Genomic DNA, 72,089 nt, shown 5'->3' on the forward strand with positions numbered 1-72,089 from the left:
GGTTATCCTGACTTCAAACAAAAATAGATGTTGAAAATAGAGTTGATCTGACTTCTCATTTTGCTTTAAGTCAGTACCACATAAGCATTTTAAGAAATAATGACTTTTTACTGACTTTGAGTTCATTTTACTGGATGGATTTTGGGGTTTACAGTGTACTAATGACTATAATCACATTTTCCTTCCTATCAATTGGGTGAAAATATCTGTGTCCTGGTGACATAACATGGTGACATGTCAATGAGTTGCTTACATTTTTGGTATAAATACATTGTTATAGGTCAGTATAAAAGTCCATACCAAAGCAAGTTGAAATAAGCATAATGAAAATAGGAAAAGAGACAACTCTCTACAATATTTGAATATGTAATACATAATGCCCCATAGGATTAGCTTAGTGGTTCAGTCTGTTTGTGCTTAAGCCAACAACCTGTCAATGTTTGTTCATTGTCATACCATGACAAACATAAATAGCATGAAAATGATAGAACAGTTGGCTAAAGCTCATACAGTGTGGGACCAGACTACCATATAGGATTTCGCTGAAAGCTTAACTTGTGTGGGCAAAAGTAGTGCACTATATAGGGAATAGGGTGCCATTTGGTATGCAGACAGACAATTGGGATAGCATCCTTGAAACGCTCTTACTGGGAGAAAATTGTTTCTCTGCCCCTGGAATATGCATTTTTTTTTAATGCAACAAATTTTCAGCGGTGTACTTTTACTAAGCTAACCAGCAACGTACTTAAGAGTTACGTATAAGTCTTGCCCCTCGGGGGGAGCTAGGGCATGATTCAGTGAAGGTCTGTGTGAGAGAGTTTTGGCACACATAGTCATGCTGTAAATGGTGTAAACCTGAGTCAGACACACAATTTAGCTGTTTTTCTCTGATTGCACTGTGTTGTTTGGGCTCGATAATAACAACATAAGTAACCTCCCAGGGGTGTAAATAACAAGTAGATTAAAAACAATGATATGCACATATGTAGAAAATAGCCTGGTTTTTACCCTGGCTTGTTAGTGTAGGACACAGGGGCATGGTGGCACCCACCCATACACCCACACATAGACAAACACATGCATGCACACACACACGTGTGCACACATCCACACGCATACACACACAGTCATGGTACACACGTACACTATCTCTCTCTCTCATGGCCGCATAAACAACACAACTACACTGTAAATTATGAAGGATGTGAACTTGGCTTCACATCAGAGAAAGGGTACCTCAGTGCCTGTGCCTGTGTTAATTTGTTTAGCTTGTTTACTTTTTAATTTATTTATTTGTTGCAGTAAGAATTTGACTGCGTCTTAAATTCCCCCTATGGGCCTTGGTAAAAAGTAGTATACTATGTAGGGAATAGGGTGCAATTTGGGACTTTTGAGTTAATCATCTATTCACACTGATAGTGGGAGATAAAACTTGCGGTGGGATGAGGGTGGCTAGTGGTACAGCTGCTGCTTACCTTAAATTATTCATTGAGATTGCAGACCCTGAGTGGCATACCATGCATTTCAAAGGTACTCCATCACATTGTTTATCAGCTCAGGGTACACGTATGTGTATTGGCATTTGATGCTTTATCACGCTCTCTTTCTCTCTATCTCTCTGTCTCTCTCTCTCTCTCTCTCTCTCTCTCTCTCTCTCTCTCTCTCTCTCTCTCTCTCTCTCTCTCTCTCTCTCTCTCTCTCTCTCTCTCTCTCTCTCTCTCTCTCTCTCTCTCTCTCTCTCACACACACACACACACACATTCTCGCTCATTCTCTCTTTTTCTCCGTACTCAGAATCAAACACCCCTGTGATATATTAACTCTCTCCATTTCCCTCAACTGAATTAAAATGCTATATCACTTTCAAAAGGCAGGGAATTGTGGAAGAGCTATATTGATATGCATCCAAGATGAAGCACATAATGAAAAGACATGACGGAGTGCTGCCTGGACTAACTGCCTGAGCGCACGCGCTCAATTTCACTGCAGTCCGGTTGGCCAAGTCACCCAGGCAGACGAGAGAGCAATGGAGATGTAGTTGGAGAACGCCCCCCTGAGAGGGTGATTCACAAGTTATGGCCTTTCTCTCCTTCATTCCACTGTCATTGAAAGGATATTAGATAGGGCTGATAGCTTGAGACATCAAACATCACAGAGGAGCTGGACTGATCAGGACAACCTAGGTTAGACTCGGGTGCCTCCTCGCTACAGAGCTGCTTTTCTCCCTGCAGTCACATGGAGTTCATTCTGTGCCTTCCAGGAGTCCTACCTTAAATATACAAGCAGCATATCAAATTGGGATGATATTTTAGTTTACACCTGCAAAGAATAAGAATATTTGCCACAGCATAGTTTTTTCATTATAAATCTGATTATTTCACATGGAAGCTAAAAAGGCTAGCTAACTAGCTATGTTTTTAGCCAAGCTGCTCGTTACTAGTAGCAAGGGAAGACGAATCTACCTTGTTTTCACCAAATAAAAAAATAAAAAAATGAAATCTTTGCTATTGTCCCCTTGTGAATGGGAGTGTGATCGGCGAGGATGTCATGTTACCAAAAAGTGTCCGCTACTCCAAAAATTAACGTAGTGAAGCTCGTTGTCCTCACCTGAGCAGATATCTAATTAGTATAATGAAACATCCCCATCAAATGCTGTTTGTTAAAGCGAGAGTTATGTTTTTTTTGTTGCATGGGCTGCGTCTCAATCTACCGCATCCACTGATGACGACCATCCACATCTGCGGTGGAATGTTGCAAAAATCTGTCTTCTCACGAAAACCTCTTTAGCGTCTGAACCTTTTGGGCTATACACTAATATGACCCCTCCATCAAAAAATGAGACTGACCAAGTATGTGTTGGTTGTTTTTCTCTAGGATGCCCACAAGCCTCATCTGAAGGTAGTTTAGTTTCTTTCTTATATCACTAAGATATAGGACAGACAGTTCAAAACAAACTTCCATTTTGATAAATGTTTTGTCTATCTGTGTTGCCATGTATGAATGTGTGATTCAATAGTGGACCCCCTCGAAAGGCATAAACTTTAACTCCCCCTTCCTCAATTCCACTGCTGCTTTAGTCAACTGCTGCTTCTCACTGTGAGTAAGGGCGCTCTCTTTTCTCCCTTATCCTTTTCCCCTCTGCTTCCTTTTCATTTCTTTCTCTTTTTTTTCTCTCCCTTGCCCTCTCTTTCTTCATCACAAACTTGAGAATGGCAGCCAATCAAAAGCAGAGTCCCCTTTGCTTCAGCCTCCCTGACATCCACAGCGAGAAGTGGTGCAGCGAGAGAGAAAGAGGCTGAGGGAGGGAGAGTCAGAGAGAGAGAGAGAGAGAGAGAACGATAGATGGACAAAGAGAAGGAGAGAGGGAAAGAGACAAAAGAGAGAGAGAGGCAGGAAGAGAGAGGATAGAAAGAGGGTGGGGGAAGAAGATCAAATGTGAGGCAGGAGGTGGAGCAAGAGAGGGAGAGGGAGAAGAGCATAGAGAGAGACAGAGGAAGCAGGCAGTAGGCTCACACAAACACTGACACACACACTAGCGCTCGCAGTACTGTTCAGTCTTGGATGTAAGTGCAGCCAAGAGGAGATAGAATAAGTGCCACCGCTAAGCACTGCTACGCGAGGAGTGGGGAGACAGTACCATGACACTCAGAAACACAGATGGACAATACTACTAGCTGTGAATAACAAAGGTAAGGTTCTGTTTTTTTTGTTTTCTATTCTCTGTTTTGTAGGATTTTTTATATCAAATCTCTGGTGTTATATCAAATCTCTCATCTCCATCTCTGCAGTCTTAGGAAACTTCTAAATAAAAAGTGCCTGTAGTAGCTACATGTAGGATATTAATTTGACAGGAAATGTGAATTATTATTTGGATTATATGATTAATGGACATTTTTGTAGGGGTTCATACATGAGTTGATACATTTTTTTTGGAACAGAAAATCAAGCCTGACATTACAAAGTGAAAATTACTTTACATGCATTTTTTAAACCTCAAATACACTACAGGTTTTACATTTCCTATCAAAATCTGTAAATGCATTCAGATACTTTCTTAAACAAAATAGGATGAACACAGTGCTCATGAATGCAGAGACTTTTTTTATAAAAACAAACTAGGACTGGCACAGTGCTCGTACAGTGGAATTACGGATGTTGAAGGGCAGCAGCTACATACAGGTAACTGCCAAAATAAAAGAAACACCAACACAACGTGTCTTAATAGGGCGTTGGGTCACCACAAGCCACCAGAACAGCTTCAATGCTTCTCGCTTTGCCATATATTCTAGAAGTTTCTGGAACTCTATTGGAGGTGTGCGACAACATTCTTCCACAATAATCATTTGGTGTTTTGTTGATGGAAAACACTGTCCAGAATTTCCCATAAGTGTTTAATTGGGTTGAGCTCTGGTGACTGACTGACGTGTGCGTGCGCACATACACACACACACACACTTTAAACCCCCATGCTCATTTGAGACACCTATTGAGATCTCTTCTTCTAACCATGGTAGCCAAAACAATGGGCAACTGGGAAATTGTATACATGACCCTAAGCATGATGGGATGTTAATTACTTAATTAACTCTGGAACCACACGTGTGAAAGCACCTACTTCAATATACTTTGAATTATACGTATCCCTCATTTACTCAAGTTTCATTATTTTCGGCAGTTACCTGTAAATTTAGAGACTTCCTAAACAAAATAGGACTAGTACTGTGGTAGCTCATAGGACAGATTTACAGATTCCTCTAGTGTATCACTCTCATTAAATGTTTTATGTCCGGCCCCACATGCTTCCAATAAGCTAAATCATATTCAGACTTTTATGTCAACTACAAGAGTGATTTGTGTGTGTGTGGTAGCAATGGCAAAACCTTACATGTAGTTAAGTGTGAGCAGGTTTGATGGTGAGGCACTGCACTACTGCTCCTATCTCAGCTCAGATGCATGGAAGGGTGAAAAAGTTCATTGTGGGGTTTTCAGCACTGCAATAAGAGGGGCAATGAGTATGTTAGGATGTTTATGTTCTATATACCCGACAGCACAGAACTAATCTCTCTGTCCCTCTCTCGCTCTCCATCCCCTCTGTCTCTATCTTTCTCTCCATCTCTGCATCCCTCTGTCTCTTTCTCTCTCTCATCTTTCTTCCTCTCCCTATCTGCTGTTGTGTGCTATGGGGCTTGGTAGAGACTGCCTTGTAGTCACACGTGATTTATAAGGGTGCAGTTTGTACTGGGTCATTTGGGTAATGCCATTATTGTTTAACACAAATTAACCACTAACATTTTCATGAATTATTATTGTCAGATATTTACTGGCCTTTCAGCGTTCGAATGAATAATAGCAAAACCCTGCATCCCTCCCACACAGACACTGCATGGTTCTCTCTCTCTCTCTCTCTCTCCCAAATACTCAACCAAAGCTTTCAACAGGCTCAAATTGAAACATGACAGACGGAACTCTAAATGAACATGTTGGATATATATAGGAGAATCTGGAAAAAAAAATCACATGCTGATCAGAAGGGTTGTCATTTTTATAAAATGCTTGGATCAGGCAACAAAGTTAATTTTGTGTAGTGGGGCTCATCTAAAACACATAATACAAAATATACTCAATGAACTGACATGGACAGCAAAATAAATTGTGAATGAAATTGTAAGCTTTCCGTTCAGTTTTAGTGCATCAAAATCACACCACTAACTCTAAGTGACAATTTATGCAATAGGAAGGATTTTGTCTGTTCATGGCCTCACACATTGTATAGTTCGACCTCCCTTTGAACCAGTTTTCAAGGTACAAAGTGAAGACAGCATTTCAAAACTGCATTTCAAAATTGCAGCAGGTTCTGTAAAGAGTTGTCAAGCCTTGCCAGAGACTGCAGCAGGCAGCCAGGATGCTTGCGATGTTGGAAAGGTCTAGGGCTCCACCAAGTGGACACGTTTTTCAGGTCTGCCGCTTTTTCACAGCTGCATCACCACCCCTACTGTAGTAGCACTTAGGCTCTGTGGTGGTCTGTCAATTGTGTAGTCTGTCAGTGTGCAATCAGTAGCTAAAGCCACTCAGTCTGTCAATCACAAAACAGGCATTTATAGTCCTTGACCTCATTGCACCACAACTGCCTTAATCTCAAGTGCACAGTTTTGTTAAAAGAAGAACCACAAATTGTTTTTGGCAAATACGTATTCAAACCATCGCTCCGTCTTGTTAAGATAGGTCTATCCACAGGGACATCACATGAACCAAATATAGCCCATGATGTATTTGGTCATATTTTGGTAGAATATAACATAAATAAGACATTCTCAAACTATGGGATGTGGACCACTGGTTGTCTGTAATAGTTTGCTGATTGCAGAGCAAGATTTGTGTGTGTGACTGAAGTTTGATTATTGTAGAAGAGTATGTGGGCATCAGTGGCCTATACGCTACCTACATAGCTGTCTTTGCTGTCTTCGTATCATCGTATCATCGTATCCAAGATAATTGTGTTGTTTAGGTTTAGAGTGTGTAGTCTTAGAGTGATTATCTTAATTTACCGAGGTTAGCTAGCCAGCTATTTGTGTCGTCCTTAACGTAGGTGACTCTGCTAGCTAGCCAACAGCTAGCCAACGCTAGCCAACGTCTTCTGTATAGAACTCAACTACCCGGTCGCATTCACAGGTTGTATCACATTTTCACTTCATTTCATTACAGTACAACGGTTTGATTTGTTTGATCGTAGCTAGCTACTTAGCTAGCTACATAGCCGTCTTTGTATCAAAGATAATTGTGTAGTCTAGAGCGATTTTCTAGGTTCGCTAGCCATCTATTGTCGTTCTTTTAACGCAACGTAACGTAAACAACACTGCTAGCTAGCCTGCTAGCCCCGAATAGCAACACTGCAGAAACTATTACACTCAACGGAATGACTTGATTAGTGTAGTGTCAACAACGCACCCACTGCCAGCTGGCCTACTTCAGCAGTACTGTATCATTTTAATCATTTTAGTCAATAAGATTCTTGCTACGTAGCTTAACTTTCTGAACATTCGAGACGTGTAGTCCACTTGTCATTCCAATCTCCTTTGCATTAGCGTAGCCTCTTCTGTAGCCTGTCAACTATGTGTCTGTTTATCCCTGTTCTCTCCTCTCTGCACAGACCATACAAACGCTCCTCACCGCGTGGCCGCGGCCACCCTACTCTGGTGGTCCCAGCGCGCACGACCCACGTGGAGTTCCAGGTCTCCGGTAGCCTCTGGAACTGCCAATCTGCGGTCAACAAGGCAGAGTTCATCTCAGCCTATGCCTCCCTCCAGTCCCTCGACTTCTTGGCACTGACGGAAACATGGATCACCACAGACAACACTGCTACTCCTACTGCTCTCTCTTCGTCCGCCCACGTGTTCTCGCACACCCCGAGAGCATCTGGTCAGCGGGGTGGTGGCACCGGGATCCTCATCTCTCCCAAGTGGTCATTCTCTCTTTCTCCCCTTACCCATCTGTCTATCGCCTCCTTTGAATTCCATGCTGTCACAGTTACTAGCCCTTTCAAGCTTAACATCCTTATCATTTATCGCCCTCCAGGTTCCCTCGGAGAGTTCATCAATGAGCTTGATGCCTTGATAAGCTCCTTTCCTGAGGACGGCTCACCTCTCACAGTTCTGGGCGACTTTAACCTCCCCACGTCTACCTTTGACTCTTTCCTCTCTGCCTCCTTCTTTCCACTCCTCTCCTCTTTTGACCTCACCCTCTCACCTTCCCCCCCTACCCACAAGGCAGGCAATACGCTCGACCTCATCTTTACTAGATGCTGTTCTTCCACTAACCTCACTGCAACTCCCCTCCAAGTCTCCGACCACTGCCTTGTATCCTTTTCCCTCTCGCTCTCATCCAACACCTCCCACACTGCCCCTACTCGGATGGTATCGCGCCGTCCCAACCTTCGCTCTCTCTCCCCCGCTACTCTCTCCTCTTCCATCCTATCATCTCTTCCCTCCGCTCAAACCTTCTCCCACCTATCTCCTGATTCTGCCTCCTCAACCCTCCTCTCCTCCCTCTCTGCATCCCTTGACTCTCTATGTCCCCTATCCTCCAGGCCGGCTCGGTCCTCCCCTCCCGCTCCGTGGCTCGATGACTCATTGCGAGCTCACAGAACAGGGCTCCGGGCAGCCGAGCGGAAATGGAGGAAAACTCGCCTCCCTGCGGACCTGGCATCCTTTCACTCCCTCCTCTCTACATTTTCCTCCTCTGTCTCTGCTGCTAAAGCCACTTTCTACCACGCTAAATTCCAAGCATCTGCCTCTAACCCTAGGAAGCTCTTTGCCACCTTCTCCTCCCTCCTGAATCCTCCGCCCCCTCCCCCCTCCTCCCTCTCTGCAGATGACTTCGTCAACCATTTTGAAAAGAAGGTCGACGACATCCGATCCTCGTTTGCTAAGTCAAACGACACCGCTGGTTCTGCTCACTGCCCTACCCTGTGCTCTGACCTCTTTCTCCCTCTCTCTCCAGATGAAATCTCGCGTCTTGTGACGGCCGGCCGCCCAACAACCTGCCCGCTTGACCCTATCCCCTCCTCTCTTCTCCAGACCATTTCCGGAGACCTTCTCCCTTACCTCACCTCGCTCATCAACTCATCCCTGACCGTTGGCTACGTCCCTTCCGTCTTCAAGAGAGCGAGAGTTGCACCCCTTCTGAAAAAACCTACACTCGATCCCTCCGATGTCAACAATTACAGACCAGTATCCCTTCTTTCTTTTCTCTCCAAAACTCTTGAACGTGCCGTCCTTGGCCAGCTCTCCCGCTAACTCTGAATGACCTTCTTGATCCAAATCAGTCAGGTTTCAAGACTAGTCATTCAACTGAGACTGCTCTCCTCTGTATCACGGAGGCGCTCCGCACTGCTAAAGCTAACTCTCTCTCCTCTGCTCTCATCCTTCTAGATCTATCGGCTGCCTTCGATACTGTGAACCATCAGATCCTCCTCTCCACCCTGTGGAGTTGGGCATCTCCGGCGCGGCCCACGCTTGGATTGCGTCCTACCTGACAGGTCGCTCCTACCAGGTGGCGTGGCGAGAATCTGTCTCCTCACCACGCGCTCTCACCACTGGTGTCCCCCAGGGCTCTGTTCTTGGCCCTCTCCTATTCTCGCTATACACCAAGTCACTTGGCTCTGTCATAACCTCACATGGTCTCTCTTATCATTGCTATGCAGACGACACACAATTAATCTTCTCCTTTCCCCCTTCTGATGACCAGGTGGCGATCGCATCTCTGCATGTCTGGCAGACATATCAGTGTGGATGACGGATCACCACCTCAAGCTGAACCTCGGCAAGACGGAGCTGCTCTTCCTCCCGGGGAAGGACTGCCCGTTCCATGATCTCGCCATCACGGTCGACAACTCCATTGTGTCCTCCTCCCAGAGCGCCAAGAACCTTGGCGTGATCCTGGACAACACCCTGTCGTTCTCAACTAACATCAAGGCGGTGGCCCGTTCCTGTAGGTTCATGCTCTACAACATCCGCAGAGTACGACCCTGCCTGCGCAGGTCCTAATCCAGGCACTTGTCATCTCCCGTCTGGATTACTGCAACTCGCTGTTGGCTGGGCTCCCTGCCTGTGCCATTAAACCCCTTCAACTCATCCAGAACGCCGCAGCCCGTCTGGTGTTCAACCTTCCCAAGTTCTCTCACGTCACCCCGCTCCTCCGTTCTCTCCACTGGCTTCCAGTTGAAGCTCGCATCCGCTACAAGACCATGGTGCTTGCCTACGGAGCTGTGAGGGGAACGGCACCTCAGTACCTCCAGGCTCTGATCAGGCCCTACACCCAAACAAGGGCACTGCGTTCATCCACCTCTGGCCTGCTCGCCTCCCTACCACTGAGGAAGTACAGCTCCCGCTCAGCCCAGTCAAAACTGTTCGCTGCCCTGGCCCCCAATGGTGGAACAAACTCCCTCACGACGCCAGGACAGCGGAGTCAATCACCACCTTCCGGAGACACCTGAAACCCCACCTCTTTAAGGAATACCTAGGATAGGTTAAGTAATCCCTCTCACCCCACCCCCCTAAGTTTTAGATGCACTATTGTTAAGTGACTGTCCCACTGGATGTCATAAGGTGAATGCACCAATTTGTAAGTCGCTCTGGATAAGAGCGTCTGCTAAATGACTTAAATGTTAAATGTAATATACAGTTGGGAGAACAAGTATTTGATACACTGACGATTTTGCAGGTTTTCCCTACTTACAAAGCATGTATAGGTCTGTAATTTTTATCATATAAGTACACTTCAACGGTGAGAGACGAAATCTAAAACAAAAATCCAGAAAATCACATTGTATTACTTTTAAGTAATTAATTTGCATTTTATTGCATGACATAAGTATTTGATACATCAGAAAAGCAGAACTTAATATTTGGTAAAGGAACCTTTGTTTGCAAATATAGAGATCATATGTTTCCTGGAGTTCTTGACCAGGTTTCAAACACTGCAGCAGGGATTTTGGCCCACTAATCCATACAGACCTTCTCCAGATCCTTCAGGTTTCGGGGCTGTCAGCTCCCTCCAAAGATTTTCTATTGGGTTCTGGTCTGGAGACTGGCTAGGCCACTCCAGGACCTTGAGATGCTTCTTACGGAGCCACTCCTTAGTGACCCTGGCTGAGTGTTTTGGGTCGTTGTCATGCTGGAAGACCCAGCCACGGCCCATCTTCAATGCTCTTACTGAGGGAAGGAGGTTGTTGGCCAAGATCTCGCAATACATGGCCCCTTCCATCCTCCCCTCAATAAGGTGCAGTCGTCCTGTCCCCTTTGCAGAAAAGCATCCCCAAAGAATGATGTTTCCACCTCCATGCCTCACGGTTGGGATGTTGTTCTTGGGGTTGTACTCATCCTTCTTCTTCCTCCAAAAACGGTGAGTGGAGTATAGACCAAAAAGCTCTATTTTTGTCTCATCAGACCACATGATCTTCTCCCATTCCTCCTCTGGATCATCCAGATGGTCATTGGCAAACTTCAGACGGGCCTGGACATGCGCTGGCTTGAGCAGGGGGACCTTGTGTGCGCTGCAGGATTTTAATCCATGACGGCGTAGTGTGTTACTAATGGTTTTCTTTGAGACTGTGGTCCCAGCTCTCTTCAGGTCATTGACCAGGTCCTGCCGTGTAGTTCTGGGCTGATCCCTCACCTTCCTCATGATCATTGATTACTCACGAGGTGAGATCTTGCATGGAACCCCAGACCGAGGGTGATTGACCGTCATATTGAACTTCTCACTAAGCTGCTTGCCTATTGTCCTGTAGCCCATCCCAGCCTTGTGCAGGTCTACAATTTTATCCCTGATGAACTTCCACAGCTCTCTGGTCTTGGCCATTGTGGAGAGGTTGGAGTCTGTTTGTTTGAGGTTGTGGACAGGTGTCTTTTATACAGATAACGAGTTCAAACAGGTGCAGTTAATACAGGTGGAGTGGAGAACAGGAGGGCTTCTTAAAGAAAAACTAACAGGTCTGTGAGAGCTGTAATTCTTACTGGTTGGTAGGTGATCAAATACTTATGTCATGCAATAAAATGCCAATTAATTACTTAAAAATCATACAATGTGATTTTCTGGATTTTTTTAGATTCAGTCTCTCACAGTTGAAGTGTACCTATGATAAAAAATTACAGACCTCTACATGCTTTGTAAGTAGTAAAACCTGCAACATCGGCAGTGTATTGCTAAATGGAATGGTCCTAGCTGGTCTCGGGGTGGTTATTTATTCCATATTAAGGCTGCTGTTGCAGATATGTTTTGAATCTCAAGAGAAATGCACCCAGAATACTCCTACAGTATAAAGGGCGAGAGCAATTCCACTGACCGTTTCTGTTAGGAGTCTAAACACTCCCAATTTATTCAACACTGTGTGTGTTCTTAAAAGTCATATTCAAAGGACAGATAAATGGTTGATAATCATATAAGCCTTCATAGAAATAGTGTTTATTCCACTAGCTTTTGCCAGAATGGACAACCATGAATTGCCAAATGCTCTACTCAAAGACTTAACTTTTAAGAGCATATTTAATGATTTGTTGTTTCATGCATCTCTGTCTGTTTGCATGCCAAGCCTCTCAAGCTTCCTACCACCTAATATAATCATAAACAAAATGTTTAATATACTGTAGGCATTTAATTGACTCATCAAATCAAGATGATTCAGTGAGAGGAGTTATAGCATCTGGTCAAGAAATCGAGTCAGTACGCTCTGCTCAGGGTGTGGAGGAATTTGAAAAAGACACACTGGCCTAATGCTTAATAGACATGGTGCATCAAATATTAATATCCAGAATGCTATTAAAACTCAAGGACAGCCTTGAATGATAATTAGAAAATGCAATCACAGGAATCAGACCAAATTAATTGCCAGCCAATGTTTCCCGATTTCCGGGGTTCTGCGCCTGCCATGCCGCCTGTCATACTCATGGCAAAGCCTGGGCACGTAGTGAAGTGATAACAGCACATCATCATCAGCTTATGGCTTACTGGCACCCCACGACTTCCCCCAATCAGCGTGGCTTCATTCTGTATCTTCTATCTGGTGGTAGGGAGAGCGACACCTACAGTTGATATCACATTTTCTTTGTTCATACAGTACATGTTGTTAAGCGTACTGTATGTTTTGTGAAAATGATTACTTTGTCCTCATGTAGTGCACATTTTTATTAAATTTGTGATTGTTTTATGTTCTTGTACTTTAACAAGGTTAAACATCTGGGAAACTGCTAGACCGAGGTCTTGCTGACTGAAAATTAACTTTAATGGTTTAGTTACACTTTATGTTTTGAAGGCTTGACCTTGGATGACAGCTGAGACCATACCAGTATTCCCAATCACAACTGTCTCTCTCTGTTGCTGTCCTAACCTTTTAACATTTAGATATAAGCCATAACCTGCCTGTTTGAGAGTCACGGAATGAATAATGTTTTATTTTGAGATCTCATTAGCTGAATTATTTGATTTGCATTCATGGGATAACATGCATTTACATGTGGCGGTGCTTCAATTTCATCAGTGGAACCTTACTAATTTGGCTACAAACAAGGTCCTTTTTTTGTTCATTTTTTTATTGATTGTTGAACAAAAGCAGAGACATGATCAAATATGGTCCTTGCTTGTTCAAGGCCCCTTGTGAGTTACACAATGAATGCTTCTCAGGTTGGCGCTGGTACTATGGCCTTTCCACCAGCTTCACACTAAATGGGCTCTTTTTATAAAAGGAGGACAAGATTTATTAGGATTAACTTTCCAAAGTCCATAAATTATGCATGCATCCGCAAATTACCTATCAAGGCTGGCCCTGGTGGGGATTCTGCTTCATCTAGGCACTACAGACTGGTTAGCTGACAACGTCACAAAGACGATGTGTGCGCGTCGAGGGGGCAGAGGTCTGTATTTTTTGCATGATTCTGGGTGGCCAGACAGCTAACAAAAATGACAAGAAGATGCCATGTGGGGATTCGCAGGTGCCTCATTGTCTCTTGTTATGATACCATGTCTTTCTTGTTTTGACAACAAGTGCTCATTGTGCAAATGTATTTATTATTTCAATAAAGATTTGGAGAGGAAATATAGTTTACATGTTGTCAATAATCCTTTGATTCTAAGCCAACCCAGCCAACCCAGCCTCTTTGCTACACGGTTGCACATTCATCGGTTTTGTTGCTAAACAACCCACTGTCTACATAGCGCGTGTCATGGAGTCAATAATACAATGGCTACCTTTAGAAGCCAAGGTTTGGCTGCCAGCAAGCCCAGTAGATATAGCTTTGTCAGTGGTCAGTCACCATGTATCAATAAACAGGAAGATGGCTAGCTTAAGTTGAACTTGAACCAGGCTAGGAAAATTGTGGTTGAGTTAGCTAGCTAAGTAGCTAGCAAGCTAGCTAACGTCCTTCAGTTTCATTCTAGCCTGGCGGTATTATAATTCACTTTGTCAGTATCTATTGTTTCATTTCACAACTGGCTAGCAAAATAAAACTAATGATGAAAACAGAAAATAGCTGTTACTAAACTGTATTACTTACTACTACTCTATTACTAATCAAATCTGCAAAAACAATCAATCAATGTATTACATTTTAATGTTTTATTGTAAGGGAAATTAAAATAGGCTAGGCAATGTGTTGCAGTAGGCCTTTGTAGAATAATACAAAACATATCCTTGACTGTAACCAAAAACAAATTACTCTTGTAATTCATCTTTTACAATTGTTCATGCACTATTTACCAAGCATTGGTACTTATGTTTATATCAGGAATCAAGGTAAGACCCAAGTGCAGACTTTGTGAAAAGGGAGACGGTGGAAAAATAGGAACAGAGACAATTGCTGGTTGACTTGAACAAAAAAGACAAACTGGCCCAGACAGACAGAAAACACAGGTATAAATACCCAGATGATAAGTGGGGAAGATGGGCGACACCTGGAGGAGGTGGAGATAAGCACAGGACAGGTGGAACAGATCAGAGCGTGACAGTTTATGGCAAATAATTTGACCTGCACGCCTTGCGGGTAAATATTATTCTGGACTGCATTATTTACCGGACTGTATTACTCTAGTACCAATCAAATCTACAAATCAAATTGATCAAATCTGCTACAAGTTTGGCTACCAGCAAGTTTAAGCTAGTTTAAGCTAATCCTAGGTAAAATGTATGACTCTTTGAGATGCCGATTGGAGCTATAATTCCTTTACTAAAACCTCTATTCACTCTGTATCGCTGAAGCATTACAGATTGCACTATAGACATTTAAAGGTAATTTCTGATTGGGCCATCATATGCAGTGTTTACCTTGAATGCAGGCTCTGCCAATGCGGGAGCATTGCCTGTCGCTGAACTTAAATTTTGTAATGCTGGACAAATGCAAAATGGATTTTATATAGCCCAAGATAATTAATGAATGCATTTAAGGAAGTTTCTAATTCCATATAATTCATAATTGTCCCCCACGATGAAATTGGGCAGGGAACTGAGGATCTGTCTCCGTCTGTCCGTTCGTACATTAGTCACACGCAATATTTCAGATGGCACTGGCCCGATTTTGAGGAAGTTTGGGTGAATGATGAGGCTTGCTATAGAGATCTGGCATTTACAAAATTACACTGATTGGGCCAAGGCGGGAGCTATAGTAATTAACAAAAATGTGTTAGTCACACGCAATCTCAATTGACCCAAGGGGTGGGGGGGTGACATGTTTATGTTGCCTGTTTTTTTCTCTAGGAAGATTAAACAGTAGCAATGTACAACACTGGCAACACTAAAGAGCTTTGAAACCAATTATCTCTTGATACAGATAAAATATCTTAATATGAGCCAGTTTGCTAGAGCAGGAAAATTATCCTGCAACAACGAATGTGAATTATTATGTGGATTATAATTAATGTACATGTTTGGAAGTCTGTCATTTCAAATTGGAAATTACAAACTTCAGAAGTCTTATAAAACCTCAAATGCAATACACATGTTTTATTTCATGCAAAAGTTATCCTGCAATGGGTGATCAAATTAAGATCCTACATCTGTATTAGACACAATCAGACAATATGACCATTGGGGGGATATTGAAACCCAATATGACTGCCTCAAGTCAATATCCTGCTTGTGTTATCTCTCTAATTTATCCATGTTCTTCTTCTTCACAGGGATCAATAAGGGATCAAAGGGAAGAAGACTACAATGCCTGATTTGGTTACATTTCATTCCAGCGTGCATCCTACCAGAAGCCCATTACCATAACTCATTAATCATACAGAACTATTTCCCCGTGTGATTGGATACCATGATAACCAATCACTTCCTGGGTCTACTGATGCTCTCCATCCTGCAGCCAATCAATGCCCTGCCTGTGGCACCTGGAAATACTGTGAATCTCTTGGGAACATCGCAGGAGAAGGATGATGGAAGGATACTCCAGCGCTACAAACGAGGATGGATGTGGAATCAATTCTTTCTTCTGGAGGAGTACACAGGGAATGACAACCAGTATGTTGGCAAGGTAAGGGTTTTGTGCACCATTTTTATGGGACATTCTTTGTATGCTGCCTTGAGGTGGTCGATTATGTCAAAGTACACTCAGTCAAAAGGACTGTTCCTGTTGTACTTGACATAACTTTCAATAGTTTCAGAAAATGTATTCATAAATATGTTAGGCCAATGATCCTAGGTGAAGGGAATGGGCAGCTATATCCTAGCAATAGGCAACTAATTCCAGCCATCTTCCCGCATTCACACAACAATTCAAAAACAACAAAGTTGGTTATAAATTTGTTTAAAAAATTAGGAATCGTCACTCAAATCAGCGATTTAACATGACACATGGAGGAGGAATAGATGTTCCATATTCGACAGACAACTTAACCAAATCAAGTCATGAGGCAGACATAACGGCTAGACAAAATAACAGACTCAGTCCCTCACATCGCCAAGGGCCTGAGAGCCTCCACTGTCATGATGACACAGCTCTTCAACTGACAGAGGCTTGTGTTAGCCAGTCAGGGACCAGATAAGAATGCATAAAAGTGGAAATATTTCTCAGAGCTATAACCCCCCACTTTAGATCAAAGGAGTGACGTGTCAAGCCACCAGTGTTAGTGCTAACACAGAGACTGCTAGTCGCAGTGTTAGAGACAACGTTACAGTTATCATCCTGAGGGAGGGGAACGAGGTGACTGTCGACAGCCAATTTTCTCAGAGGAAGCTGGCTTTCATCACCTGCCTCATCCTCAGGAGTAAACAAGTGTCACGGTACAGGGTGGAGTATGAGGATATGACTACCAGTTTGGCAGATAGCATCATCCTGACGGGTTGGAGACAGGGGAACAACAAGAAGATAAAGATGAAGAGAAGAGGGAAGAAGGGAAAGTGGGTAATGGAGAGAAAAATAACGAATCAATCAGGCCAATGAAATTTCACTTCACATAATTTTGGCTTTCTTCCTGACTCCGATGATCTTTGGCTGGCACACTGGCAAGTTTCTTTGCATGACAACAATTACATGTGCTGGCTCTTGACTCACTCAGTGTCCAAAATCATTCACAATTAAACTGTCAGAATGACAAGAGGTCTCAATGAATAAAGTTGGTGAAAAAAAGCCCACATGCTGGCTTTACTTGGGAAGCGAATAGTGATCACGACGTCTAATTCCATCAGCTTCACTCTGGAGTTGGTGTCTGTGATGAAAATGTGGTGAAAAGCCAGGGCTGATGGACAGGCACTTAAAGGCCCAGGACCAAGCCATATTTCAGTGCATTGTGGGAGGGTTTATTTATTTCACATCCAATCAAGTCCCCCATCCACCAAACCTCTCCCTAAACTCACATACAGCTACAGTATCTTCCTCCTCTCCACTGGCGTAGCGGAAACCCCCTCAGCCCCCACAAGGAGGGGGGACCCACCAACAATGTTTAAATTGTAATATAATTTTGTATTAAATAACTTTGACAGTAACCCTCCTTTTAAATGTCCATATGTAGCAAGCAAACTGTTTGTTTTGTCCAATATACATGGGTACAATATAGTTTAATGCATCCAATTAGCCAATTTCTCAGCTGCGTCAACGGCAGACCGCTTAGACTCCTCACATAATTGACTATCAAGTTTTTTTAAAAGTTAGGTGACTAAGGTTGGGGAGTGAGTTCATTGTTAAAACCTCTCTGGGATAGGCGGGACAGTCGCGTCCCAGTTGGCCAATTGTCAGGGAAAATGCATTAAATCACACATGTAAGGTACCAAATTAAAGCTACACTCCTTGTGAATCCAACCAACATGTCCGATTTCAAAAAGGTTTTTCTGCGAAAGCATAAGATGCTATTATCTGATGATAGCACAACAGTAAACAAAGAGATAGTAGCATATTTCAACCCTGCAGGCACCACACAAAACACAGAAATAAAATATAAATCATGCCTTACCTTTGAAGAGCTTCTTTTGTTGGCACTCCAATATGTCCCATAAACATCACAAATGGTCCTTTTGTTCGATTAATTCTGTCAATATATATCCAAAATGTCAATTTATTTGGCGCGTTTGATCCAGAAAAAAACAGCTTCCAATTTGCGCAACGTCACTACAAAACATCTCAAAAGTTACCTGTAAACTTTGCCAAAACATTTCATACTACTTTTGTAATACAACGTTTTGTATTTTTAAACGTTATTAATCGATCAAATTGTAGACGGGACAATCTGTGTTCAATACAGGAAGACAAACTCACGCTACTTTTCTAGTCATGCGCCTTCTCAAAAAGTACACTTCAAATGACAAAAAATCAAGATGGCAGTACTTCTTCATTACACAAAGGAATAACCTCAACCAATTTCCAAAGATTGGTGACATCCAGTGGAAGCGGTAGGAACTGCAAACAAGTGCCTGAAAAATCATTGAATAGACAGTGACCTCAATAAAAAGAATTGGAATGGTTAGTCCTTGCAGTTTTGCCTGCTACATAAGTTCTGTTATACTCACAGACATGATTCAAACAGTTTTAGAAACTTCAGTGTTTTCTATCCAAATCTACTAATAATATGCATATCTTATATTCTTGGCATGAGTAGAAGGAAGTTGAAATTGGGCACGCTATTTATCCAAAAGGGAAAATGCTTCCCCCTATCCAAAAGAGGTTTTAAAGATGGACAGACATAAGGCAAGACCAAGTGGTGCATGAACATGCAGCAAAAATACTTTATCTGATCAAGCTAGTGCCCATTACAGAAGATATCCACATCAGCAAATCTACCACCTCGTCCTCGACTGTCAAAACACCAGTGCGGGTAGAAGCTAGTAGGCCTACTTATGTAGCAGCTACCACTAGCAACCTCCCATTCCTGACAGAGACATCACTGCCCGGGACTGGCAATGACAGTGGCCTTGCTCCTCTTCTTCTTTACTCCCCTCGAGAATAGTGACAGTTCCTCTAGTGAGAGTGTCGGCCCTCTTTCTCCTGCTTCTTCTCTCCCAGAAAACTAAGACCCAGCGGCACTCATGAGAGCGACCCCACTTCTGTGAACACTGGTAAGCCTATGAGTAATTAGACGGAAAAACCTGTGGAGTCTCAGTTCCAATGTGTAATATAAATAGGCTACCAGCTAAATACTGTATATAGCTATAGATTGGCTAGTAAGTTAGACTGCATTGTCTGCATAATGAAGAGACACCAGTGTTCCTCTCAGTTGAGTTTGTCTATCAGCCGTTGTAAAATCTTTAAATGTGGGAAGATAAATAATTATGTTATTGTTTCGGTTTGTTGAGAACTCGTTTCTTCAGCTTTCATGGTACTATTGTGATTTACCAGAACAATATTGGTACATTTTAGGAGCAGGTTTACCGAAACACTGGATCAATCTGGTATCTTATCATGGTGTAGACAGTCTCAATACACAACTCAGACGTTTAGGGCTCATCATAGATGTACATCATATAAAATATTGTGCTGGAGTGATTTAAACTGTTCATGATGCTGAAATGGCTTCTCTTTTAGGTGAACTTTACAGTGCGAATGGCTCAAATTCACAAAGTGTCTCTGGGTAGTGCTAATCTAAGATCAGTTATTAATGATTACATGAACATGGATGCCCTGATCCTAAATCAGCACTCCTACTCTGCAAAACTTTATGAAAATTGGCCCAGGTGTGTATTTGTCAGAAAACTCCACTGCATGTGCCTCTTGGAGTTGTACATTCACTATCACCTGATCTTCAGCGAGCTATTTCAGACTGCCACTAGCAGACTGCCAATGAGTGAGAGTATTTAACCTCTCTAGGCTAGGGGGCAGCATTCGGAATTTTGGATGAAAAGCATGCCCAAATTTAACGGCCTGCTACTCGGGCCCAGAAGATATATATATATTTTTTTTTCACCTTTATTTAACCAGGTAGGCTAGTTGAGAACAGGTTCTCATTTGCAACTGCGACCTGGCCAAGATAAAGCATAGCAGTGAGAACAGACAACACAGAGTTACACATTCATATGATATGAATATAACTGGTAAACTGTTAAAATAGTCTCTGTGAGTATAACAGAACTGATTTAGCAGGTGAAAACCTGAGAAAAATCCATTCAGGAAGTAGTTTTTGTTTTGTTTTTGTCATTTTAAATGCCATTACAGTATCCATTGACTTAGGACTCCATTTGTAGTTCCTATGCCTTCCACTAAATGTCAGCAGTCTTTAGAAATTGTTTCAGGCTTGTATTCTTATAAATGAGGGAGTAAGACCAGTCTGAACGAGTGGACCCTAACGTGTCGCAGTGCTTTTTCAGGCGCATGTGCATTTCTTGTTTACCTTTTATATTGACGACGTTATTGTCCGGTTGAAATATTATATCATTTGGGCTAAAAACAACCTGAGGCTTGAATACAAACATCGTTTGAAATGTTTCTATGAACTTTACGGATTTTTTGTCTGATTGTTTTGACTGAGTTTGAGCCTGTGGATTACTGAATAAAACATTTTTGGATATAAAGAGACTTCATCGAACAAAAGGAACATTTATTGAGTAAATGATTGACTTCTGATTGCCACCATATGAAGATCATCAAAGGTAAGGGATTAATGTTCTCTCTATTTCTGAGTTTTGTAACGCTTCTGCTTGGCTGGTTACTGTTTGTAATAATTTGTCGGCTAGGTATGTTCTGGGCTAGGTATGCTTTCGCCGTAAAACATTTTATAAATATGACACTGTGGTTGGTTTAACAAGAAGTTCATCTTTAAACCTACGTGAAATATTTTTGGTTTTCTGAATTTTTATAATGAGCATTTCTGTAATTGAATATGGCGCTCTGCAACCTCACTGGATGTTGGTCAGATGGGATGCTAGCGTCCCACATACCCTAGAGAGGTTAACAAGCCAAGCCCTCGTCAAGGGAGGCCTACTTTTTCAGTATGAAGTGTGAACACTTGTAATGTAATCAGACGGCTTTTGTGCCTGGAGTTTATTTCTGTTGGGGTGCAGTGGCCCACATCACATTCAGTTCCATCCAAGCTATGCATGTGAAGAAAACCCCTTTAACCTCGTGGTAGTGTGTGATGCTTTGTGTCTGTAATCAAATGATGCCGGTCTTCAGTTCCCACTACAGTTTCTTCCTGAATCCAGTTTCTGCTATTCCTAGGAAAAAATGAAGAATCTGAAATAACACTACTGAATGTGTATAATCCCCGAGTACAACAAACGTGAGTTTATGTCCAAGATTATACACTAAACAAAAATATAAACGCAAAATGCAACAATTTCTAAGATTTTACTGAGTTCCAGTTCCTATCGGTAAATCAGTCAACTAAAATACATTCATTAGGCCATAATCTATGGATTTCACATGACTGGGAATACAGATATGCATCTGTTGGTCACAGACCTTAAAAGAAACAATAGGGGCGTGGACCAGAAAACCAGCAAGTATTACATTTACATTTAAGTCATTTAGCAGACGCTCTTATCCAGAGCGACTTACAAATTGGTGCATTCACCTTATGACATCCAGTGGAACAGCCACTTTACAATAGTGCATCTAAATATTTTAAGGGGGGAGGGGGTGAGAAGGATTACTTTATCCTATCCTAAGTATTCCTTAAAGAGGTGGGGTTTCAGGTGTCTCCGGAAGGTGGTGATTGACTCCGCTGTCCTGGCGTCGTGAGGGAGTTTGTTCCACCATTGGGGAGCCAGAGCAGCGAACAGTTTTGACTGGGCTGAGCGGGAACTGTACTTCCTCAGTGGTAGGGAGACGAGCAGGCCAGAGGTGGATGAACGCAGTGCCCTTATTTGGGTGTAGGGCCTGATCAGAGCCTGGAGGTACTGAGGTGCTGTTCCCCTCACAGCTCCGTAGGTAAGCACCATGGTCTTGTAGCGGATGCGAGCTTCAACTGGAAGCCAGTGGAGAGAGCGGAGGAGCGGGGTGACGTGAGAGAACTTGGGAAGGTTGAACACTAGACGGGCTGCGGCGTTCTGGATGAGTTGTAGGGGTTTAATGGCACAGGCAGGGAGCCCAGCCAACAGCGAGTTGCAGTAATCCAGACGGGAGATGACAAGTGCCTGGATTAGGACCTGCGCCGCTTCCTGTGTGAGGCAAGGTCGTACTCTGCGGATGTTGTAGAGCATGAACCTACAGGAACGGGCCACCGCCTTGATGTTAGTTGAGAACGACAGGGTGTTGTCCAGGATCACGCCAAGGTTCTTAGCACTCTGGGAGGAGGACACAATGGAGTTGTCAACCGTGATGGCGAGATCATGGAACGGGCAGTCCTTCCCCGGGAGGAAGAGCAGCTCCGTCTTGCCGAAGTTCAGCTTGAGATGGTGATCCGTCATCCACACTGATATGTCTGCTAGACATGCAGAGATGCGATTCGCCACCTGGTCATCAGAAGGGGGAAAGGAGAAGATTAATTGTGTGTCGTCTGCATAGCAATGATAGGAGAGACCATGTGAGGTTATGACAGAGCCAAGTGACTTGGTGTATAGCGAGAATAGGAGAGGGCCTAGAACAGAGCCCTGGGGGACACCAGTGGTGAGAGCGCGTGGTGAGGAGACAGATTCTCGCCACGCCACCTGGTAGGAGCGACCTGTCAGGTAGGACGCAATCCAAGCGTGGGCCGCGCCAGAGATGCCCAACTCGGAGAGGGTGGAGAGGAGGATCTGATGGTTCACAGTATCGAAGGCAGCCGATAGGTCTAGAAGGATGAGAGCAGAGGAGAGAGAGTTAGCTTTAGCGGTGCGGAGCGCCTCCGTGATACAGAGAAGAGCAGTCTCAGTTGAATGACTAGTCTTGAAACCTGACTGATTTGGATCAAGAAGGTCATTCTGAGAGAGATAGCGGGAGAGCTGACCAAGGACGGCACGTTCAAGAGTTTTGGAGAGAAAAGAAAGAAGGGATACTGGTCTGTAGTTGTTAACATCGGAGGGATCGAGTGTAGGTTTTTTCAGAAGGGGTCTGGTGTGACCACCATTTACCTCATGCAACTTGACCTCTCCTTCGCATAGAGTTGATCAGGCTGTTGATTGTGGCCTGTGGAATGTTGTCCAACTCCTCTTCAATGGATGTGCGAAGTTGCTGGATTTTGCCGGGAACTGGAACACGCTGTCGTACAGGTCGGTCCAGAGCATTCCAAACAAGCTCAATGGGTGACATGTCTAGTGAGTATGCAGCCTACGAACTGAGACATTTTCAGCGTCCAGGAATTGTGTACAGATCCTTGCGACATGGGGCTGTGCATGCTAAAACATGAGGTGAAAGCTGCGGATGAATGACACGACAATGGCCATCAGGATCTTGACACGGTATCTCTGTGCATTCAAATTGCCATCGATAAAATGCAATTGTGTTTATTGTCTGTAGCTTATGCCTGCCCATACCATAACCCCACTGCCACCACGGGCACTTGTTTACAACGCTGACATCAGCAAACCAATCACACGACGGTACAGTTGAAACCGGGATTAAAGAAGAGAACACTTATCCAGTGTGTCAGTGGCCATCGAAGATTATCATTTACCCACTGAAGTCGGTTACAATGCCGAACTGCAATCAGGTGAAGACCCTGGTGAGTACGACGAGCACACAGATGAGCTTCCCTGAGATGGTTTCGTACAGTTTGTGTAGGAATTCTACGGTTGTGCAAACACACGGTTTCATCAGCTTTCTGGGTGGCTTGTCTCAGACCATCCCACAAGGGAAGAAGCTGGATGTGGAGGTCCTGGGCTGGCGTGGTTACACGTGTTCTGAGGTTGTGAGGCCGGTTGGACAAACTGCGAAATTCTCTAAAACAATGTTAGAGGTGGCTTACGGTAGAAAAATCAACATTAATTTCTCTTGTGGATATTCCTGCAGTCAGAATGACAATTGTACACTCCCTTAAAACTTGAGACATCTGTGGCATTGTGTTGTGTTACAAAACTGCACATTTTAGAGTGACATTTTATTGTCCCTGGCACAAGGTGTACCTGTGTAAAGTTCATGCGTTTTAATCAGTTTCTTGATATGCCACACCTGTCATGAGGATGGATTATCTTGGCAAATGAGAAATGCTCACTAACAGGTAAGCAATTTTGAGCATAACATTTGAAAGAAATTAACTTTGTGTGTATGGGACATTTCTGGGATCTTTTATTTCAGCTCATGAAAAATGCTTTCATTTTAGCTCATGCGTTTATATTTTTGTTCAGCATAGATTAATGACTAAGGGCTTTTCAGCACTCCAGTTGGAGTGGAAAATATTTGGGGTATCCCAGATTGTTCTGGCAATTCTGACATTGTAACTTCATTGAGAGAAACGATGTTTAATATGTTTTTATATTTGTATCACAAACCTTTTTTTAATGTAAAACATGATAAAATGTGTATTTTTTACATATACATGCCTCCGTAACTTTTAAGAAGGCCCACATATTAATTGAAATGCATTCCAGGTGACTACCTCATAAAGCTGGTTTAGAGAATGCCAAGCGTGTGCAAAGTTGTCATCAAGGCAAAGGGTGGCTACATTGAAGAATCTCAAATATAGCATTTTGATTTGCTTCATAATTCCATGAGAGAGAGAGAGAGAGAGAGAGAGAGAGAGAGAGAGAGAGAGAGAGAGAGAGAGAGAGAGAGAGAGCACAATTATTCTGTATCCTTTTGGGGCTCTTTTTTCCTATCTCCCCTCTGCAGCACTAAGCAATGCTCACTACAGACCTGACAAGAATTGTCAATGATTTTGCTACTTTACTGGCTATTCCTCTGTGCTTGTGCAAGGGGATTTAAGTCATCAACATGCTCCTCTGTCAAAGGTTCATTTTGTGCAACAAGAACTTTAGAAAAGAGAACCACCAAGCCTTACTTTTAATATTGCATGTTACCTTGTTACTTGTGCTCACCTTGAATCCCAAAGAATGCATTGCTATTGAATTATAACTATTCTATGTTGGTACCAAACTCATTTTAAACAATACATTTCTGAAGGACAAGATCATAGAAACTACAGTCTTTCTATATACAAATCAAATTGTATTTGTCACATACACATGGTTAGCAGATGTTAATGCGAGTGTAGCGAAATGCTTGTGCTTCTAGTTCCGACAATGCAGTATTAACCAACGGGTAATCTAACCTAACAATTCCAAAACTACTATACACACAAGTGTAAAAGGTATAAAGAATATGTACATAAAGATATATGAGAATGAGTGATGGTACAGAACGGCATAGCCAAGATGCAGTAGATGGTATAGAGTACAGTATATACATATGAGATGAGTAAAGTAACACATAAAGTGGCATAGTTTAAAGTGGCTAGTGATACATGTTTTTTTTTACCTTTATTTTACTAGGCAAGTCAGTTAAGAACAAATTCTTATTTTCAATGATGGCCTAGGAACAGTGGGTGAACTGTCTGTTGAGGGGCAGAACGACATTTGTACCTTGTCAGCTCGGGGATTAGAACTTGCAACCTTTCGGTTACTAGGCCAACGCTCTAACCACTAGGCTACCCTGCCGCCCCACATAAAGATGGCAAGATGCAGTAGATGATATAGAGTACAGTATAAACATATAGATATGAGATGAGTAAATCAAATCAAATCAAATTTATTTATATAGCCCTTCGTACATCAGCTGATATCTCAAAGTGCTGTACAGAAACCCAGCCTAAAACCCCAAACAGCAAACAATGCAGGTGTAAAAGCACGTAATGTAGGGTATGTAAAAATTATATTAAGTGGCATTGTTTAAAGTGGCTAGTGATACATTTTTATATCAATTACCATCAATTTCCATTATTAAAGTGGCTGGAGGCCCGTCAGGAAGTCCAGTACCCAGCTGCACAGGGCGGGGTCGAGACCCAGGGTCTCAAGCTTGATGACGAGATTGGAGGGTACTATGGTGTTAAATGCTGAGCTGTAGTGGATGAACAGCATTCTCACATAGGTATTCCTCTTGTCCAGATGGGTTCGGGCAGTGTGCAGTGTGGTTGCGATTGCATCGTCTGTGGACCTATTGGGGCGGTAAGCAAATTGGAGTGGGTCTAGGGTGGAGGTGATATGGTCCTTGACTAGTCTCTCAAAGCACTTCATGATAATGAAAGTGAGTGCTACGGGGTGGTAGTCATTTAGCTCATTTACCTTAGCTTTCTTGGGAACAGGAACAATGGGGGCCCTCTTGAAGCATGTGGGAACAGCAGACTGGGATAAGGATTGATTGAATATGTCCGTAACCACACCAGCCAGCTGGTCTGCGCATGCTCTGAGGATGCGTTTGGGGATGCCGTCTGGGCCTGCAGCTTTGCGAGGGTTAACACGTTTAAATGTTTTACTCGTGTTGGCTGCAGTGAAGGAGAGTCCGCAGGTTTTGGTAGCGGGCCGTGTCAGTGGCACTGTATTTAGTCTGTCTGGGAGCAAGACATCCTGGTAGGCGACGGGGCTGGTTTTCTTTTTGTAGTCCGTGATTGACTGTAGACCCTGCCACATACCTCTTGTGTCTGAGCCGTTGAATTGCAACTCTACTTTGTCTCTATACTGTCGCTTAGCTTGTTTGACTGCCTTGCTTTCAATTTTGCGCGAATGCTGCCATCAATCCACGGTTTCTGGTTTGGGAATGATTTAATCGTTGCTGTGGGTATAACATCATCAATGTACTTTCTAATGAACTCGCTCACCGAATCAGCGTATTCGTCAATGTTGTTTTTGGACGCAACATTCGGGGCATTAGACATTAGGTCATAAGTAGTCAATATCATAGCAAGTCATATACGTTTATGTTACTTATTTTACTCATGGATCGAATCTATACCACTACATGAATTCATAATAGTGCATGAATCACTGCATGAATTGACACCATACTGTTTCATGAATGGATTGTGTAATACTGCATGAATCACCTCTATATTACCTACAAATACTGCATGAATCGACTCCATATTGATGCATGAATTGACTCAATAATACTGCATGAATCCATACAGCACAGGGGTCTCAACTAACCTGTACCCTCAACTAACCTGTACCCATTGACTTGGTACCGGTACCCCTTGTATATTGCTTCATTATTGTTATTTTATTGTGTTACTTTATTTTCTGCATTGTTGGTTTAAGACCTTGTAAGTAAGCATTTCGGCGCATGTGACAAATACAATTTAATTTGATTATATTGTTTACCCCATACTAGTGTGCCAGCATGCCAAATATCCATACGGCTTGTGAAGTTGTCCATAAGCGGACCTCCAATAATGACCTTTTAGTGTTTACCGTTGGAGCGTGTTGTGTATTTTCTGCCTTTTTTAATTCAATAATTGAAAGCCTATGTACAGTACATCCCTTAGGCCTGTGTTGTCTGAGGATTGTCAAACTCCAATTAGCTGGCAGACCTGACAGTATGGCTCCACAGTATGGAGTTCCCTCTTCACCTCCCTTTGATGGTCTCCTCTTTGTTTTCTTCCTGTCAGTTCTCTCTTTATGGGATTAACGACTGAGTCTGAGAAGCATAGGCTATGTCCCAAATGGTACCCCATTCCCTCTATAGTGCAGTGCTTTTGACCAGGGCCTATAGGAAACAGGGTACCATTTGGGACACAGCCATACTGCAGGAATCATCAGAGGAATGTTCAGTGTGAACGGAAACGACACAGGGTATAAATTAGTCATATGAATGCATTTTAGGAGCAGCTACAGAGGTAGGATGTTAATTTGAGCCAGTTTGATAAATCAAGAAAACAACCTTGCAGTAACAGGAAGTATAATTTACTATGTAGATTATAGTTTCAGATTTGTTTGTTGTTTAGATGTTGTTGATACATTTTTTGTTAGTGCAAATCAAGTCTCACATTTTAAAGTGTAAATAATAAAAGAATTCCCAGCAACAAAAAGTGATAAAATTAAGATCCTACATCTGTGCTGTACATGTTATGTTGAAATTATTATATTGACTTCATCATATTCTTAAATGTTCAGCAATGAACATCATGAGTAATACTATTCACAGACTGTAGCTGGGTCATTCCAACAATTCTGTACCTTTTGAAAAATGTAACTTTGTCAAGAAAAACATTGATTTCACCTCACATTCTGTCATACAGAGCTCATGTTCAACAGTTTTTTTTCCAGATTTAGAGGTTAAAGAAAATGACTATAGTAAGTGCCTATGAAGTGCTAATTAAAGTTTATGACAGTAACAGGGTTGACATTTTCATCTTAAAATAGCCATAAATCCCGTTATGACAGGATGAATGCAAGGGTGCTGTGTGCAATAGGGAGTGGCAGTTGAATGCAAGCTTTACAATTTAATTTAATTGTCCATCTATTGGTAACAGGGTTGATGTGTTGTGCTCTACCAGCTCAGTTGTACACCACAAAACACCGGATACTTGCCAAAAAGAGAAGAACTGTTTTTTTTTCCCATTCTTCAAGGCGATACTGCTCCAGCTCCTTCAAGTTGGATGGGTTTCGCTGGGGTACAGCAATCTTTAAGTCATACCGCAGATTCTCAATTGGATTGAGGTCTGGGATTTGACTAGGCCATTCCAAGACATTTAAATGTTTCCCCTTAAAGCAGACTGCTTAGGATCATTGTCCTGATGCAAGGTGAACCTCCATCTCTGGAAGATTGAAACAGGTTTTCCCTCAAGAATTTCCCTGTATTTAGTGCCATCCATCAGTCCTTCAATTGTGACCTGTTTCCCAGTCCCTGCCAATTAAAAACAACCGCATAGCATGATGCTGCCACCACCATGATTCACTGTGGAGATGGTGTTCTTAGGGTGATATGAGGTGTTGGGTTTGCGTCAGACATAGCGTTTTCCTTAATGGCCAAAAAGGTACATTGTAGTCTCATCTGACCAGAGTACCTTCTTCCATATTTTTGGGGAGTCTCCCACATGCCATTTGGTGAACACCAAATGTGTTTGCTTATTTTCTTTCTTTAAGCAAATGGCTTTTTTTCTGGCCATTCTTTCGTGAAGCCCAGCTCTCTGGAGTGTACGGCTTAAAGTGGTCCTATGGACAGATACTCCAATCTGCGCTGTGGAGCTTTGCAGCTCCTTCAGGGTTATCTTTGGTCTCTTTGTTGCCTCTCTGGTTAATGCCCTCCTTGCCTGTGCCATGAGTTTTGATGGAAGGCCCTCTCTTGGCAGGTTTGTTGTGGTGCCATATTCTTTCCATTTCTTATAATGGATCTAATGGTGCTCTGTGGGATGTTCAAAGTTTCTGATATTTTTTATAACTCAATCTGATCTGTAATTCTCCACAACTTTGTCCCTGACCTGTTTGGAGAGCTCCTTGGTGGTGCCCTTTGCTTAGTTGTGTTGGAGACTCTGGGGACTTTCAGAACAGGTGTATCATGTAACACTTAGATTGCACACAGGTGGACTTTATTTAACTAAGTATGTGACTTCTGAAGTTAATTGGTTGCATGAGCTCTTATTTTGGGGCTTCATAGCAAAGGCTGTGAATACATATGCACACACCACTTATCCATTTTTTTTGTATAAAATTTTGAAACATGTTCTGTTTTTCATTTCACTTCACCAATTTGGATGATTTTGTGTATGTCCATTACATGAAATATATATTTAAATTACAGGTTGTAATGCAACAAAATAGTAAAAACACCAAGGGGGATGAATACTTTTGCAAGGCACTGTAATTAGTTTCTCCCTGAGTATGCTGATATTAATATTAATGTATGATGTTGATGCTGTGTCCCTCACTGCTTGTCATTTAGGATGTGAGGGCCCAAGAGATATAGAGCTAAATATACACCTCTGACACTATTATCAACAGTGCAGTAATGAGCTTCAAGCCAGTCACTCATCATACTTGCTTGAGGTAATTCTACTTTCTTTCAAGAAGATGAATAGTACAGAAAGAGGCACTTAGATGCCCCTCTTTCTTTCTGTGAAATGATTGCATGTTCATGTCTCAGGGTCTTGTAGGCTACTTGCATTATACAAACATGATTGATTATGGTTTACATTGAACATCAAAATCAATATTTGGTGGCTATTTTTGTGTCTACTGTCAGATGAGATTTAAGTGGATGTCCTGCTGAAGTGGTAGGGTATAGAGACACATGCAGGTGCACGTTGTCAATAATAGGACAGAGTCACAAATCCATGTACATGTGCCTCTTTCTTAATATGGACACCATACAGGCACGTGGAAAAGGTGCATGCTAGTAGTATGGCTTTTACAGCTTTGGTTGCATTCCAATTATCTCTCCTTTCCCCCTGAAGTGTGTAATTTCCCTTCATAGATTTGAAAGGTAATGACTGGTACATAGAAACACCTTCTAGCCCATGCCTACACCAATCCAATGTTTTTAAATGTGTGGGGAGTCGTAGTGAAAGAGTGTACAATTCAGAAGGAAGGAGAGATTATTGGGACGCAACCTTGGTGTCTATCCCAGAGGGGCTTTATCCTCCCTATAGCCAGTATAGATACCTTAATAGAAAGTTACTCAAGTAAAAGTGAAAGTCAGCCAGTAAAATACTACTTGAGTAAAAGTCTAAAAGTATTTGGTTTTAAATATACTTAAGTATCAAAAGTAAATGTAATTGCTAAAGTATACTTATGTATCAAATGTAAAAGTAAAAGAATAAATCATTTAAAATTCCTTATAATAAGCAGAGCAGACGGAACCATTTTCTTGTTTTTAAAATGTATGGATTGCTAGGGCCACACTCCAACACTCAGACATTATTTACAAAATATGCATTTGTGTTTCGTGAGTCCACCAGGACAGAGGCACTAGGGATGACCATGTGTTGTCTTGATAAGTGCGTGCATTTACCCATTTTCCTGTCCTGCTAAGCATTCAATGTTACGTCCGATGTTGGAATGAGACCAAGGTGCAGCATTGTAAGCGTACATCTTTCTTTATTTCGATGAACAACAAAAAAACGACAAAAGATAAACAAACGTAATGTTCTGCAGGCTACACAATAACTGTACAAAAACAAGATCCCACAACTGAAAGTGGAAAAAGGCCTGCCTAAGTATGATCCCCATTCAGAGACAATGATAAACAGCTGCCTCTGATTGGGAACCATACTAGGCCAACAAAGAAATAGAAACAGATTTTCCCACCCAAGTCATATCCTGACCTAACCAAATAGAGAATAAAAAAGTATCTCTAAGGTCAGGGCGTGACATTCAAAATGTAACAAGTACTTTTGGTTGTCAGGGAATGTAGGGAGTAAAAGGTACAATATTTTATTTCGGAATGTAGTGAAGTGAAAGTAAAATTTCTCAAAAAATATAAATAGTATTGTAAAGTACAGATTCCCTAAAAAACTACTTATCTAGTACTATAGTGTTTTCACTTCAGTACTTTACACCACTGCCTATAGGTGCTGTGTATTAGGTGTCCCTTGTCATTATTGGTGACGGAGGTGTTGGATATTATCAAGGAAGCATCAGGTTATTTAGGCCTCCTCATGGAGGAAAAAAGTGATCAAATCAAATCACATTTTATTTGTCAAATGCACCGAATACAACACCTTAACCAACAATGCTGTTCAAGAAATAGAGTTAAGAAAATATTTACTAAATAAACTAAAGTAACACAGGAAGATTACATAACAATAACGAGGCTATATACATGGGATACCGGTACCGAGTCAATATGCGGGGATATAGGTTAGTCTAGATCATTTGTAAAGTGACTATGCAAGAAGCTCCTGCGCTCAGGTCTGTTCAACGCTGGTCCGACCAATCCGATTCCACGCTTCAAGACTGCTTCGATCACGTGGATTAGGATACGTTCCGCATTGCGTCAAACAACAACATTGACGAATACGCTGATTCCGTGAGCGAATTTATTAGAATGTGCATTGACGATGTCGTACCCATAGCAATGATTAAAACATTCCCAAACCAGACACCGTGGATTGATGACAGCATTCGCGTGAAACTGAAAGCTCGAACCACTGCTTTTAACCAGGGCAAGGGGACCGGAAACATGACCGAATACAAACAGTGTAGCTATTCCCTCCATAAGGCAATTAAACAAGCTAAGTGTCAGTATAGAGAAAAAATAGAGTTGCAATTCAACGGCTCAGACGATAGCAGAGAGAACAGTCTATGACTTGGGTTTTAGGAGTCTGACAATTTGTTGGGTCTTCCTCTGAAACTGCCTAGTATATAGGTCCTGGATGTCAGGAAGCTTGGCCCCAGTGAGGTACTGTGGCATACGCATTACCCTCTGTAGAACCTTATGGTAAGATGACGAACAGTTGCCATACCAGGCAGTGATGCAACCGGTCAGGATGCTCTCACTGGTGCAGCTGTATAACTTTTTGAGGATCTGGGGAGGAAAAGATTATGTTGTGCCTTCTTCACAACTGTCTTGGTGTGTTTAGACCATGAACATGAAACTCTCGACCCGCTCCACTTCAGCCACGTCTATGTTAATGACGGCCTGTTCGTCCCCCCTTTACCTATAGTCCACTGTCAGCTACTTTGTCTTGCTCACATTGAGGGAGGGGTTGTTGTCCTGGCACCACACTGCCAGGTCTCTGACCTCCCTATAGGCGGTCTCATCGTTGTCGGTGATCAGGCCTACCACTGTTGTGTTGTCAGCAAACTTAATGATTGTGTTGGAGTCATGTTTGGCCAAACAGTCATGGGTGAACATGGAGTACAGGATGGGACAAAGCATGCACCCCTGAGTGGCCCCAGTGTTGATGATCAGAGTGGCAGATGCTTTGTTGCCTACCATTACCACTTGGGGGCGGCCCATCAGGAAGTCCAGGATCCAGTTGCAGAGGGAGGTGTTTAGTCACAGGGTTCTTAGCTTAGTGATGAGCTTTGTGCGTACTATTGTGTTGAATGCTGACCTGTAGTCAATGAACAGCATTCTCACATGGGTGTTCCTTTTGTCCAGGTGGGAAAGGGCACTGTGGAATGCGATAGAGTTTGTGTAATCTGTTGAACTGTTGGGGTGGTATGCAAATTTTAGTGGGTATAGGGTTTCTACCACGATGGTGTTGATGTGAGCCATGACCAGCCTTTCAAAGCACTTCATGGCTACCGACGTGAGTGCTACGGGGCGGTAATCATTTAGGCAAGTTACCTTCACTTTCTTGGGCACAGAGACTATGGTGGTCTGTTTGAAACATGTAGGTATTATATACTCAGTCAGGGAGAGGTTGAAAATGTCAGTGAAGACACTTGCCAGTTGGTCCACGCATGCATACTGGGAATCTGTCTTGCCCCGTGTGAATTTTGACCTATTTAATGGTCTTGCTCACGTCGGCTACAGACAGCGTGAGCACACAGTCGTCCAGAACAGCTGGTGCTCTCAAGAATGCTTCAGTGTTGCTTGACTCGAAGCGAGCTTAAAAGGCCCTTAGCTCGTCTGGTAGTCTTGCGTCACTGTGCAGCTCACTGCATGGTTTCCCCTTGTAGTCCGTAATAGTTTTCAAGCCCTGCCACATCCGATGAGAGTCAGAGCCGGTGTTGTAGGATTCAATCTTAGTCCTGTATTTACGCTTTGCCTCTTTGATGGTTCGTCTGAGAGCATAGCGGGATTTCTTATAAGCGTCCAGATTAGTGTCCCTTTCCTTGAAAGCTGCAGCTCGAGCCATCAGCTCGGTGCGGATGTTGCCTGTAATCCATGGCTTCTGGTTGGGATATGTACGTACAGTCAATGTGGGGACGACGTCCTCAATGCACTTATTGATGAAGCCGGTGACTGAGGTGAATCACGGAACATATGCCAGTCTGTGCTAGCAAAAAACAATCCTGTAGCATAGAATCCGCTTCATCTGGCCCATTCCATATTGAGCGAGTCACTGGTTCTTTCTGTTTTAGTTTTTGCTTGTAACAGGAGTCGGAAGGATAGAATTATGGTCAGATTTGCCAAATGGAGGACGAGGGAGAGCTTGGTATGCGTCTCTGTGTGTGGAGTAAAAGTGGTCTATAGTTTTTTTTCTTCTGGTTGCACTTGTGACAGGCTGGTAAAGCAGATTTATGTTTGCCTGCATTAAAGTCCCTGGCCACTAGGAGCACCACTTCTGTATGAGCATTTTCTTGTTTGCTTATGGCCTTATACAGCTTGTTGACTGTGGTTTTAGTGCCAGCATCGGTTTGTGTTGGTAAATAGACGGCTACGAATAATATAGATGTGAACTCTCTTGGGAGATAGTGGGGTCTACAGCTTATCATGAGGTTGCCTACCTCAGACGAGCAATACCTCAAGACTTCTTTAATATTAGACATTGTGCACCAACAGTTATTGACAAATATACACTCCTCCCCGCCCCTCGTCTTACCAGACTTAGATGCTCTGTCCTACCAATGCACGGAGAAGCTGACCAGTTCTATATTATCCATGTTGTCATTTAGCCATGTCTCAGTGAATCATAAGATATTGCAGTTTTTAATGTCCCGTGGGTAGGATAGTCTTAATCATATATTGTCCAGTTTGTTTTCCAATGATTGCACGTTTTCCAATAATATGGAGGGTAGTGGTAGTTTACCTACTCGCCGGCAAATTCTTAAAAGGCTCCCCACCCTCCCCCCTCGTTTCTCTGTGTTTTCTTCAAACGGATGATGGAGATTTGGGCCTTGTCTCGACAAAGCAGTATATAATTTGTGTTGGACTTATTAAACAAAAAATCTTTGTCCAGTTCAAGGTGAGTAATCGCTGTTCTGATGTCCAGAAATTGTTTTTGGTCATAATAGACGGTAGCAGAAGCATTATGTACAAAATTAATTACAAACAATGCGAAAAAACAGACAAAGTAGCACAGTTGGTTAGGAGCCCATAAAACTGCAGCCATCCACTCCGGTGTCATCATCATCATAGCAGGTAGCATGAGTGTGTTGCTGACATTTGGCAAAGATACCCTGCCTGCCACAGAGGATCAGTCCGTGGGTAACTTAGCTTCATGGTTAAGGCTTATGTTCCTCCTACGATGCCATGTTGTAATTGCCATCGATATGAAGATTTTGCGGCTGTGTTGGTGACAGTGTAAGACGTGGGAGGATTTTATGGGAGAGAATCATAATTTTTTAAACATGTCTGGGATTGTGGAAAGTTGCTCCAATTGTGTTGCGGATCATGTGGAGGGTTATTGGGGAGGTATCAAGCATCCATTGAAGAACAATTGGCTGAGGTTGTGTAGAGTTCACACCATCAACTATTCAGTATCGATGGCTATCTATAAAGTGTAATTGTATATATGTAGAGGTGTGGTGCTTGCAGGGCTGGCTTACAATGTTCAATTTGTTTAATAACCCATGCCTCTCACTTGAGATCTATACATTTAACATACATTTACATTTAAGTCATTTAGCAGACGCTCTTATCCAGAGCGACTTACAAATTGGTGCATTCACCTTATGACATCCAGTGGAACAGCCACTTTACAATAGTGCATCTACATATTTTAAGGGGGGTGAGAAGGATTACTTTATCCTATCCTAGGTATACAATAGTTCATTGACATTTCACTTCAACATTTGTCAGAAAGTGCTTAACAGTACCCATCCTATACCTCCAAAAAGCAAGCAGGAAGCACAGTGGCAAGGAAACACTTCCTAGAAGAACAAGATGGCGCCGGAGGAGATGGCCGCCGTTTTACGGTCTCCTTACCAATTGTGCTATTATGTGGTTTTGTTCGTGATATTTGTAAATTATGTATGTAATGTTTCTGCAAACGTATATTATGGCAGAAAAAAGCTTCTGGATATCAGGACAGCGATCACTCACCTCGGATTGGATGACGATTTATTCAACAACAACAACAACAAGCAGGACTCACACGACATTCTCCAAACACCCCACATGGCAGACATCTCAATTATTCTCAAAAGGAAGCGACGCAGAGGACGAAGAGCAGGATGCCTCGTCCGGACCCGCAAAAGGCGAGTGGGAAAGCTGCCATTACTGTCAATACTATTCGCCAACGTGCAATCATTGGACAATAAACTAGATGAGGTACGATCACGAATATCCTACCAACGGGACATCAAAAACTGTAATATCCTATGTTTCACGGAATCGTGACTGAATGACGACATGGATATTCAGCTAGCGGGATATATGCTGCACCGGCAGGATAGAACAGCGCACTCTGGTAAGACGAGGGGGGGGTGGGTCCCTGTGCCCAACAACACAAAGGCAACCTGCAACCTAGCCATGAAGTGCTTTGAAAGGCTGGTAATGGCTCACATCAACAACATTATCCCAGAAACCCTAGACCCACTTCAATTTGCATACCGCCCAAACAGATCCACAGATGATGCAATCTCTATTGCACTCCACACTGCCCTTTCCCACCTCGACAAAAGGAACACTTGTGTGAGAATGCTATGCATTGACTACAGCTCAGAGTTCAACACCATAGTACCCTCAAAGCTCATCACTAAGCTAAGGAACCTGGGACTAAACACCTCCCTCTGCAACTGGATCCTGGACTTCTTCATGGGCCGCCCCCAGCTGGTGAGGGTTGGTAGCAACACTGGAGCTCCCCAGGGGTGCGTGCTCAGTCCCCTCCTGTACTCCTTGTTCACCAATGACTGCATAGCCAGGCACGACTCCAACACCATCATTAAGTTTGCCGATGACACAACAGTGACAATGAGACAGCCTATAGGGAGGAGGTCAGAGACCTAGCTGGGTGGTGCCAGACTAACAACCTATCACTCAGCGTAACCAAGACTAAGGAGATGATTGTGGACTACAGGAAAAGGAGCGCCGAGCACGTCCCCATTCTCATCGAAGGGGCTGTAGTGGAGCAGGTTGAGAGTTTCAAATTCCGTGGTGTCCACATCAACAACAAACTAGAATGGTCCAAACACATCAAAACAGTCATTAAGAGGGCACGACAAAGCCTATTCCCCCTCAGGAAACTAAAAAGATTTGTCATTGGTCCTGAGATCCTCAAAAAGCTCTACAGCTGCAACATAGAGAGCATCCTGACCAGTTGCATCACTGCCTGGTACAAATTTGCTCGGCCTCCGACCGCAAGGCACTTCAGAGGGTAGTGCGTAAGGCCCAGTACATCACTGGGGCAAAGTTGCCTGCTGTCCAGGACCTCTATACCAGGCGTTGTCAGAGGAAGGCTCTAAAAATTGTCAAAGACCCCAGCCACCCCAGTCATAGACTGTTCTCTCTACTACCGCATGGCAAGCGGTACCGGAGTGCCAAGTCTAGGACAAAAAAGGCTTCTCAACAGTTTTTACCCCCAAGCTATAAGTCTTCTGAACAGGTAACCAAATGGTTACCCGGACTATTTTCATTGTGTCGCCCCCCCCAACCCCTCTTTTACGCTGCTGCTACTCTCTGTTTATCTTATATGCATATTCACTTTAACTATACATTCATGTACATACTACCTCAATTGGACCGAACAACCAGTGCTCCCGCACATTGGCTAACCGGGCTATCTGCATTGTGTCTCACCACCTGCCAACCCCTCTTTTTACACTACTGCTACTCTCTGTTCATCATATATGCATAGTCTATTTAACCATACCTACATGTACATACTACCTCAATAAGCCTGACTAACCGGTGTCTGTATATTACCTTGCTACTCTTATTTTCAAATGTCTTTTAATGTTGTTTTATTTCTTTACTTACCTACACACCCACATCCCTTTTTCGCACAATTGGTTAGAGCCTGTAAGTAAGCAGTTCACCTGTTGTCTTCGGCGCACAAGACAAATAAACTTTTATTTGATTTGAGATGGAGGAAAACTCATGAAAACTCACTCAGAGGGGAGGAGGGGGTCATCCATGCTGTAGGCCTACACAGTAAGGTAACATGCAAGTGCAAAGGCCAGTATCTTTAAGAATGAAGTAACCATTCAGCTAAACAAATAGCCCATCAAATATGAAACAAGTCTTCTCATTCTGTCATCTAATCTCCTTAGAAATCTTTATTTTTGGATCTGCCCTGAAGGCAACGTCGCAGACGGAAGACATTAGGGAGCTAAATGGATTTAGAGTCAAAGTGACATGATTTTATGCTACTTGGCATATGGTATCAGATTGAGCTTCTGTCTATTTTTGGTCTTCAACCAAAGTCTTGAATTATGGAATTATGAAAATAAGATTGGTCTGTGCTTTGTGACTGTTGATGCTTCAAGGAATGGTTGTTGCAAAAATCATTCCAATCAAGATTTTGCCTTTTGCTGTAGGATATTTTTCCCCTATGTTTTAATTTTTTTTTTAACCTGGCCACAGGAAAGGAAGGAATCGCCCTGCATGATTCCTGTCGTTTTTCCCCCGCATGATTCCTGTAGGACTTGTTTGTAAGGTGTAGTACTTGTTACAGTATTGGTGTCTGTGTTGTAACATGAAATGCATGACACCTCAACGGTTGTCCGTTTGAAATTGTCTGTTTGAAATTGCCCACAGAATATAACTATTTTCATCAGACAGGGACATCCTGCTTTAGAAATGACCACTTCAGGGGGCAGTCACAATCAGGATAAGAAGTATTGCAATCAATTTGAAGGACACACTTTAAGCAGACACTCATGTTCCTAAGAAACAGCTGGAATACAATATTCTAGATGAGAGTTCTGTGCCAAACATGAAACATGTTTAGAGCAGTCTCTGAGAAACCGTTTATGTTTTTATTTTTGTGTCATTTAATGGGTGGAATGTAAGGTCCATGCAAGAACCATACAAGATACAAACAATAACCATTTTCATTAGAGCAGTCTGTGAGCTAGCATTCTTGTTTTTCCATTTCTCAAATATACAGATTAATTAAATAATTCAGAGGGATGGTGATTGGTAGCCAATAGTAAATAAATAGCTGAAATCAAAAATGTGTGGATTGAATGTATCCAAGGACAATATTGTGAGCTTAAGATCAAGCTTATGATCGCAAGACATAAACTATGACTATCTGTCCTGAGAGACTAATCGAAGGCAGATGTAAAGTTTTAATGGCACATTTGAAGTTGAATCTGTTCTTTACGTAAACCTGCCAAATGTATTTGTTATTTTATTTTCATGTACATTTCACATTTCCTGACTAACACTGAATGCTCTCTCCATCTCAAATAAAAACTCTTACACAGCTTTTCTCTCTATCCACAGCTGCACTCGAATATGGACAGAGGTGATGGTAACGTGAAGTACATTCTCACTGGGGAAGGGGTGGGAAGCTTGTTTTTAATAGACGAGAACTCAGGTGACATTCACGCCACTAAGAGGTTGGACAGGGAGGAGAGGGCCATATACACACTCCACGCTAAGGTGGTGGACAAGAGGACCAATGAGACACTGGAGGCTGATACTGAATTTAACATCAAGATCCACGACATCAACGACAATGAGCCAAAGTTCTCTAAAGACCTTTATTTCGCCAGTGTCCCAGAGATGTCTGACGTAGGTGAGTAAGTTGGTCCTCTTGTGATGCTTTATTTCTGTGGAGAAATGTGAATGACAATTCTTTCTGAAACCTATATAGTTCACAGAGGCAGAGATAAGCAATGCACTGCATATCAATCAAATCATGTCATTCACACGACAATATAATAATAGTGGAAGGTTGAAATTGAAGCTATCATTAACCTGTTGCGACAAGCAATCGCGTATACGGGAGCATAATTATTGCCTCAAGCTCATTACCATAACGCAACGTTAACTATTCATGAAAATCGCAAATGAAACGAAATAAATATATTGACTCACAAGCTTAGCCTTTTGTTAACAACACTGTCATCTCAGATTTTCAAAAAATGCTTTTCAACCATAGCTACACAAGCATTTGTGTAAGAGTATTGATAGCTAGCACAGCATTAAGCCTAGCATTCAGCAGGCAACATTTTCACAAAAACAAGAAAAGCATTCAAATAAAATCATTTACCTTTGAAGAACTTTGGATGTTTTCAATAAGGAGACAACCAGTTAGATAGCAAATGTTCAGTTTTTCCAAAAAGATTATATGTGTAGGAGAAATCGCTCCGTTTTGTTCATCACGTTTGGCTAAGAAAAAAAACAGAAAATTCAGTCATTACAACGCAAACTTTTTTCCAAATTAACTCCATAATATCGACAGAAACATGGCAAACGTTGTTTAGAATCAATCCTCAAGGTGTTTTTCACATATCTATTCGATGATAAATTTGGTTTGGTTTCTCCTCTGTTCAAAATGGAAAAATGCACGCACCTAGAGATTACGCAATAGTTTCGACGGAGGACACCGAGCGGACACCTGGTAAATGTAGTCTCTTATGGTCACTTTTCCAATGACATGCCTACAAATACGTCACAATGCTGCAAACACCTTGGGAAAACGACAGAAAGTGTAGGCTCATTCCTTGCGCATTCACAGCCATATAAGGAGACATTGGAACACAGTGCCTCCAAAATCTGGCTCACTTCCTGTATGAAATTTCATCTTGGTTTCGCCTCTAGCATTAGTTGTGTGGCACTCACAGACAATAGCTGTGCAGTTATTGAAACGTCAGAGTGTTTTCTTTCCAAAGCTGTCAATTATATGCATAGTCGAGCACCTTTTCGTGACAAAATATCTTGTTTAAAACGGGAACGTTTTTCATCCAAAAATGAAATACTGCCCCCAGAGGTTCAAGAGGTTAAAGTGAAGGTTTTGCTTCATCACACTCAAATTAATTCAGATAATATAGATAAACCAGTAGGCATGAATACCAACAAAGCTTTAAAAATGCAAACAGGAGAACTGGAATCAATTTCCAATCATGAGCCTAAAAATTAATAGAAAGTGTAATCACCATTGAATTAAAACTTACTTGCCAATATGAAAAATAATGGTTCTCTATTGTGTTCACATAATGATTGAGTTGCTGACTGACTCCAGAGAGAGGATGTTGCGGTTAAAACATGCAGCATTGGTAATATGCATTGAATACATGTCTTTCTGTGAGGTAACCAACCACTATTTATTGAAGATCAGACTCAACAAGCTCTGGGTTGGGCACTGTGAAAAGGTGTACTGTATAAGTAAAAGTTGTACAGTAAAAGCACTGTAAACCACTTGTGCTAACAGGCAGACTTCCCTCAAAGGTTGATACTTCCAGTTTCTATTTGTCTGTTAATTCATTCATTAATCCATCAATTTCTTCCAATCATTATTTCATTAATTTGTTATTCATGCATTCATACATACCCTCTGTCATGTTTTGTCTTATATTGTCTTGTCATTTTGCTTTTCCTTCTGTTCGTTTTCCCCCTGCTGGTCTTTTTAGGTTCGTTCCCATTTTTCTCTCTCCCTCTCTCTCTCTCTTCTCTCTATCGTTCCGTTCCTGCTCCCAGCTGTTCCTATTCCCCTAATCAATCATTTAGTCTTCCCACACCTGTTCCCTATCTTTTCCCCTGATTAGAGTCCCTATTTCTCCCCTTGTTTTCCGTTTCTGTCCTGTCGGATCCTTGTATATTGTTCACCGTGCTGTGTCTTTGTATCGCCCTGTCGTGTCGTGTTTCCCTCAGATGCTGCGTGGTGAGCAGGTGTCTGAGTCTGCTACGGTCAAGTGCCTTCCCGAGGCAACCTGCAGTTTATGATCGAGTCTCCAGTCTGTTCTCGTCATTACGAGTGGAATTGTTCTTTATGCTTTATTTACCGCTCCGATTTGTCTAGGAGTATTGAATATTTACTTTACTGGATTAAAGACTCTGTTTTCGCCAAGTCGCTTTTGGGTCCTCATTCACCTGCATAACACCCTCGGTAATGTTAGAGTGATGCATTTATCATGGGATTTCTTGTGTGAAGTGCATAGTCATTACCAAATCATTGGTCACGGTCACCAATGCTTCACCAAACAGATGAACAAACTGCCCATGGTTGTATCCCAAATGGCACTCTTTCCCTAGTGCACTTCTTTTGACCAGGGCCCATAGAGATGCATCCCATGTGTTTAGAGGGTGCAAACTGGTTTGTCAGAGCAGGCATCTGTGAAGAGTCAGCAGGTAGCCCCCTTTCATATTCTCATATGCAGACAGCTGTTCCTGCAGTCATTAGTATGCTTGAAGATAGTCAGACTTAGCCAGGACCTTACAGAGGTCTCCAGAATGCCAAGGACAAATGTGTTCCAAATGGCACCCTATTCCCTATAGTGCACTACATAGGGAATAGGATGTCACTTGGCATGCCTCCATAATCTGAGCAGTGGCTAGACAATGTAAGTACAACAAAGGGCTATGAACCCACACTCTAGGGGCCAGTTTCCCAGACATAGATTAAGACTAGTCTTGGACTAAGTGGCACTTTCAATGGAGAATATCAGTTGAACATGAGTTTTTGTCTAGGACTGTATCTGGGAAACCAGCCTCTAGAGGCTTAGTATTAGAACAATAATTAAATTTTTGCCCCCAAAAATGCAAAACTGTACTCTATTGTTCACCCTTAGCAGAGCTTGAATCATTTCAGCTCAATTTCCATCCCTTTCATAGATGACTATTATGCATTCTGTGGAAATGTTTTTTGGGGAATGTATTATTTTTAGCTATATTTATAATGACAAGAGCTGTGTGTTGTTCATATTTCCCTAGGCAAGGTTAACTGGTACTGTGCAACATAAATTACAAGGCCTCACACAACTTCTACCTCCCTTTGAGTTGGATCGCATTTCAAATTATTTTGTAAAATGTTATTGTGCTTATAATTACTTTATTATATGCATGCTAGATCATTCCTAGTAATTGTTCTGGATAGCTATGTACATTTTCGTGAATGTATGGATGTGCATTATGTTGGATGCAGAGATAAGGCAGCCTAGCGAGTAGACTGTTGGGCAATAACTGGGAAAAATATGTTGATGTACCCTTGAGCAAGGCACTTAACACTAATTGTTCCAGGGTCGCCATTAATAATGGCAGACCATGGCCGTGCACCACTCTCCGAGGGTATCTCAGGGAGAGTTGGGATATGCAAGAAACACATTTCCAATTATATACTAATACACACTTGTACATGTGTGAAATAGGACAAATAGAAGCACGCACCAAATTATATAATTTGTGCATTATCTATACTTTGCTATGTATTGTAAGTTCTCTATCTTCTCCTCCACAGGCACATCAGTTATTCAAGTCACCGCGACAGATGCTGATGATCAAACATATGGGAACAGTGCCAAGCTTGTGTACAGTATTCTACAGGGTCAACCATATTTCTCAGTGGATTCAGACAATGGTAATCTAATCACAACACCCACAATGGGCTTGCAAACACTTGAAAGAAGCCATCATGTGTGTATATTATCTCTCCTCCTCTACTCTGCAAACAGAGACCCAACAGCACTCAGTATGAGGTGTTTGTTTAGGGAATGATAAGTGAGTTGAGCTTATTCATGGTTTTCCTCTCTATCTCTATGTTAGTCAGATGGCACCTGGAAAGGATATTTTAATAGTGGGTGAATACAATGGCTGCTGTGAACTCAATGGCTTGGTGTGTTAATATACACTCTTAGGGTTCATTGACTGTCCCCATAGGATAACCCTTTTCAGTGTCAGGGTTCTGCATGGAACCAAAAAGGTTCTACCTGGAACCAAAAAGGGTTCTCCTATGAGGACAGCCGAATAATCATTTTAGGTTATAGATAGCACTTTACAGTAGTGTTTGGCTTTTGATACCTTCTTTTGATAACTACAACATTCGTGTGATATATTGCACATATTCTATTGAGGACTGGCAATTCAAATGTATTTACTCTAAATTAAGTAGATATTGTCCTTGTAAATTATTTTAATCTCAAGTTAAACCTGACCAGTCATATTGATAATAGTCTATTTTCTCATTCAGGCACGATTAGAACAGCCCTGCCTAACATGGACAGGGAGACCAAGGAGAACTACCAGGTTGTGATCCAGGCTAAAGATATGGCTGGCCAGATGGGTGGGTTATCAGGGACCACCACAGTCAGCATTACCCTCTCTGATGAGAATGACAGCCCACCGCGCTTTGCTAACCGTAAGAGACCTTCTCTCTTCTCATCGTTGTTGATATTCTGTTTTTCGTGGAGACAAAAAGTGCTGTACATGTATGTGCTCTCTTTCGCTATCACTGTGCAATTTTTTTTAAACTGAGACGACAATTGTTAATCTGGCATGCATCGACGATATCCTGTGAGCTCTTTCTTAAATCAGTGTTGGTTTGACCTCTCTCAAAAGTTGGTTTTGAGTAATGGGTTATGACATAACTAATAACCCATTTACTACAATTATGCTGAAACTTCGTCAGTTAAAAGGCAGATATTGTGCTATGTACGTAGCCTACGGGTAGGACTAGCATCAGTCGAAAAGGGAACAATCTGTACGTAATAATCCTTTCTGAAGGAGTCCCACAACTAATGACAAAACAAACCGGAACATTTCCACACAAGACAAACTCTATAAAAAAATATGCGCTACTTTAATTGAAGCTGAAAGTGGAGTAGCTTTTATATATACTTCTCCCCCAGGAGACGTAGATAAACAAACATTTAAAAATACGCATCAAATCACATCGTCCCAAGGTGCAAAGAATCTGGGGGTTAAAAATCCGTTGCTTATTCTGTTTCTATTCAATTCTTTTTATCGTATTTTCTTCACAGATACGTTTCGTCTGAGCAGTCTGGAGTCGGCTGAAGTAGGAGCAGCCATAGGTCGGATCAAGGCTAACGATGCGGACGTGGGGCGGAATGCTGAGATGCAGTATAGCATCGTCGACCGAGACGGACAGGATATGTTCGCGATCATCTCCGACCAAAACACACAGGAGGGCGTTATCAGGGTAAAAAAGGTAGGCCCTAAACTTCCAGTACAATGTTCTCATGTTTTAATTGCTTATGACCCAACTGCTTCAAAACACAAGATACCACTTTGTGTATATAGTTATCCTCTCTCTAAACTAAACCCATCTTCTATTATTATCATCTTCATGAAAGTACTTAATCCTGTTCACTGTCAAGAGACCCTTATTCCTTCTGGGAATTTGTATAAAGAGTCTTTGAGACTTTTGAAATCCAGGTTTAGCTTTTCCTTTCTTAGCCAGGGCCATACTTTTCAGAGCCTCGGCCAATTATGCAAATTGAGAGCCTAAGTGAAAAGAAGACGGTGCGTACATACTGTATATATAGGCTCAGATTAAAAATGACACCCTGATAGCAGTCCTTTATATCTAAAGGTGTGCAAAAAAAATCATAAATACAGTAGGTATAAAGCAACTCATAGATACAGTAGGTATAAAGAAACTCATAGATACAGTAGGCATAAAGAAACTCATAGATACAGTAGGTATAAAGAAACTCATAGATACAGTAGGCATAAAGAAACTCATAGAAACTCATAGATCATAAAGAAACTCATAGATACAGTAGGCATAAAGAAACTCATAGATACAGTAGGTATAAAGAAACTCATAGATACAGTGGGCATAAAGAAACTCATAGATACAGTAGGTATAAAGAAACTCATAGATACAGTAGGTATAACAAAACTCATAGATACAGTAGGTATAAAGAAACTCATAGATACAGTGGGCATAAAGAAACTCATAGATACAGTGGGCATAAAGAAACTCATAGATACAGTAGGCATAAAGAAACTCATAGATACAGTAGGTATAAAGAAACTCATAGATACAGTGGGCATAAAGAAACTCATAGATACAGTAGGTATAAATAAACTCATAGATACAGTAGGTATAACAAAACTCATAGATACAGTAGGTATAAAGCAGATAAGGAGATAAGTAGGGAGCTCCACTTTACTTTACTCATTCACTAGTTTTTATTTCAACCAATTATCGACCAAGTTTATCAACTTAAGCATCAACTTTCAGTTTACTTTCAGTTATGATAGTAAATTAATTCTACTGAATAATTATTGATGGTTTATCTTTTTCATTTTCTTCATAGCAACTGGATTATGAGAAACAAAGGACGTACTCATTCAAAGTGGAGGTGACTAACACCTATCTGGACCCCAGGTTCATGTACAGTCCAAACCCTCCTTTCAAAGATGATGCCATGGTGAGGGTGACGATAGAGGATGTGGATGAGCCGCCAGTGTTTAGCAGGAACCCTTATATCATTGAGGTGCACGAGGACACAGCCGCTGGCAGCTTTGTTGGTGTGGTGTCTGCCAGGGACCCCGATGCTGACAACAACTCAGTCAAGTAAGTAATTGTGTCTGCATGTCAAATTGCACCATATTCCCTAATGCAGTGCACTTCTTTTGGCCAGGCCCATCAGGGTGCTTGTCAAAAGAGTGCACGATATAGGTTATATGATGCCAGTTAACATTCAGACCGTACATTGAACTGATCCGGCTCAGCATCTTTGTTATAAATTCATATAATCCACAGGGTTTCATTGGTTGATTGATTGATTGATTGACTACACATAGTTGGTTGATTAGTTGACTTACTGATTGTTTATAGATGTTCCCTCGCTGAATAAAGCTGTTTTAATTTAGGTAATTTGATTGTTTCATAACCTAATGGACTATTATGGTGTAAGAAACAAATAATAAAAGGTAGCAATAGAAATAAACAATTCCTGGTGTGGTAATAAGTCTATAACAACCATTACATTTTTGGATGTGGAAATGTGGTTCGCTTTGCTAATCGAATCCATCAGTGTATCCGATTGTCAGTGTGGAGAGAGGGTGGTTGGAAGAAAAGCAAATTATTGATGGGTCCCTCCTTGTTGACGGCACTGTGAAGAGAATACAGACACTGTTTATCTCCACAGAATTATGTAAGCTAGCCCAGTGTGGTAGCGGCACAAAGTCAAAGAGCCTAATTTGCTCTATCGATTCACACTGCGCTGTTCCACACATATGGCGCCTGTCTGTCTGTGTATTTGTCTCTCTGTGTATCTACCTGCCCATCTGTCTGTCTGCCCGTTCCATCTATCCGTCCGTCCGTCTGTCTCTCTCTCCAACATGGAGACATGCCAGTCTCTGCTCGTGCAGCACAATGAGGAATGTCAGTCGAATATATAAGTTGACAATGATAAATGAGGCAGCGGTATATAAGTACTCATTATTTCCTGACAAAGGAAATAGAAGGAGAGGAATGATACATACTGTGCGGGCCAACATTAGGTGATTTGTAGTGTATTTTTTAATAGACTCCTATGTTATTATGCTCTAACATAATGAATGATATTGATGGAATTTATCACAGGAGACAAGAACTACAGCTTTATGTCTGGGGCAAAACATCATGTCCATATGATTAATTTGATTTGAATCATGTCTCGATTAATATGGGTAAATTAAAATGAGGGACAGTTTTACACAATCAAACATGATGTATTTGTATTACTCTATGCAGATACTCCATTGACCGCCATACCGATTTGGAGAGACTGTTCAACATTGATTCTGTTAATGGTACCATTACAACACTGAAAGGCCTCGACAGGGAGATGTCAAAATGGCATAACATCTCTGTTGTTGCAACTGAAATAAGTAAGATAAACATCCTCTTTTTATTACTTTTTTGGCAAAAAATATTGTGCATGTTTGCTAAATTCTGTGGCCTTTGTTATTACACAAATTGTTGATGCTAGAGGCATTTATGCACTTTTGAAAATAGACAAAGACGCATAAATGGGATGCAAAAGCTGCACATGTTCACATATGCCTAGTTAAATAAATAATTAACAAATCTGCATATGTTCCACCCACCTGGTGTCCCAGGTCTAAATCAGTACCTTATTAGAGGGGAAGACATTTTTAAAAGCAGCGGAACTGGCTTCAAGGTCTAGATTTCAATTTGAGGGGTCTACTGTATGGGCCTGCTAACACACTTCAAACATCTTGTTTAGGTAACCCTCGCCAAACCACTCGAGTCCCAGTGTTCATCAAGGTCCTGGACGTTAACGACAATGCACCTGAATTTGCCATGTATTACGAGACATTTGTCTGTGAAAATGTCCAATCAGGACAGGTAAAGTAGACATCATAATACTAAGAATTTTGAGGAAAAGCCTGAAGAAAGTACATATGTTTTTGAATGCCTTTTTGTTTCACTATCCACAGCTGATTCAGACGATAAGTGCGGTTGACACAGATGAGCCCCTTGTTGGACATAAATTTGTCTTCAGCATAAGCTCCTCCAATCCAAACTTCACTATCGTTGACAATGAAGGTAAACGTTAGCCTTCTGTAATTCTTTATTGACTATTAGCATTTACAAGTAGTGAATGATTTGTATCTGGCCATTATCTGTTCATACTGTTCACTGCAAAAAAATGTTTTGTCATTTTTGTAGTGCAATACTGGCAGCACATTTCTGTTATTTGATATAGATGTGTCAAGACTTATTTGTCATTTGGATATCAATGGCCTGAAGTACCTATATTTTATTTAGAAATAGTTTAATTTACTCATGTATCTTTTATTTTCAAGTTTAAACATAGATTTAAAAAAAAAATGTTTTATTGAATATCCGAAACATACAATATACTTGCAGTGAAGCCGCTCAACAACTACATCATACCAGTCATCAAATAGATTCCCATTCAGAGAGACACACAGAAGCATCCAGGGTCAATGCCCTGCTCACATGAACCACCCCACAGTTCCCCAATAGCTGTCCCTCAACCATTCAAGACCACTCCCACAGTCCCCCCCAGAAATAAAAATAAATGTAATTCCATTCCCCACCCCCAAGAACCCCCCAATGCACCAACAACCAAGAGAACAAACTAAAGAGAAAAAGGAAAAGACAGAAGAAAACAGCAAACAACAATGCAAAAAAAATAAAAAATAAAACAAAGGACATCAAGGACAACTAAAATCATAACAGCAATGCCAACTGTATATGTTTGTGTGCATGTCTGGCACTATTACATGTATGTGTGTGTTCTTGTATGTGTTTATTTGAATGAGATTGTGTGTATATGCATGTGTACAAACACCTGCACGGCATCAGTCTCAGGCAAACCGGCATTAGTTGTAAAAACACTGCCCCTCAGTGTCATTCAAATGTACTTTTTATATTGTTTTATTTTGAATTTGTATTACTTTTATCTATTATTATTACTTGTACCCTCATGCTATCTCCCACACAGCAACTCCACTCCCACTTGTCTCCAATTCCACATCCCAACCCTCAGTTTTCCTCAGCCCATCCCATCTATCTCTTTAAACATAGACTTGCAGGTAGTCTGCTTAATTACAACAACATACACAGTAACGGTAACATCATTTTTACTTGCCACAGTGTTACATTCATATGCTCTTTTTATCTACCTTAGTTTAATGAACTGATTGCAAGTTGCTGTGGATAAGAGTCTCTGGTAAATTACCAAAATGTACATGTAAATATAAACACTTGCAAAGCACAATGCTGGGTATTATTCTAATGAGCTCTGACCGCAAATAAGGCCACATTTTATTAAAATATAAAATAATTTGAGAGTGGAAGTCATTAGAATAATACCAAGCAGTGTGCTTTGCAAATTTTCATTTTCACATTTTGGTCGTTTAGCATGCACTCTTGTCCAGACTGACTTACAGTCAATGCATTAAACTAAGGTTGATAAATAAACTCATGTCAGTCATAGCAAGTAAAACATCTCTGTAGCCATTACTGAGAATTCTGTAGTAGTTAATAATACATTGCTCTTCAAGATTCTATGTATTTGTTGAAAGATACGTTTTGATGTATCTTTGCCCACCTCTGGGTAGTGACAAGTGCGTTATTCTAATATTCACACTAATTTACCACCAGTGTCCTTTAATTAAGTTAATACAGATCTGACTCTTTTTCTCAATTTTCACCTAAAATTACATACCCAAATCTAACTGCCTGTAGCTCAGGACCTGAAGCAAGGATATGCATATTATTGATTCCATTGAAAGGAAACACTTTGAAGTTTGTAGAAATGTGAAAGGAATGTAGGAGAATATAACACATTAGATCTGGTAAAATATATTTTAAATTTGTTTTTTGTTGTACCGTCATTTTTGAAATGCAAGAAAAAGGCCATCATGTATTATTCCAGCCCAGGCATAATTTAGATTTTGGCCACTAGATAGTAGCAGTGTATGTGGAAAGTTTTAGACAGATTTAATGAACCATTGCATCTCTGTTCAAAATGTTGTATCAAGACTGCCCAAATGTGCCTAATTGGTTTATTAATACATTTTCAAGTTCATAATTGTGCACTCTCCTCAAACAATAGCATTGTATTATTTCACTATAATAGCTACTGTAAATTGGACAGTGCAGTTAGAGTAACATCTATTTAAGCTTTCTGCCTGTATCAGATGTGTCTGTGTCCTGGGAATTGTTTTTGTTACTTACAACCTCATGCTAATCCCCCCATATCCTACATTGGCTCAACCGTCCGCGGGGGGACACCGATCCCGTAGAGGTTAAAGTAATATCAGAGCCATGCTACAGTAAAATACTGTAAGATGTGACTACTATATGAAAGTAAGTGCTACTTTAATCATAATATTAGTGTTTTACAGTAACTACATGGGATTGGTGCAAGCAGTTTGTCTGCTAGATATTTGAAATTACCACATATGTATGATTATTAGTTGTTTTATATCACGTGTTCTTCTAGAGGCCTAAACAGATGCTTCCAAACTTGCAATGAGCACAATGCAAAACAGACAAAAATACATTGCCTTGCAAAAGTATTCATCCTCCTTGGTATTTTTCCTATTTTTTTGCATTACAACCTGTAATTTAAATATATTTTTATTTGCATTTCATGTAAAGGACATACACAAAATATAAAAATGACATGTTTCAAAAAAAATTACAAAATAAAAACCGGGAAAGTGGTGTGTGCATATACATTCACCACCTTTGCCAATAAATAAGATCTGGGTCAACCAATTAAATAATGTGTTAAATAAAGTCCAACTGTGTGCAATCTATGTATCACATGATCTGTCACATGATCTGAATATGTATACACCTGTTCTGAAAGGCCCCAGAGTCTGCAACACAACTAAGCAAGGGGCACCACCAAGCAAGCGGCCCCATTAAGACCAAGGGGCTCTCTAAACAGGTCAGGGACAAAGTTGTGGAGAAGTACATATCAGGGTTGGGTCATAAAAAAAGATCAGAAACTTTAAATCCATTATAAAAAAAATTGAATAAATATGGCACCAAAACAGACCAGGCAAGGAGGGCATTAAATCAGAGAGGCAACAAAGAGACCAAAGATAACCCTGAAGGAACTACAAAGCTCCACAGAGGATATTGGAATATATGTCCATAGGACAACTTTAAGAAGTAAACTCCACAGAGCTGGGCTTTACGAAAGAGTGACAGAAACAAGCTTAAAGAAAAATAAACAAACACATTTGGTGTTCGCAAAAAGGTATGCGGGAGACTCCAAAACATACGGAAGTAGGTACTCTGGTCAGATGAGACTAAAATAGACCTTTTTGGCCATCAAGGAAAATGCTATGTCTGGCGGAAACCCAACACATTTCATCACCCCGAGAACCCCATCCTCACAGTGAAGCATGGTGGTGGCAGCATCATGTGGGGATGTTTTTCATAGGCCCTGTGACTGGGAAACTGGTCAAAATTGAAGGAATGATGGTTGATGCTAAATATAATATAAATAAATAATACATTCTTGAGGGAAACCTGTTTCAGTCTTCCAGAGATTTGAGACTGGGATGGAGATTCACCTTCCAGCAGGACAATGACCCTAAGCATACTGCTAACGCTACACTCGAGTGGTTTAAGGGGAAACATTTAAATGTCTTGGAATGGCCTAGTCAAAGCCCAGACCTCATTCCAATTGAGAATCTGTGGTATGACTTAAAGATTTCTGTACACCAGCGGAACCCATCCAACTTGAAGGAGCTGGAGGAGTTTTGCCTTGAAGAAATGGGCAAAAATCCCAGTGGCTAGATGTGCCAAGCTTATAGAGACATACCCCAAGAGACTTGTAGTTGTAATTGCTGCAAAAGTTGGCTCTACAAAGTATTGACTTTGGCGGGGTGAATAGTTATGCAGGCTCAAGTTCAGTTTTCTGTCTTATTTCTTGTTTGTTTCACAAGAAAAAATATTTTGCATCTTCAAAGTGGTAGGCATGTGGTGTAAGTCAAATTATACAAACACCCCCACAATGTTTTTTTTACATTCCAGGTTGTAATGCAACAAAACAGGTAAAATTTCAAGGGGGTGAATGCTTTTGCAAACCACTATATCTCAGCAAATCAGTAACATTTTAAGACTAGTTACCATTGTGATCTGTTTCCTATGCACATTAAAATGCTCAGACACAACTACCACATGTCAGTTCAGTTGGTACAACATTCTTACTGACGGGTGAATATAGCCACTTAGAAGGCACGCCTCAAAATATGTTTATAAGCCAGCGATTCTTTCCCCTCCCACACATTTTATTTCCACAATGCACCATCATTTACACAATGCTTCTGTAAATATAGAGCAAACAGCAATACAGTACTTTATTGTTAAATTGTATTGTAATACAATCACAACAATTGCTAACATTGAATATGTAATTACAGTATATATTACAGCACACCAATTCATATTTGGTGTTTTATATTACTTGCACTTGTAGAGACTATAACAAAGGCTTCTAAACTGGCAGTGACTTCAGGGAAAAACAGATCTAGCGGACATAGTTAAACACGCAACCATTACAGGTTTGAGATTTACTGCCTCACCGATCTGACCCCTACACATATCAGGGGTGACCTCGGGGGCTTTGAGGTACCAGAATGCATGAAGAAAAAAAAAAATTATAATAGCATTATTATAGATTTTGCGTACTAGCATAGAGCAGTAGGGTAGAGTAGGGTAAAGTTGCACACATTGGGGAAAAAGTTTGTAGCCTAGGAACCGGAATATTTTTGGCATTTTATGACTGGATTTCATGCAATTTTACATCATTTTATATCATTGAAGATTTTAGCAGAATTGTTTTTATTACCTCACAACTGAAATTACAGCCTACTTAGACACTGACAAACTGAGAATCTGAGATCAATAAAAACTACTTGAATCCATCAATAGCCTAGGCCTAGGTGTGTTGTACAATATGAGAAGGAAATTTAAGTCCTAAAAAAGCTTTCCAGTTTCACTGACTCACCCAATGATGCGCAGCTAACTCACCGGCGATGGCTGATGGCCTTTTGTCAAAAGCCTCTCTCTTGTTTTACTTCCTGAGACAATACTGTTCACTCAATAGGCATATGTAAAAGTTCATAACATAAACTCATCAAAAAAAGAAATGTCCTCTCTCTGTCAACCACATTTATTTTTTTGCAAACTTAACGTGTAAATACTTGTATGAACATAATAAGATTCAACAACTGAGACATAAACTGAACAAGTTCCACAGACATGTGACTAACGTAAATGGAATAATGTGTCCCTGAACAAAGGGGGATCAAAATCAAAAGTAACAGTCAGTATCTGTGGTGGCCAACAGCTGCATTAAGTACTGCAGTGTATCTCCTCCTCGTGGACTGCACCAGATTTGCCGGCTCTTGCTGTGAGATGTTGCCCCACTCTTCCACCAAGGCAACTGCAAGTTCCCAGATATTTCTGGGGAGAATGGCCCTAGAACTCACCCTCCGATCCAACAGGTCCCAGATGTACTCAATGGGATTGAGATCCGGGCTCTTTGCTGGCCATGGCAAAACACTGACATTCCTGTCTTACAGGAAATCACGCAAAGAACGAGCAGCATGGCTGGTGGCATTGTCATGAGGGTCATATCAGGATGAGCCTGCAGGAAGAGTACCACGTGAGGGAGGAGGATGTCTTCCCAGTAATGTACAGCGTTGAGATTGCCTGCAATGACAACAAGCTCAGTCCGATGATGCTGTGACACACCGCCCCAGACCATGACGGACCCTCCACCTCCAAATTTTGTTTTATTTTTTTACCTTTATTTAACTAGGCAAGTCAGTTTAAGAACAAAGTCTTACTTTCAATGACGACCTAGGATCAGTGGGCTAACTGCCTGTTCAGGGGCAGAATGACAGATTTGTACCTTGTCAGCTCGGGAACTTGAACTTGCAACCTTCCGGTTACTTGTCCAACGCTCTAACCGCTATCCTGCCGCCTGAAATTGATCCCGCTCCAGAGTACAGGCCTCGGTGTAACGCTCATTCCTTCGACTATAACTGCGAATATGACCATCACCGTGGTGAGACAAAACCGCGTCTCGTTAGTGAAGAGCACTTTTTGCCAGTCCTTTCTGGTCCAGCGACGGTGGGTTTGTGCCTATAGGTGATGTTATTGTTGGTGATGTCTGGTGAGGACATGCCTTACAACAAGCCTAAAAGCCCTCAGTTCAGCCTCTTTCAGCCTACTGCGGACAGTCTGAGCATTGATGGAGGGATTGTGCATTCCTGGTGTAACTCAGGCAGTTGTTGCCATCCTGTACCTGTCCCGTAGGTGTGATGATCGAATGTACCGATCCTGTGCAGGTGTTTTTACACGTGGTTGCCACTGCGAGAATGATCAGCTGTCCGTCCTGTCTCCCTGTAGCGCTGTCTTAGGCATCTCACAGTAGAGACATTGCAATTTATTTCCCTGGCCATATCTGCATTACTCATGCCTACTTGCAGCATGCCTAAGGCACGTTCACACAGATGAGCAGGGACCCTGGGCATCTTTCCTTTGGTGATTTTCAGAGTCAGTAGAAATGCCTCTTTAGTGTCCTAAGTTTTCATAACTGTGACCTTAATTGCCTACCGTCTGTAGCTAAAAGTGTCTTAACAACCGTTCCACAGGTGCATGTTCATTCATTGTTTGTGGTTCATTGAACACGCATTGGAAACAGTGTTTAAACCCTTTACAATGAAGGTCTGTGAAGTTATTTGGATTTTTATGAATTATTTTTGAAAGACAGGGTCCTGAAAAAGGGACATTTCTTTTTTCGCTAAGTTTATTTGGTGAGCCTACAGGCTGATTAGTCTTCTCTTTTCCGCAGGAACCATTTGCTTTCCAATCAGTCTTTTCCCACACTTGTATTTGAAATATCCCAAAAGGCCTGTCTTGGCTGCATGTCATTTTACAGCAGTGTAGCAGAATGCCATTCAGCCCCCAACATGCATTGCTCTTTACAGTACTGTATTGTCATATACAATTACAGTAGCTAACTGTACATTTGATGCTGTAAATTTACAGCAATTTGTTACAGTGATGGTGTGAGATGTATTATGTACTTTTTTGCAACCTATGGAGCTGCAACGATACAAGCTTTAGGGGGACCATTTGTTCAAAACATTACAAACTACCTTTAATTTCTCGAATCCTCTATTTCTTTCCTCTGCAATCCACCCCTTAGATAACACAGCCAGGATCCTGACTCGGAGGGCAGGATTCAGCCGGCGTGAGATGAATACCTACCTACTGCCTGTGGTGATCTCGGACAATGACTACCCTATCCAGAGCAGCACCAGCACTTTGACTGTGAATGTATGTGCCTGCGACAGCCGGGGGAACATGCAGTCCTGCAACACTGAGGCTCTGCTGTCTGCCGGGCTGAGCACTGGAGCCCTGGTGGCTATCCTGCTCTGTGTCATTATCCTCTTGAGTAAGTATTACTATCAATTATACTGGTACAGTCAACGGCTTTGTGTAGAGCCCATGAGGCTCTGTTCAAACCTATAGGGAATATGGTGCCATTTGGGAGACACCCAAATCAGAGTCAGAGCACTCAAGTAATCTTCTTAAGTCTAAACACACGGTATCCAATTCACGTATTAAGTGGAGGTAATTATTATGGGCTGTGTTGGACTCTACCACAAATAAATATACTGCACTGTGCTGAATAGGTCTGTAGCCACAAATTCCTTCAACAGCACTTAAATCCACTGTGCTACTTCTGTGACTCTACACCTTCTTCTTTGTGTGTATTCCTTTCATCATCATTCTTCAACTAAAGATAGTTGAATGTAGGACCACTCGCTGAGGCATACTTTGCTGGTTGCTTGTGTAAATACAGTGTGTTTCCTCATGAAAATGCCGTAGCGGGATGAAAGCTTTCATTAGTGGATATATCCACTTGACAAAAAGGTTTGTGTTTTTCCGTGCTAAAGTAGGTCACATGCTATTTCCTGACTTCCTAAAGCATCACTTCAGCCCCCTTTGTGAGCTAATGCAGTATTGTAAAAGCACACAGTGCAAAACTGCAAGTATGCATGTCATTTTCCACAGCAAAAAGCTAAAATATGTAGTGCTTATGTTCAAGGGTATATAAATAAGTGATGTCCAAAAACTGACTTTGAACCTGGTACTGCACTTGGCCAAGCATAACCCCAGTGCCACCAAAGCAACATCATATAGGAGGATCAATTCAATTATTCCATTAAAAGTCATGACGGTGACCTAACGGCAACTTACATATCCACTGAGTTTTCTTTGTGTACTTCACTTCACATCGTGCCTAAGAACAGCCCTTAGCCCTGTGTTATACACAATATTACACAGGTTCTAATGTGCCTGAGTGTGTATGCTAATCTTCCTCCTCACGCAATACTGCAGAGACCCAGCTCATCTATTGATGTGTTCACCTCTTCATGTGTATGCTATCTTTCTTTCACAAACACCTGTTTTATGATCTCCACTTAACTAGAATCATGTTTGCATCCTCACCTAGCAACTGATTCCTCGCTAGCAAATTAAGTATTGACATTTCTTCCACTGCATGCCTGTTCCTCCTCACAGTCTCCCTTCACTTGTCTGTCTCACACTGAAGAGAGCTCAACTGTAGCTCTGGCTTCTGGCTCACTCAGATTGGATGTGCTGAAGGTTGAACCCCATGCTTGCCTCTTGAGCGAAATATCATGACATCTGCTCATTATCCAATGGTTCTCGCTTGAACCCCTATGACAGGCTGTCTAATTCACCTCTACTGTGCCTCCAACAGACAGGCAGGCAGGCAGTAGGCACTGAGCTGGAACGGTTTGCCCTCCTGCTTCTCCTCCTCTTCGCCACCCCAAACCGCCCAAAACCACAGCATGGGTCAGTCAGAAAGTTCTGGTCACAGGGCCTCTAAAGAGCCCCTCCTGCAGAGAGAGCTTTATAATTAACACCTAGGTGGGAGGCAGGTAGAGCACTACAGCACCTGCTGAGAGTTGGAAAGAGGAGGAAGAGGAGGAGGAGGGAGTAACACTGGCTGGAATTATTTTTGCTATTTTTGCTCCTTTTTCATGAAAATAATGAGCTGGACCCCATAAAAATCCCACACTCTCATAGCGCCACTCTCTGGATGCAAATTTCTGCTCATGCTGGCAAGTTTTGATTAAAAGTCCTGCTCAGAAATGAAAATATGGTAAGATGCATTTAATCATGTGTGTAAGTATAGTCTGACTTGAGAGAGAGAAAAAAGGAGGCACTCTTTCAAGTGCTACAGCTTTTCTACAGTGAATGTGAAGTTAAGCGGAAAAGAGAAAGAAAATCTTTTCTGCTGAATCTTTAATAAAAGGAGGTGAGTGCCCGCGGCAGTGCAGCGGATTTATCACTGATAGCAAATGCGTCTTTCTCTCTTCTTTGCATTTCTGAATCTCCTTAATGCATGACACATGTATCGAAGCCCACTCCTCTCCCATCTCATACTAAAGTTATTCTCTCTCTTTGTTGTCTATAGTGATCGTGGTGCTGTTTGCTGCCCTGAGGAGGCAGCAGAGGAAGAAGGAGCCTCTGATCATCTCCAAAGAGGATGTGAGAGACAACGTCGTCAGCTACAACGATGAAGGGGGCGGAGAGGAGGACACCCAGGCCTTTGATATTGGCACGCTGCGCAACCCAGAGGTGATGGACGCTAACAAGCTGCGCAGGGATATCATCCCAGAGATGCTATTTCCCTTCCAGAGGACATCTCCTATAAAGGATAACGCCGACGTCAGAGAATTCATTCATGGGAGGCTTCATGAGAACGACTCGGACCCCACCGCGCCGCCCTACGACTCCCTGGCCACCTACGCCTATGAGGGGAGCGGCTCGCTTGCCGAGTCCCTCAGCTCCCTGGAGTCAGGATGTGTGGAGGGGGACCAGGAGTACGATTACCTCAGCAACTGGGGACCCCCGTTCAAAAAACTAGCAGATATGTATATAGGGAAGGACACGGCGAGAGAAACCTAGATCATAATTAGGCCTATACGAAAGCAGCTCATCATCAACGTCATGTCTCAATAATCTCTCTCACACACTTTCCTGCCACCCATCCATTGATTCATATGAATGGTCAAGTAGATTTCAAGACTTGAACATTACACTCAACACTGGTGGTGACATTTCTCACAGTTTTACTGTTTTTGGTATAATCAGTAAAGATGCCTTTGAATTTTAGGAAATTTTGTGAACAATGGTGTGGACAATGTGTTTTGTAACTGAGGAACGAGATAGTAGTCTTGTATACTATCAATGTTTAATGGGAAAACATTCATGAAAAAAATTAAAAAATTAAAAAAAGCTTTTCCTGCAAATTACATTTGAAATAGATACATGTATGAACTGTTTTTCCATGATGGACATACTATATCCTATTCACTATCTTTGTTTGACAAACAATGTTCATGTGAACGGTTGGTAAGGTTTATTCGTCAAACTGTGGATACATTTCATCATAGGTGTACAATGTAATAAGGATGTGTACGTTGTAGGGTAACTGTTACACACTGAATTCATGTTGTTTGATTGCCAAGTCATATTGTTTTATATTTATATTTTTATACTTATTTTATTAATAAAAATTCCCCCAAAACACTTCACTTTTTCCCTATTTTTTCCATAGATAAGGGCATAGTCCATGCCTTGGACTCTATAAAATATACAATGATACATCATACCAGTGGAATTTGGTAGCATTGCTGTTCAGCAGATTATGCATATTGTAAATCTTACATGGCCACATCTGAACTACAGGAAACTGTACGTGAGCTTCAACCAGTGGTGATTTTAGCATGCAAATCTTGGTGTGGCAAAAAAATAAAAAAATGTAGGATGCATGCCAGCAAAGCGACTACACTACACAACACAGCACTAAACAATACATGAATTGCACTATAACAGTGACAAATGTGCCCATAAACTGTTAGGGCCTACATAAAGCTGTCCCAACAGCAGAGTCTCAACAGCAGAGTCCCAACACCTTACAACTGCTACACCTGGCTATCAGCAGAGACTTGTCTGGCAGCGAAACAGTTCATTCATAGTTCATTCAAATAGCTGTTAATTCAAATAGCTGATATGGCTGACTTGCTTAAAACAAATGTGGTTTCTACTGACAATTAAGATGTACAAACTATGGCATAATGGGACGACAAAGCGGATAAGAGGCAATATGTAACTTTGATTAAGACATTAATAAGCGTGCGACGAAGGGCATAGTCAATATAACTATTTGTTCAGCACTTTTGAAATGTACAGCGATAGCATTCAGAACATGGGCAGTTCATACAGTGTACTCCCTGCACACCAAGTCATAACTGTAGGATAAATAAAGGGGGCATAATAGCAGATGAAAGCTCTTACAATATTCAATGTTTACATTTCTATAAAACAGGTTACAGGCTACATGTGCACCACCAAGTTTGGAACGGTAGGCAAAATTAAGGGGTGAAAATAGACCAAATTATTATCCACTGAATAGCAGGCCAACGTTAGTGGTTGCTTTGCAATGCTTGCAGTTAGCCACTGATGTCACGCTGGTATAAAGGATTTGGAGACAGGCGCAGGAATACATAATCTGTGTTTTTAATACACCCAAAACAAACATGTATACAAAACACTGGAATGTACCCAAACAAAAGAGTGAGGGTAAATCTCGTGGAACGACACGGGGCAAGACCCGTAATACACAATGCACAAAACATGCAGCACAGGCTGAGACAATGCATAGGTACTCACACGACCAACGGACATGGGAACAATAATCGACAACTCAATTGGGGAAACAAAGGGCATATTTTTACAAACACAACCAATGAGGAATTGGAACCAGGTGTGCGTAATGACAGTTCAGTGCAGCCTAGAATGCCGGTGACGTCGACCTCTGGAAATGGTGAACAGAATGAGCAGCAGTACAGGGGGGGATCCGTGACAAATGATTCCTTCCAATCCACTGATTGTTGAATTTGCAATTTGCAACTTGTTGTGTAATGTTTATCTTCAATGGCCGATGAGCACTGATATGTTTTATCTATAATTTCTCTTCATTATTTCTCCTATGACAAGGATTAAAAAAGACTTGCCATGATGTTGCCCTCTTTGGGTGTGGCATGCCCCATCGCCCTCTCCCTGCCTCCCCCCTTTCCTCCTTCAACTAGGCTGCTGTGGTCAGAGAGACGTCATAAATTCCGGAGGATCTCCTCATGGACACGCAGTATTGAGAGAGTACATTTTCATAGAGAACAGGGGAACTTCTTCCACCTCACATAACTCGAGGTCCGAACAAATTTCATGTTACGGAGAAAGCATAGAAGATCGGTGAAGAATCCAGCTACGAACTGGTCCGTTTGTTACAACTTGGGAAAGCTCATGGGAGATGGTGTGGCTACATTACCATAACGCTCTTTATATAATAGCCTCAGATGTGAGGTTTACATCTAATTGTTGCATAAGATGAATGAGTGAGTATGATACTGTTTACACAATTTTACAATGTGATTTTGGACTGTTTAATGATGGAAAATTTAAGGAATACCTAGGATAGGATAAAGTTTAAAATATTTAGATGCACTATTGTAAAGTGGTTGTTCCAATGTCATAAGGTGAATGCACCAATTTGTAAGTCGCTCTGGATAAGAGCGTCTGCTAAATGACTTAAATGTAAATGTAAATGAAAATTCAAAAAGGGAATTGGAAGGACTGCCCCTGAGCCCAGTTAGGGTCAGGTGTCCTGGGACAGCCCTTTTCTGCAATTCTGAATAAAACCCAACTTTGAGAAATTATCACCAGACCATGTTTTTCTCCATTAGGAGACAAAGGTTGTAAACCATTGCTGAATCTTTTAACCGTACCACGTGGTTAAACTCTTCGACTATTGATACCGACAGAATAAGAACAAGTCTTTGATATTAATTACTAGTCTGTAGCTAGGATTTCGGTATCATTGAATGCGAAGAATTACAACTGCCGAAACTTCCATTCTATAACAAATGAATGAATGTTCCTCTGAACTATCCCCTCTAACCAAGACAGAGAGAGAGAGAGAGAGAGGAGAGAGACGGACAATTCTAAAAAATAAACAAACTTTTCACCAGCGATCAAGACGACACACTGAGCGGAAATATATATATTGATTTGCAATTGTTCCTGAATGAGTGAGCGTTCATGTATAAAGGATTGGCTGTCATGTTTTGTCATTGATTATCATGTCTTGTCCCTGTGCTTCCCCTTCTATTCGTTTCCCTCTGCTGGTCTTATTAGGTTCTTTCCCTCTTTCTATCCCTCTCTCTCCCCCTCCCTCTCTCACTCTCTCGCTCTCTCTTCTCTCTATCGTTCCGTTCCTGCTCCCAGCTGTTCCTATTCCCCTAATCAATCATTTAGTCTTCCCACACCTGTTCCCGATCCTTTTCCCTGATTAGAGTCCCTATTTCTCTCCTTGTTTCCCGTTCCTGCCCTGTTGGATCCTTGTCTATTGATCACCGTGCTATGTCTATGTATTGCCCTGTCGTGTCGTGTTTCCCTCAGATGCTGCGTGGTGAGCAGGTGTCTGAGTCTGCTACATTCAAGTGCCTTCCCGAGGCAACCTGCAGTTCTTGATCAAGTCTCCAGTCTGTTCTCGTCATTACGAGTAGTATTATGCCTTTTGTTTGTATAGTAACTTTACTGGATTAAAAACTCTGTTTTCGCCAAGTCGCTTTTGGGTCCTCATTCACCTGCATAACAGAAGGATCCGACCAAGGAATGGACCCAGCGACTACAGATGCTCGTAACACTGCCGTCGAGATCCAAGGAGCCATGCTCGGCAGACACGAGCAGGAATTGTCTGCTGCTCGCCATGCCGTGGAGAACCTGGCCGCTCAGGTTTCCGATCTCTCTGGACAGTTCCAGAGTCTTCGTCTCGTGCCACCTGTTACTTCCTGGCCTGCCGAGCCTCCGGAACCTAGGGTTAATAACCCACCTTGCTACTCCGGGCAGCCCACGGAGTGCCGCTCCTTTCTCACCCAGTGTGATATTGTGTTCTCTCTCCAACCCAACACATACTCTAGCGAGAGAGCTCGGGTTGCTTACGTCATTTCACTCCTTACTGGCCGGGCTCGAGAGTGGGGCACAGCTATCTGGGAGGCAAGGGCTGATTGTTCTAACAATTACCAGAACTTTAAAGAGGAGATGATTCGGGTTTTTGACCGTTCAGTTTTTGGTAGGGAGGCTTCTAGGGCCCTGGCTTCCCTATGCCAAGGTGATCGATCCATAACGGATTACTCTATAGAGTTTCGCACTCTTGCTGCCTCTAGTGACTGGAACGAGCCGGCGCTGCTCGCTCGTTTTCTGGAGGGACTCCACGCAGTGGTCAAAGATGAGATTCTCTCTCGGGAGGTTCCTTCCAGTGTGGACTCTTTGATTGCTCTCGCCATCCGCATAGAACGACGGGTAGATCTTCGTCACCAAGCTCGTGGAAGAGAGCTCGCGTCAACGGTGTTTCCCTGCTCCGCATCGCAACCATCTCCCCCTCTGGCTCAGAGACTGAGCCCATGCAGCTGGGAGGTATTCGCATCTCGACCAAGGAGAGGGAACGGAGGATCACCAACCGCCTGTGCCTCTATTGCGGATTTGATGGACATTTTGTCGATTCATGTCCAGTAAAGGCCAGAGCTCATCAGTAAGCGGAGGGCTACTGGTGAGCGCTACTACTCAGGTCTCTTCATCTAGATCCTGTACTACTATGTCGGTCCATCTACGCTGGACCGGTTCGGGTGCTACATGCAGTGCCTTGATTGACTCTGGGGCTGAGGGTTGTTTCATGGACGAAGCATGGGCTCGGAAACATGACATTCCTTTCAGACAGTTAGACAAGCCTACGCCCATGTTTGCCTTAGATGGTAGTCATCTTCCCAGTATCAGATTTGAGACACTACCTTTAACTCTCACAGTATCTGGTAACCACAGTGAGACTATTTCTTTTTGATTTTTCGTTCACCTTTTACACCTGTTGTTTTGGGTCATCCCTGGCTAGTATGTCATAATCCTTCTATTAATTGGTCTAGTAATTCTATCCTATCCTGGAACGTTTCTTGTCATGTGAAGTGTTTAATGTCTGCCATCCCTCCCATTTCTTCTGTCCCCACTTCTCAGGAGGAACCTGGCGATTTGACAGGAGTGCCGGAGGAATATCATGATCTGCGCACGGTCTTCAGTCGGTCCCGAGCCAACTCCCTTCCTCCTCACCGGTCGTATGATTGTAGTATTGATCTCCTTCAGGGGACCACTCCTCCTCGGGGTAGACTATACTCTCTGTCGGCTCCCGAACGTAAGGCTCTCGAGGATTATTTATCTGTGTCTCTTGACGCCGGTACCATAGTGCCTTCTTCCTCTCCGGCCGGGGCGGGGTTCTTTTTGTTAAGAAGAAGGACAGTACTCTGCGCCCCTGCGTGGATTATCGAGGGCTGAATGACATAACGGTTAAGAATCGTTATCCGCTTCCCTTATGTCATCAGCCTTCGAGATTCTGCAGGGAGCCAGGTGATTTACTAAGTTGGACCTTCGTAACGCTTACCATCTCGTGCGCATCAGAGAGGGGGACGAGTGGAAAACGGCGTTTAACACTCCGTTAGGGCATTTTGAGTACCGGGTTCTGCCGTTTGGTCTCGCCAATGCGCCAGCTGTTTTTCAGGCATTAGTTAATGATGTTCTGAGAGACATGCTGAACATCTTTGTTTTTGTCTATCTTGACGATATCCTGATTTTTTCACCGTCACTCGAGATTCATGTTCAGCACGTTCGACGTGTTCTACAGCGCCTTTTAGAGAATTGTCTCTACGTAAAGGCTGAGAAGTGCTCTTTCATGTCTCCTCCGTTACTTTTCTCGGTTCCGTTATTTCCGCTGAAGGCATTCAGATGGATTCCGCTAAGGTCCAAGCTGTCAGTGATTGGCCCGTTCCAAGGTCACGTGTCGAGTTGCAGCGCTTTTAGGTTTCGCTAATTTCTATCAGCGTTTCATTCGTAATTTCGGTCAAGTTGCTGCCCCTCACAGCTCTTACTTCTGTCAAGACGTGTTTTAAGTGGTCCGGTTCCGCCCAGGGAGCTTTTGATCTTCTAAAAGAACGTTTTACGTCCGCTCCTATCCTCGTTACTCCTGACGTCACTAGACAATTCATTGTCGAGGTTGACGCTTCAGAGGTAGGCGTGGGAGCCATTCTATCCCAGCGCTTCCAGTCTGACGATAAGGTTCATCCTTGCGCTTATTTTTCTCATCGCCTGTCGCCATCTGAGCGCAACTATGATGTGGGTAACCGTGAACTGCTCGCCATCCGCTTAGCCCTAGGCGAATGGCGACAGTGGTTGGAGGGGGCGACCGTTCCTTTTGTCGTTTGGACAGACCATAAGAACCTTGAGTACATCCGTTCTGCCAAACGACTTAATGCCCGTCAAGCTCGTTGGGCGTTGTTTTTCGCTCGTTTCGAGTTTGTGATTTCTTACCGTCCGGGTAGCAAAAACACCAAGCCTGATGCCTTATCCCGTCTGTTTAGTTCTTCTGTGGCTTCTACTGATCCCGAGGGGATTCTTCCTTATGGGCGTGTTGTCGGGTTGACAGTCTGGGGAATTGAAAGACAGGTTAAGCAAGCACTCACGCACACTGCGTCGCCGCGCGCTTGTCCTAGTAACCTCCTTTTCGTTCCTGTTTCCACTCGTCTGGATGTTCTTCAGTGGGCTCACTCTGCCAAGTTAGCTGGTCATCCCGGTGTTCGAGGCACTCTTGCGTCTATTCGCCAGCGCTTTTGGTGGCCGACTCAGGAGCGTGACACGCGCCGTTTCGTGGCTGCTTGTTCGGACTGCGCGCAGACTAAGTCGGGTAACTCTCCTCCTGCCGGTCGTCTCAGACCGCTCCCCATTCCTTCTCGACCATGGTCTCACATCGCCCTAGACTTCATTACCGGTCTGCCTTTGTCTGCGGGGAAGACTGTGATTCTTACGGTTGTCGATAGGTTCTCTAAGGCGGCACATTTCATTCCCCTCGCTAAACTTCCTTCCGCTAAGGAGACGGCACAAATCATTATCGAGAATGTGTTCAGAATTCATGGCCTCCCGTTAGACGCCGTTTCAGACAGAGGCCCGCAATTCACGTCACAGTTTTGGAGGGAGTTCTGTCGTTTGATTGGTGCGTCCGTCAGTCTCTCTTCCGGGTTTCATCCCCAGTCTAACGGTCAAGCAGAGAGGGCCAATCAGACGATTGGTCGCATACTACGCAGCCTTTCTTTCAGAAACCCTGCGTCTTGGGCAGAACAGCTCCCCTGGGCAGAATACGCTCACAACTCGCTTCCTTCGTCTGCTACCGGGTTATCTCCGTTTCAGAGTAGTCTGGGTTACCAGCCTCCTCTGTTCTCATCCCAGCTTGCCGAGTCCAGCGTTCCCTCCGCTCAAGCGTTTGTCCAACGTTGTGAGCGCACCTGGAGGAGGGTGAGGTCTGCACTTTGCCGTTACAGGGCACAGACTGTGAGAGCCGCCAATAAACGCAGGATTAAGAGTCCAAGGTATTGTTGCGGCCAGAGAGTGTGGCTTTCCACTCGCAACCTTCCTCTTACGACAGCTTCTCGTAAGTTGACTCCGCGGTTCATTGGTCCGTTCCGTGTCTCCCAGGTCGTCAATCCTGTCGCTGTGCGACTGCTTCTTCCGCGACATCTTCGTCGCGTCCATCCTGTCTTCCATGTCTCCTGTGTCAAGCCCTTTCTTCGCACCCCCGTTCGTCTTCCCTCCCCCTCCCGTCCTTGTCGAGAGCGCACCTATTTACAAGGTACGTAAGATCATGGACATGCATTCTCGGGACGGGGTCACCAATACTTAGTGGATTGGGAGGGTTACGGTCCTGAGGAGAGGAGTTGGGTTCCGTCTCGGGACGTGCTGGACCGTTCACTTATTGATGATTTCCTCCGTTGCCGCCAGGATTCCTCCTCGAGTGCGCCAGGAGGCGCTCGGTGAGTGGGGGTACTGTCATGTTTTGTCATTGATTATCATGTCTTGTCCCTGTGCTTCCCCTTCTATTCGTTTCCCTCTGCTGGTCTTATTAGGTTCTTTCCCTCTTTCTATCCCTCTCTCTCCCCCTCCCTCTCTCACTCTCTCGCTCTCTCTTCTCTCTATCGTTCCGTTCCTGCTCCCAGCTGTTCCTATTCCCCTAATCAATCATTTAGTCTTCCCACACCTGTTCCCGATCCTTTTCCCTGATTAGAGTCCCTATTTCTCTCCTTGTTTCCCGTTCCTGCCCTGTCGGATCCTTGTCTATTGATCACCGTGCTATGTCTATGTATTGCCCTGTCGTGTCGTGTTTCCCTCAGATGCTGCGTGGTGAGCAGGTGTCTGAGTCTGCTACGTTCAAGTGCCTTCCCGAGGCAACCTGCAGTTCTTGATCAAGTCTCCAGTCTGTTCTCGTCATTACGAGTAGTATTATGCCTTTTGTTTGTATAGTAACTTTACTGGATTAAAAACTCTGTTTTCGCCAAGTCGCTTTTGGGTCCTCATTCACCTGCATAACATTGGCATTTCAGTTGTTATAATTATTAACTCTGTAGTGACTTCTTAGTCGACCCCCACTTCCCCTTTTGTCTAGCCCACTAGGGCACATTCTCCTCTCATTTCTTGTAACCACATTTACCTTGTTTGTTTGTGCATTTCTGTGAATTACTTAGTTTGTAATAAATAAATGATTTAAGACAATTGATGTATGGATGACTCATAGTGAAGACTGGGTACGTGCAGATAACCAACAATTTACGACGTTTGGAATGGGACTAACGTGAGGTAAAGTAAATCATTAATTCGAAGACTAATTGATCAGATAAAATATCTGAAAAGTTATTTTTGGAAATTATAACTTTGTAATCTGAATATTTTTCCGACTTCCTAGTTAATTACAGTTACATGATTAATCAGTTGATCGTGTAATAATAATTACAGAGAGTCTTCAATTTAATGATAGTAAAGACACGACAGATTTATGATGATGACTATTAGCTAAGATTTTGAAAGTAAGATGTTTACATCTCCAATCAAAGCTACCTTACATACAACGGATTTGACACCGTTTTATCTGTGGCCAATGATCTTGAGCCTTCTTGGAAGGGCTCTTCTAATGTAACTCTATGGCAGGACCCAAAGGGCTTAAATGTTTGATGTCTACTTCTACTAAGGACTTTCACTTGTGACATAGTGTCCCCATGAGTGACAGAACACTGAGCCAATCACGGCACAATGCTCCTATTTTCTGCTCGCCTGCCCCACCACCACAGAAAGCACTGAGCTAGGCTGAAACGCCTGCATTTTGGAGCTGCCTTACTCAAGAAAACAACAGAGACTATGTTTGTATGCTGCTTTATTAACTCAATTACATATATATTTTGTGTGTAAATTGTGACACGCATTAATGACAAAATAACATGCAAAATAGGCACGCCGCCCCAATTGTTTTTAAAATGTATAATTTATCAGAGCTATTTTTTGTGTTGCTAAAAATGTGGGGCTTAAAACAAGTGGGGCTCTGCTAGGGAGGTATTTTATAAGATAATCAACAGCTCTCCCTTTATTCTTTATTTCTCTTGATGAATTAGTTCTCTATCCCCCCCATCCAATTTATTACATTCCAGCTATCTTTCTCTCTCTTCCCTCTGAGGTTACACACAACATTAACTTCCTACTTGTTTAGTCCAAGCACAATTATGGATAATGTTGCTCTATGCATATTTTGAAACGAGTGGAATCATATCCAATATAACAAATGGATGTGTCCCAAAATGGCACCCTATTCCCTCATGGTGGGTAAACTCTTTGAAAGAAGGGTTCCAAAAGGGTTATTTGGCTGTCCCCATAGGAGAACCCTTTTTGGTTCATGGTAGAACCCTTTTCGATTCCAGGTAGAACTCGTTTGGGTTACATGTAGAACCCTCTGTGGAAAGGGTTTTACATGGAACCAAAAAGGCTTCTTCAAACTGTTCTCCTATGGGGACAGCCAAATAACCCTTTTAGGTTCTAGAAAGCACATTTTTTCTAAGAGGAAACAGACAATGCAGAGTACTCAGATTTACAAACATAAATCAGGAGTTTAACTAAATATATAATCTACTTACCGCACAAGCCACAGTCCAAGGCGCAGTCCAAGCAGCAGTAGTCCAAGCCACAGTCCAAACTTTGAAGTATACATGTGGGGTTGGTCATGATTAGCTTTACAATATAATAATGTTTTATCTCTTTGAAGTGCCATTCCTTATGGTGACACAACATGGTTACTCATGAAGTCTCCATGGTTAGCTAACATGCTCATCTCATGCTAAAACTAATAGCATTAGCAGTAATAGTATTACTATTCCTCCAGCAAGATGGTGTCTTGATTTATGATAGACACACTGACTGTTATTGACAATGTGGGAGTCTATGGCAGTAATTGTACACAGTCATTTACAAGAATGATTTTATTCAAACTGACAGACTGTAAATATCACACCACTTTCGACAGTGAGTAAAAATCAAGTAACATTCTACCTTTCCTTTTTAATTGAATTGATGTCTTATCCAGGGATACACTACATCTGTAGAACAACGTCATGTCATTATTGGAGCCACCCACGACATTTGATTACAAGCACAATTGGAGCTGTAGTTTCAGAACAAAGAGGGGGACTTCCAGACTCTACTGAGAGACCCGACCAATACTACAGTATGCCTTTCTGAATAATGTATTCGGGCAGAGAGACACGCCAAGGTGACTGCAAAGACGTGCCACTGTCACTGGCCATTACCTTTAGACTTGGGCTGCATCCCAAATGGCACACTATTCCCTATATAATGTATTATATCTGGTCAAAAGTAGTGTACTATAAAAGGAATAAGTTGCCATTTTGGACACAAAGGCGGTAATATGGCGCACTATGAATCGTCCATGTCGTTTGTGGCCAGAAATTCTGCATTAATATTCCAAGCACCACATCAGTAGTATGCAGCATTAGTTATGGTGTGATATCAGTGCTGTGAAGTGGGAGAGACCTATATCTAAGGTCAATGTATTTTCCATTATATTTAGTGAGGTAGTCTGATTATAAGTTGTATGTGTAGCAGCTAGCCTAGTCAGCACAGTGAAGTCACACTTTACCAGTCTATGACGTTTGGATGCTGATGTAATAGAGGCCTATGGGGTGTTTCTTGAATTGCGGAGGCATTTTCAGTCCTTCACCTTTGGAACCATGAAAGACACTATAAAATGAAAAATAGTTACACATCATACACGTTTTTGCTAATATTCAACTGTTTATCATTGATACAACATAATCCAGTAATTTATAGTGCAAAACGTTATGCATTGTTTAAAATGGGCTTGTCCCAGTAGCGACCAAGTAGAGTTGCAGTGACACGTTTTGGGGATTTAGAGATATCTATTATTTTGAACACTAGAAAGTAAACATGAGTATTTCATATATAGTATAGATCAATAAAAAACAAAGGCGGCTTTTAAAATGCCTACTTTTTCTTTACAAATATAAAATGTGTCTCTCAGTTTTATGTCATTGGTGTTACCACCTTGAAAATCATTACAAAGATACACAAGGACCTTGAGCATTTCCTCCAGTGGCAAACTGTTACCGGGGGAGGGGACTATATTAAATACAATTCTTGCCTAATTATTGCGCCCTTTTAGTTTGTCATACATTTTAGGATTCCATTTATCATTTGGGGTTTCTGAATCCAAGTGTCACTTGGTATTGCTCAATGTTAATAAAGGGAAATTACATTGTGAGAAAAATGATTAATCATATATGTTCAATGGGTTAATGACCTTAGCTGTGAGAATATGTGGCCTCTATTTACAAAAATCTAAATTGACCTCAAATGTATCATTGGTGTGACCATCATTGGTGTTACTGCTCCTACTGGTGACACAATGTTATCATAATGGTAAAAAGGTCATTAAGCTACCATATTAGTTCAGTTAGAATGGGAAGATGCCTTTAAATTTGACAAAATCTAGGAGAAATGTGGTAAACATTTTTTCTTTATTTTTTGCCATACCCAAATGCCACCACAATTCAATAACTTTCTAAAGGTACTGTATGTACTGTAATAAGCCATAAGGTTTCATAAATATGTTTCCTAAACAGCGTGAACATACATTTTCTTTTTAATAATAGGGATTCAATTAAATGCACGTAAATTAAGCTACCTGCAAGTAAAGTGCAATGTCCTTGTCTATAATGTGTCTTTGATTGATTTCCAGCCTTAGAGTAGGTAATGCTGGCATTTGTCCATGTTCATTTTTACTATTGTGGTACACCGAAGGACACAACACTATTAGATGACATGTCTATGCTAGATAATAGGGATGATAAGTGACTAAAGACACAACAGGCTGTCACCTTGAATTACCATAGCTTATTATTAAAATGTACCTTTCACAGTAAAAAAAGAAACATGTCCTCAAGGAGAGGTGGTAATAATTGAATCTGCCTCCCAAATGGGTGCTGGTCAAAACAGTAGTCTTAATCTTGATGCAGTCTTAATCAGAGTATAAATGGTGCATCAGGCGTTGGGTCCACATGGCTTGCTCATCCGAGAGCAATAACCTGTGTGGTGCACTGAACTGTGGGAAAAGTTAGAATCGCTAAGTCTGTGTCCCAAACAGATCCCTATTCCCTATATGAAGAGTTTAATTCCAAATGTCATGCAGGTGAAAGAGGACCCAAAAGCGACTTGGCGAAAACAGAGTCTTTAATCCAGTAAAGTAAATACAAACAAAAAACACAACTTTCACTCGAAATGACGAGGACAAACTGGAGACTCGATCTTGAACAGCAGGTGAACAGCAGGTTGCCTCGGGAAGGCACTTGAACCAGACAGACTCAGACACCTGCTCACCACGCAGCATCTGAGGAAAACACGACACGACAGGGCGATACACAAACACAGCACGGTGAATTCTAGACAAGGAACCGACAGGACAGGAACGGAACACAAAGGAAGAAATAGGGACTCTAATCAGGGGAAAGGATCGGGAACAGGTGTGGGAAGACTAAATGATTGATTAGGGAATAGGAACAGCTGGGAGCAGGAACGGTAAACGATAGAGAGAAGAGAGAGCGAGAGAGTGAGAGAGGGAGGGGAGAGAGAGGGATAGAAAGAGGGAAATAACCTAATAAGACCAGCAGAGGGAAACGAATAGAATGGGAAGCACAGGGACAAGACAAGATAATAAATGACAAAACATGACAGTACCCCCCACTCACCGAGCGCCTCCTGGCGCACTCGAGGAGGAATCCTGGCGGCAACGGAGGAAATCATCAATGAGTGAACGGTCCAGCACGTCCCGAGACGGAACCCAACTCCTCTCCTCAGGACCGTAACCCTCCCAATCCACTAAGTATTGGTGACCCCGTCCCGAGAACGCATGTCCATGATCTTATGTACCTTGTAAATAGGTGCGCTCTCGACAAGGACGGGGGGGGAGGGAAGACGAACGGGGGTGCGAAGAAAGGGCTTAACACAGGAGACATGGAAGACAGGATGGACGCGACGAAGATGTCGCGGAAGAATAACAGCGACAGGATTGACGACCTGGGAGACACGGAACGGACCAATGAACCCGGAGTCAACTTACGAGAAGCTGTCGTAAGAGGAAGGTTGCGAGTGGAAAGCCACACTCTCTGGCCGCAACAATACCTTGGACTCTTAATCCTGCGTTTATTGGCGGCTCTCACAGTCTGTGCCCTGTAACGGCAAAGTGCAGACCTCACCCTCCTCCAGGTGCGCTCACAACGTTGGACAAACGCTTGAGCGGAGGGAACGCTGGACTCGGCAAGCTGGGATGAGAACAGAGGAGGCTGGTAACCCAGACTACTCTGAAACGGAGATAACCCGGTAGCAGACGAAGGAAGCGAATTGTGAGCGTATTCTGCCCAGGGGAGCTGTTCTGCCCAAGACGCAGGGTTTCTGAAAGAAAGGCTGCGTAGTATGCGACCAATCGTCTGATTGGCCCTCTCTGCTTGACCGTTAGACTGGGGATGAAACCC

At 42.4% G+C, this 72,089-nt stretch overlaps 1 protein-coding gene across 2 annotated transcripts; it reads left to right on the plus strand.

The window, feature by feature from the left end:
* The first annotated feature begins 3,490 nt into the window (after nt 1-3,490).
* Nucleotides 3,491-58,653, plus strand: LOC124039837 (cadherin-10-like). 2 transcript variants are annotated; one of them, XM_046356284.1, is made up of 12 exons: nt 3,491-3,689; nt 15,664-16,016; nt 39,039-39,333; nt 42,994-43,113; nt 43,723-43,890; nt 44,513-44,700; nt 45,818-46,077; nt 47,242-47,378; nt 47,738-47,859; nt 47,952-48,060; nt 55,229-55,477; nt 57,533-58,653. In XM_046356284.1, the coding sequence occupies exons 2-12, from the start codon at nt 15,801-15,803 to the stop codon at nt 58,024-58,026; spliced, it is 2,358 nt and encodes a 785-aa protein (XP_046212240.1). In that variant the 5' UTR covers nt 3,491-3,689; nt 15,664-15,800; the 3' UTR covers nt 58,027-58,653. The 2 variants fall into 2 exon arrangements, with proteins under 2 accessions (XP_046212240.1, XP_046212241.1); XM_046356285.1 differs by lacking the exons at nt 55,229-55,477; nt 57,533-58,653 and adding an exon at nt 48,385-48,435.
* The last annotated feature ends 13,436 nt before the right edge of the window (nt 58,654-72,089 follow it).

Source organism: Oncorhynchus gorbuscha, linkage group LG07, assembly GCF_021184085.1.
Source record: "Oncorhynchus gorbuscha isolate QuinsamMale2020 ecotype Even-year linkage group LG07, OgorEven_v1.0, whole genome shotgun sequence".
In the NCBI taxonomy this organism is placed as follows: Eukaryota; Metazoa; Chordata; class Actinopteri; order Salmoniformes; family Salmonidae; genus Oncorhynchus; species Oncorhynchus gorbuscha.

Coding starts and splice junctions, on each gene's coding strand:
- LOC124039837 (XM_046356284.1), top strand. CDS start 15,801: ATGATAACCAATCACTTCCTGGGTCTACTGATGCTCTCCATCCTGCAG. Junction 43,114..43,722: donor CTCAGTGGATTCAGACAATG/GTAATCTAATCA, acceptor TTTCTCATTCAG/GCACGATTAGAACAGCCCTG. Junction 47,379..47,737: donor TGTTGTTGCAACTGAAATAA/GTAAGATAAACA, acceptor CATCTTGTTTAG/GTAACCCTCGCCAAACCACT.